Here is a 72,089-nt window from a genome sequence, read left to right on the forward strand (position 1 = left end):
AATTTAAACAAAAGCAGAAGCTACAGATGTGAGTGAAGCTGGAATCCCTGAGTGCCTTTGTTGTTGTTGTTTTTATCCACGGAAAGAAGCTACGTCGTGAGGTCTAAATGTTATTAAAGCATTCACACCACTTGGAACCTTTTGAGAGCTCTAAACAGGAAAACAAGATCTTTGGAGAACTGCCATCAAATTGCTGCTGCTATTGTCCCTGCTGTCACGTACCAGAATCTTTCTGACAATATGAAACTAAGATTTCTACATTCTTTCTTAGCCAAATCAATTAGTTTTCTAAAAATGCATTGGCTAGCTTTAGAATAGTTGATCCATATTATAGCCTCCTAAATGTGGATGAAAAGTGAACTCGAGTCTATTAACCTTCTACTTTTTCTTTAAGGATGCCGTCAGTTTCCCTTATTTCATTCTCTGTTTTTACAGAAGTCCAAATTCCCCACAATGTGAAGCTGCCTTGTACCACTGAGGTCCATGTACTACCAGTTTTCCATCATGTGCATCAGACTCGGAGCAAAGAGGTTAATCATGGGTTACTATAAAGAGCCTTCAAATATCTGTGTCCATCAAAAGGAATGTTGTCTCATTCATTTAGTATCAAACCTTCATAACTATATGAAGATGCTTTTGTGAAACATAATATACAAATGTATTTAAAGGTGACAATACAATAGTACTATGCAGATATTTGAGATATAAAGCCAAGACATTTTTACTACCATAACCTAAACTTGCCCCAAGCCATTGAGTATATGCCAATGGGCTGAAGGAGTTAGCTAGAGTTATAAAAAGAGAACAGCTCATCTTTGAATTTTCACTTGATTTTTTGAGTCAACTGAGAAATAACAGATTCCCAAAATAGGCTACCTGTAGAGAGATTTTTTTCTTAAAAATCTTCAGCAGCAAAGCTTGCTATATGTCATTATTTGAAGAGTGTAAATATAAGGAATGTTCTCCCCCATAGGAAGGAGTGGGAAGTCCTTCTACTTCCTGATGATACCATGTCACAATTCTGCCAGGGTCTCTGAGCAGGGTCCTAGCATACATCAACTACATCCATCCCTCCATCTAGGTTGAAGAGGAAGCATAAAGTGGAGAGATTTTGTCCCATTTACTTTTTGGAGCTCATGAAAATAGCTGCATTAAAACAAAGGTGATAACAAGAAATGTTTAGGCAGAAAGAATGCCCAAGATGAGTTCAGTTTCCAAATAGACTACATGTGAAACTGAATAAAGACTTGGATCCTTGTGTGGGTTTTAAGTAGCTGAGGATTGAGTGATGGTTGTGCCTATGGTTCAGCTGAAGGCTGAGAAGAGGGACCTTAACAGAGCCACCTGCTGGGGCAGTTGTAACCACAGTTACAAGAAGAACACAGTGGATTCTTCGAGTTTAGCACCACCAGAGGGTTGTGAAAATGAGTAGGGGGATATCATAGCAGAGTGTCAACTGTGTGGACTCAAAGGAGGGACTGCTTGGGTTTAAGTCCAGCCATACCTCTTACTAGCTGTGCTAGCAAGTTACCTGACCTCATTAGACCTCCATTCCATTATTTATTTGAGATTATTAATAGAGCCTTCCCTTTAGGGTATGTTATTAAACTAAATCAGCTATAACTAAAACACACTTGAATTGTACCTGGGGCATGGTAAGTGCTGTGTGTGTGCTTGTTAAATAGTAGTGTCAGCAAGGGGTAATGGAAGAGCTTGCTTTGAGTTGTCATGGTGTTTTTGTCCTTCCAAGAGAACAATCAACCACATCAGCTGCAGGCACTTCTGTGGATGCTTACAGGACAGAGATCAATGCTCTAAAAGATGACATGAGCTTCCCTCACCACTAATTATCCAGAGGAGACAACATGTAACAACATATAGACCAGAGATTACACCTCACAATGATTTTGCATCAACTTCTTACTGTACCAAAATGCCACACAGGAAAAATTAATAAGAAGTTCATTTGAAAGAAAAGTCATAATATCATATATGAAACGAGTTGCCAGTCCAGGTTCGATACACGATACTGGATGCTTGGGGCTAGTGCACTGGGACGACCCAGAGAGATGGTATGGGGAGGGAGCGGGGAGGAGGGTTCAGGATGGGGAACACATGTATGCCTGTGGCGGATTCATTTTGATATTTGGCAAAACTAATACACTTTGTAAAGTTTAAAAATAAAATAAAATTAAAAAAAAAAAAGAAAAGTCATGAAACACTGAGCATGCACCCTAATAAAAAAAGTAAAAATAAGTTTTTTTCACCTTTTTGTACTCCACTAGCGACATTTATGGGTAAAATCAGAGATGAGATTAATTGTAGTTGAAAAGATTTTTAATTATTTTATTCTTTCATTCAATTTTGCTACCTCTAATCATGTGTTTGGAGAAGGAAATGGCAACCCACTCCAGTATCCTTGCCTGGAAAATCTCATGGACAGAGGAGCCTTGTGGGCTGCAGTCCATGTGTTAAATTTAGATTCTATAAAATTTTTGTTTTGTTTTTGGTTTTGTTTTAGTCAATATATTCTAAAAGTACAAGTACTCTCCTGAGTTGTAGAAGTGCAAACATTTCTTTTCCTTAACAAAGTGTGATCTTGACTCTTGAAATGCTTGAGAATTATACTTTGGACCTACTGCTTCACCTCTGAGCCCCTTCTATCAAACAAGTTGACCTATATCCATTTCATGACTTTTCACTTTAATTTTTAACTGAATCTGGAATCTCCCACAGTAAGCATTTCAGAAACTATAAAGAAAATAGGGGAGCATGAGCAAAATTTAAATGACATCATATTTTTATGTACCTGCAAAGATTTTACAGTTTTAGAGAGATTAGAATAATTATAGTCACCTTTTACTGTCTGTATTTAGCTCTTTGAATTGATGAAATAGTTGATATATAAAGCTACCTAAAATATATTATTAAAACTTACATAAAATATGGAACATTAATTTTTATTCTACAGTCTCTGGAAGGTTTTAAATGTTTCTATTTTTAGAATTTTTGATTAATTAAGCATAATTATGAATCTTTTAAAATCATTTCAATGAAATATACTTTTATCTGCTTAAATGTGAGAAAATTCATGTGAAACCTAAGAACTTTTATGTTAAATAAACATAATTTTTGTAAAATAATTGTCATGTTTATATTATTGACAATGACAATCATTATTTGGTTTGAAGTAATATACTAATTCACTATAGACACTCGTGTTAACAAGACCAGGATAGGATAATATGATTTAATTCCATAGTGCATATGAATCTCCACTCATCTCAGTAAATAAGACAAAAATAAAATCTACAATAGAAACATTTTTCACAGAAGAGAGATATGACACTTAAAAAAAATTTTGCTACAGTGTTTTATAATTTCACAGCATTTGTACACACACCACATCTAAAAGTAAGGTTTTCTACCTCACTTTCTCCTAATATGGCAACTATTTGACATGGCTAAGCAGATAAGAGAACAAGGTAAAAACAGTAATTAAGCAATTTGTCCAAGGTCATCTTAATAGTTAATAGTGAAGATTGGAATAAAAACAAAGATCTTTGGACTAATGTAACATTCATATGCTTGGCTAAATGATGGTTAAACAGGAAAAGCACAATGAGAAAGAAATTCCAGGGCTCTTAACCCCCAGTTATGCAGCTGTGGCGTTTGATAATGATGCTCAGGAATGAATTAAAATGACAAAAACAGGCTGCAAGATCATATTTACCTGCTTAAAACAGACAAGCTTTTCACCTTTTTCATTGCAGCAGTAGCACACATTCTCAGGAGATGCAGTCTTTTCATTTAAAGGAATTTGTAAAAAGTATTATCAGAAAACACTCACATTCAAAGGGAACACTTAGGCAGCTTCACATCCAGCATTTAACAGAATAGAAACAGGAAAATAAAGAGCCAGAAAGAGAAACAAATCCAAATATGAAAAAAAAAAGTAGACACTGAAATCTATTTAATACTATTAAGAAGCTCTCTGGGTTTCCCAGGTGGCTCAGTGGTAAAGAATCCACCTGCCAATGCAGGAGACACAAGAGATGCAGGTTCCATTCCTGGGTTGGGAAGATCCCTTGGAGAAAGGCATGGCAACCCACTCCAATATTTTTTCCCTGGAGACTCCCATGGAAAGAGGAACGTGGCAGGCTACAATCCATGGAGTCACAAAGAGCTGGACACGACTGAGCACACGCACACACACACACATATACACAACCAAGAAGCTCTCTATATTAAAATATTCCCTTGGACCAAATCTAAGACCACTCCACAGTACACATGGTTTATAAAGTCAGGGCAAATGATTTTCAGGATCAAGAGACATGATCCCATAGAGACTGGGGCCCTCCTGTCGACTGTGTTCTGAGTACCTGGAATCCCAACACTGAGTCTGCCTTTCAGGCCTGTGGGACCTCCTTTCCAGGGTAGTTCTCCAGGGGGTATACCTCTAAGGCCCAAGGGAGGGCTCAAAGAGATCTTTTTCAGGAAAGAGAGGATTGAATAGAACTTAAAATTCCACACGTGAATGCTTGAGACCTTTTATCATGTAGAATGGAATCAAATTTAGGATGAGATCTCTTTGACTTGTCAGGTTACAGCATGGAACTCCAAAGACTATTAGAATTTCAGTCTTTAATCTGGGCTTTCAGGTCATTATGAAGGTACATTTCCAAGGTAGAAGGATGGATATATTGTATGGAATGATTTTGTACCTTAATTTAAAGCTCCTAAGTATTTAGACATGGAATATATAACCCTCCCTTAATATTTTTGACCCAGACTCCAAAAATATCAGGGGTAGGTAGATCTTTGGACTTGTAGTTACTGTACATATATCTACAGATTAATATAAATTCTTCCATTTTAATGTATTGTTTCCCAAAGCCACTATTTGATTCCACTTTAACATTATCAATTCCCAATGCTATCATTTTATTATAGAATCCTGATTATTTCCCACTTGGCCTATGGCACCTGGTTAGAATATGATCTCCCCATCCTCATCTAATCCTTCTTCCAACCCAGGCTTCTACCTTGCTGCTAAATGCATTTAATTAAAATGAATTTAGGAAAAAAAATCTGACAATAATATTCTATATCTAAAAATATTATGATTCTCCCTTCATTGAAGGGCTATATTCAAACTTTTGAGTGCTTAGTCACTCAGTCATGTTCAGCTCTTTGTGACCCCCATGAACTGTAGCCCACGAGACTCCTTTGTCCATGGGGATTCTCTGGACAAGAATATGGGAATTGGTTTCCATGCCCTCCTCCAGGGGATCTTCCCAACCTAGGAATCGAACCCAGGTCTCCAGAATTGCAGGCAGATTCTTTACCAGCTGAGCTACCAGGGAAGTCCCATTCAAGCTCTTTAATATAGGACAAAAAAAAGCATATTTCAGTGTCTCAGATTTGCCCTTTCTCTGTGATCTCTCAGCTTCCATGCCTTTGCAGTATTGCTTCTTCTACCTGGAAACTGTTTTCTATTTTCTCAGCCTGAATAACTTATATTCATTCTTCAAGATTCAGTTCATGTCTCCCGTCCTCTGGGAAGCTTTCTGTTTGTAATTCAGAATGAGATAGGTGCCAAATCTTTCACTCTTACCTGTGCATTTTTCCGTTAGTGTTCAATACTGTTATTGATTTTCTTGTCTGTCAACTCTGGAGTCTAAACAATTTGAGATTAGAGGTACTGTTATTTCACTTTATTCATAAAATCATTCACAAACATTTGCTCCAGTCCATATACTGTGCAAGCCACTAGCCATGTAATGAAAAAATACACAATCCTGCCATTAAGGATGCAACAAATACACATGGTTACAGCCACTAGACACTGTGATATGGGCTTAGATGGCATTAAGTATAGGTTGTCATGGAAACTCAGAGATAGGTCACCCAATTTTTTCTGCCTAGATGTTACCTGTATAGGGTGAGTGTCTGGTAGGCCCAATGTCTGTTGTGTAACATGAATTTAGGATACCCTTTGAAATCACTGCATTGGAACCATTTTAAGAACATAATAAATCTGGCATGCTGTAGAGTGGACAGCATAAATTAGAGACACAAACAAGGGAGAGCCAGAGGAATGAAAGAAAAGATTCTGATCAGAATTAGGACAATGTCAGTGTCCAGCCACTCTAAGCTGAGAAAGCATAGTCAGTAGAGTCAGAGTAGAGATTGAAAAAAAATGTATAAATCTATAAATCATTTATCTCAGCTTTTCAGAAATGAGGTGGAGTCTGCAGATACTGCTGCAGCATCCATTTCTACTTAAAAAGCTTGAGCTTGTAAATAAACAATATATGTATAATACAATTCACAGGTCATGTGAAAGTAAGTACTTCAACATTTTGGTTAATTGAAATAGAAGCTTATCCTTTCCTTACCTCTGGAATACAATGAAAAAAATGTGCCAGAAAAAAATAATCTGAAAACACAGTAATATGAATAAATGTTGCTTTAATCAGTTATACATTGGAATAAATTATTGTTGTTCAGTCACTCAGTCGTGTCTGACTCTGACCCCATGGACTGCAGCACGCCAGGCCTCCCTGTCCTTCACCATCTCCTGGAACTTGCTTAAACTCATGTCCATTGAGTCAGTGATGCCGTCCAACCATTTTGTCCTCTGTTGTCCCCTTCTCCAACAGAGGAGTAAATTAGCAATTCCTTTATTGACTATACCAAAGCCTTTGACTGTGTGGATCACAATAAACTGTGAAAAATTCTGAAAGAGATGGGAATACCAGACCACCTGACCTGCCTCTTGAAAAATCTGTATGCAGGTCAGGAAGCAACAGTTAGAACTGGACATGGAACAACAGACTGGTTCCCAATAAGAAAAGGAGTACGTCAAGGCTGTGTATTGTCACCCCGTTTATTTAACTTATATACAGAGTACATCATGAGAAACGCTGGACTGGAAGAAACACAAACTGGAATCAAGATTGCCGGGAGAAATATCAATAACCTCAGATATGCAGATGACACCACCCTTATGGCAGAAAGTGAAGAGGAACTAAAAAGCCTCTTGATGAAGGTGAAAGTGGAGAGTGAAAAAGTTGGCTTAAAGCTCAACATTCAGAAAACGAAGATCATGGCATCCAGTCCCATCACTTCATGGGAAATAGATAGGGAAACAGTGGAAACAGTGTCAGACTTTATTTTTAGGGGCTCCAAAATCACTGCAGATGGTGACTGCAGCCATGAAATTAAAAGACGCTTAGTCCTTGGAAGGAAAGTTATGACCAACCTAGATAGCATATTCAAAAGCAGAGACATTACTTTGCCAACAAAGGTCCATCTAGTCAAGGCTCTGGTTTTTCCTGTGGTCATGTATGGATGTGAGAGTTGGACTGTGAAGAAGGCTAAGCGCCGAAGAATTGATGCTTTTGAACTGTGGTGTTGGAGAAGACTCTTGAGAGTCCCTTGGACAGCAAGGAGATCCAACCAGTCCATTCTGAAGGAAATCAGCCCTGGGATTTCTTTGGAAGGAATGAAGCTAAAGCTGAAACTCTGGTACTTTGGCCACCTCATGCAAAGAGTTGAGTCATTGGAAAAGACTCTGATGCTGGGAGGGATTGGGGGCAGGAGGAGAAGGAGACGACAGAGGATGAGATGGCTGGATGGCATCACTGACTAGATGGATGTGAGTCTGAGTGAACTCAGGGAGTTGGTGATGGACAAGGAGGCCTGGCCTGCTGCGATTCATGGGGTCGCAAAGAGTTGGACATGACTGAGCGACTGATCTGATCTTACCTGAATGTCTGTCTATACACAGATTTATGATAACTGTGTAGTACTGTTTAAAATTCATTCTATATGATGAGTTCAAGTTTTCTCAACTCTTTCTTATGTTTCTAATATAATGCATCAATTTAAAAATATCAGTTATTGTCAAGAGATGGAAGTTTACTAATTAAAACATAAATTTGCAGTCCACATTTCCCTTCCTCTCCCTTTTTTTAAGGATAGACAATCAGTAAATAGAACCTTGTACTGAATGAGGCAAAAAATGTGGCCATACCTGTTTAAATGTGTCATGGGTAACACGGCCTCTTCCTTTTCTGAGCAAATTACAATTTGGGAGTACATACAACTAGCCCTTAGCAAATCTCTGAGTAAATATAATAAATCATACCATGAGAATAAGGCTTTGCCTACACGACTACTATTGATTTCAGTGATGTCATTTCCCAAAGCAATCTTAATAATAGTTATACTGGTGCATCATACTGAGTACACTAGATTTAATGAGTTACTTCAGGCCATACCTTGGGCCTAAGTCAAATGTTCTGTCGATGTAATTCACTAAAGACACACTGTATTTTTTTTTTTCTTCTATTTAATCAATAAACCTTTCTAAATACATGTTGAATGAAAATAAAATCTTATATTTGTTTGAGAATATGATTTGGGAAAGGATTATCAAGAGCCAGTTAATCCAGTTTAGCACACACAGTTAATGTATTTAATCCAGTGTTCCTTAAGTGTTACATAAATTTCTTTGATCAAAAATAGTCCTTGTATATTTCATAAAAAGTTGGTGATGGAAAGGAAAGCCTGGTGTACTACAGTCCATGGGGTTGCAAAGAGTCAGACCGACTGAGCAACTGAACTGAACTAAAAAAATGTTAACTAAATTATTAATATTTGAGCCATCACCTGCAATATTTTCTGAAGAATATGTTTCAAAATCTACACATTTTACTTTCAGTTGAAACTAATTCTTTTTATTTCTTTGGAGTGGAAACCTACACAGTCTGAGTTATTATTCCATTATTTTCTGCAATAGACAAATTGAACCTTGCTTTCTAATTGTGATTTGTACAGCTCTCTTCTGTGTGCTCACATTCAAATTTTATAACCTACTCTATTTTATAACCCACTGTATAATAGTTGAATCCTAAATTAATGTGTTTTCATAGCAAGATTCAACAATGGATTTAACATGGACTCTAAAATCTAGACAGATATTAACATTTTAGTGATATCTCAATGTCTGTATGTAAATGTATTTTATAGAAACAAAATAGTAAATTCTTGATAACATAAATCCCAAGAGTTTTCCTTGGGAATTATAAACCTTAAAATGTCTTTGTCTTTAGTTGTGACATATTTTACAATGAGTACATTACTGTCTCAAAATTAAAGAATATAAACAAGTTATGAAACGTATTCTTTCTCAAAATATTTACATTATAACAAACAAACAAACTGGAAATACACATCAAGCAGAAGTCCTTTAAATGTTGTAAAACATAACCCTCTAGTGTGACAATTGCCCTTACTGATTGTTATATGTAAGAATTATATTTCCAGCTTTATATGAAATGAATTTCTTCTTAGTACTACAAATATGTCTTTTTAATCTGAATATTTCTTTATTTGCAGCTGTCATTCTTGTTTTCTTTATAGAAAATAAGAGACAACTATAAGGCCAATTTATTTCTATATCTGAATATATTTTGGCTGAAATCACTTAATCAGTTGTGAAAACAATTCTTACCAGTAGCTAAGCTAGAAGGGGAGTCACATAAAGAACTCAAATATGTAAAAATTTTCTGGTAGGCCTGAAGCTATTTTCTGCATAGATTACTAAAATTATTCTTAGGATAAATATTTGTTCTTGCATTAATTGCTGTAGGTGTATTTTTTTACCTAGCCTCCCATATTTCTTCTTAATAGGTCTAGCTTAAATATTAAAAATGTTGAACTCAATTAACAACCAGGCAGTAATTAAAATATAGAATTATATTTAATTTTTCTTACAGTACTAAACATGCAGCAAGAGTAATATATAGTATATAACTCATATGACATAGGATACACAAAATTAATGAAATGAATGTCTATTTGCATTTCCCAAGTGGTCCAGCCCAGCATTGTTCCTGGTTACTAAAGGCAGTGGGTTCTTAGTAAAAGCTCACAGGCTCCTTCCTGCACATAATATGGTGATTTGGGAGCATAATATCAAGTCAGTGGAATCACTGTCACAGCCCCTGGAATGCTTTCCTCTGATGTCTTTCATTTTGTACCCTGTAATGCTGCTTGGATGATCTTCTACAATTTGAATCTGTTACTGTCAGTCTCTAGCTTAAAGTATCGTTGAGTTGGTCTTGATAGTCTAATTTGAGAAATACACAAAAATAAGCTAGTCTGCCAATCCCATATCCTGCCTTTTACACATACTTGTTCATGTCTCTGATGCTTTGCCCATTCTGCCCTCCATTGCTAGAAAAACTATTTCCATCCTGCTTGGCTCTTGCGCATCCTTCAACACTTGCCTCATGTGTCATCTTGTCTGGGAAGCCTGCCAGCCCTCACCCAGACAGAGTTAGTTGCCTATGCTCTGTGGGCACAGAAGCATCCACTGGGGTTTGAGATGTGAAAACAGTTTGCCAGAAGACATTGTACAATATTCATAAGGTTCAAGGCTGTCTTCATATTTCTGGGCATCTCAGTTCCTCAGAATAGCCCTTTCCCTGGGTAAGATGTTTCTTCCCTGATTTCAGTGGCTTTTGCTTCAATCAAATCCCCTATAGAAAACATGAGCCAACCTCCAGAGTCAGTCTTGTTTGGCTGGTAGAAGTGGGATTGAAGCTGGAATTAACCAAGTCAATAACTCTCTTTTTCCTGAATGGGTAACGGTCGTACAAAAAAAATGGTCATACAGTAATTCTTTTGTTATTTGTTTGTTGGTTTTTCTGGCCTGTACCTCTAACCTATGAACTCAGGAGATTTGGCCTCTATGTTTTCTGTTTTTTAGTATTTTGAAGGGGGAAGAACAAATGTATAAAGTTGGCTGTATTAACCTTCTTATTTATCATATACTGTTCTTTTTATTTTTACTATAGATTCAAATCACCATTTGGTGTCATTTTCTTTTCCCAATATAGTTTTGATCACATATCATTGTGTTGTATATTTGTTTTCAAATATATTACATTTACGTATGTTTCAGGCCTAATATTTATTACGAGTATATGCATATTGTTTATACAGCTGTTTGTAAAATCAGTTCAGGAAAGAAAGGAAAAACACATATTTTTCTCTCTTTTATAAACACATGACTATCTTTACTGGTGCTGTTGTTTTGTGTTTGGGGTAGGTTTTCAGAAGTGACTTGCTGTCAGCTTGAAGAACTTCCTTTAGTAATTCTTGTAAAAGTGGATCTGGGAATAAAATCGTTCAGCTTTTACTTGTCAGGAAATCTCTTTGACTTCTGGTCTCTATTGCTTCTGATAGGACAGAGCTGTTCCTTTTCTTTTTGGAATCCTTTTAAGTGATGAATCATTTTTCTCTTGCTGTTTTCAAAGGTTGGAGGTTTTTTGTTTGTTTGGTAGGTTTTGGGATTTCAGCATTTTTAATGTGATGTATTTTAATGCTTAAAATTCTCCAAGCCAGGTTTCAGCAATACGTGAACCGTGAACTTCCAGATATTCAAGCTGGTTTTAGAAAAGGCAGAGGGACCAGAGATCGAATTGCCAACATCTGCTGGATCATCAAAAAAGCAAGAGAGTTCCAGAAAAACATCTATTTCTCCTTTATTGACTAAGCCAAAGCCTTTGACTATGTGAATCACAATGAACTTTGGAAAATTCTGAAAGAGATGGGCATACCAGACCACTTGACCAGTCTCTTGAGAAACATGTATGCAGGTCAGGAAGCAATAGTTAGAACTGGACATTGAACAAAAGACTGGTTCCAAATAGTAAAAGGAGTATGTCAAAGCTGTATATTGTCACCCTGCTTATTTAACTTATATGCAGAGTACATCATGAGAAACACTGGGCTGGAGGAAGTACAAGCTGGAATCAAGATTGCCGGGAGAAATATCAGTAACCTCAGATATGCAGATGACACCACTCTTATGGCAAAAAGTGAAGAAGAATTAAAGAGCCTCTTGATGAAAGTAAAAGAGGAGAGTGAAAAAATTGGCTTAAAGCTCAACATTCAGAAAACTAAGATCATGGCATCTGATCCCATTACTTCATGGCAAATAGGGAAACAGTGGAAACAGTGTCAGACTTTATTTTTTGGGGCCCCAAAATCACTGCAGATGGTGATTGAAGCCATGAAATTAAAAGACACTTACTCCTTGGAAGGAAAGTTATGACCAACATAGACAGCATATTAAAAAGTAGAGACATTGCTTTGCCAACAAAGGTCTGTCTAGTCAAGGCTATGGCTTTTCCAGTAGTCATGTATGGATGTGAGAGTTGAACTATAAAGAAAGCTGAGCACTGAAGAATTGATGCTTTTGAACTATGGGGTTGGAGAAGAGTCTTGAATGTCCCTTGGACAGCAAGAAGATCGAACCAATCAGCCTAAAGGAAATCAAACTTGAATATTCGTTGGAAGGACTGATGTTGAAGCTGAAGCGCCAATAGTTTGACCACCTGCTGCGAAGAGTCAACTCGCCAGAAAAGACCCTGATGCTGGGAAAGATTGAGAGCAAGAGAGAGGGCAACAGAGGATGAGATGGTTGGATGGCATCATTGAGTCAATGAACATGAGTTGAAGAAAACTCTGTAGAGAGTAAACAACCAGGAAGCCTGGTGTGCTGCAGTCCATGGGGTCGCAAAGAATTGGATATGACCGAACAACAACATAGGTGCTCTAGCCAAGTAAATAATTTATGAGTTAGGGCACAGAAGTTTTAACATCCATGTAGTAAAGGGCATAGATTCAAGGCTGGCAGTGCCAACAGAGCTTTGCTTATGAAACTCTTATTTTTTAATTGAAGTAAAATTGCTTTATAATTTTTGTTGGTTTCTGCTATAAAACAGTGCAAATCAGCCATATTTATACATATATTACCTCCCTCCCCTCTGCTTATCCCACCTTTCTAGATCCTCACAGATCACCAGACAGGGGTCCGTGTGCTACATAGAAACTTCTGTAAAACTCTTTTTATAACATTCTAAACTTGGTGAAGTTCCTCGTTACAAATAGTTCTTTTGAGAATGGTTATTCAGTATGGGTGGGGCTTTCCAGGTGGTAGTAATGGTAAAGAACCCAACTGCCAGTGCAGGAGACATAGGAGATGCTGTTTCGATCCCTGGGTCAGAAAGAACGCTGGAGGAGGGCATAGCAACCCACTCCAGTATTCTTTTCTGGACAGCGGAGCTTGGCAGGTTGCAGTCCACATGGTCGCAAAAAGTTGGGCATGACTGAAGTGACTTGGCACACAGGTATTCACTAGGTGTATGGCCTTAAGAATCTTCTTGTCTCAATTTTCCAATCTGTAAAAGAGATGTAATAATAGGATCAACCTAACAGAGTTGTCATAAGAGCTAAACGAATTAAAGGATATAAAGTATTTTAACAGCCTAAGTATTTGTTCTAAGTTCCTATAGCAAACCTTCGGGGACAGTTTCCTTAACACTTGAAATAGTTAAAATAAAAACAATAATGTGACTGCATTAATACACTAATAATATATATTATTTTTAAATTTTAATTGTGGCAATAAAATTATTTAATAAACTTAATTCTACTTAGCTAAATTCAAGGTAGGGTCCTAATCTCCCATACTGTTTGTTATCAAACACTGAATCCCATTTACAATTCTAAGTCAATAACTTCTAAAAAAATTACCAATAAAATGTCCCTTTTAATTACAAATAAAATGAAATAATTTTTTTTCCATACCAGTTTAACTGTGTTGGACCATATTTAGTTAACATACATTCAGTATTTACCAAATGATAGTTATTGGAAAAATATAGCTACATGGTCAAAACATAATCTATTATGATTAAGAGGGACTGTAGTTGACAAGAGAAAATATCATTATAGAGGATGTCAGTGCACATCTATACTCTGGGCAAATTATAGTTATTCTGAATATAGACAGTTTTAGAATCTGACAAGTTACGCAGTCATATCAGTAAAGGACTTGACAGATTTTCTTACTTCCATATTGATTTTTTTTTTCAGTTACTGAATCATAGAAGTAAGAATGTCATGTGAGTAAAACATATAAAAGTAGAAGAAATCTTCACTGGTTATAGTATGCTAATAAATATATAATTTTTCATAGAAAACCAAGTGTTTATCCATATGCCAGATTTAAAGTTAGAGATTTTTAAAAGGATTTTTATTAATGAATAAGTTGTTGAAATGGTAAAGATCTGGGTATAAACAGTAGCAAAATCCAATGGTTTCTTTGGGTAATTTTTATTTGCTGTTGTGATGATTTTCTTCATAATCTTGAAATGAATTTTTTTAAAACTATTGAATATTTAAAAATAATGTTCTACTTTTTTTATACTTTAGCATTAAAACTGAAAGTGAGTGAAGTCACTCAGTCGTGTCTGACTCTTTGCAACCCCATGGACTGTAACCTACCAGGTTCCTCTGTACGTGGGAAATACATTCAAAAATATTTAATACCAGCTCTATGTTAATTTTAAGGAATGTAAAATACACTCAAATATATTTAGAATATAATAGTATGGTTTTTGTTTACCTTGCCTACATATTATAATTATATGAATTATTAAGAGTACAGATTAAAGACAAAGTACCATATATACTGCATAAATTCAGAGGTATCAGGCTATCCAACTGAGCACCAAATCCTGATACTCATATGATGTAGTCAAGTCATTTCCTTAATATATTTTGTGGCTTTATATCATTTATTTTCCCCCTCTGAGAATGAAGGAAACAGACTATAAATCAAGCAAATAACTTTTGCATGATAGATTATGAAAAACATTTGATCTTTTGATCTTGAAACCACACAGCCAAAATGCTTTTACTTCCTGGCATGAGTCCCAGATTCTAAATGTCATTTAAAGGAAACATTTTCTTGATAGTGTTTGATAGTGAACATCATTTTCTAAATCTCTACTTTTTCTTTACTTGTGGATTTCTTTACAAGTTTTCTTACAAAAAGCATCAGAATATGTTACCAAAAGGAAAAAAAATTAATTAAAGCATGATTTCCTCAGGACATCTCATCCTTAAAAATAGCTAAGACATTGGAGAGAAACAGAGTACTAAAATTAAACATGTAACAAAATCGCTCACTGTTAACTTCTAGCTATGCATACAGGTTTCTGCTCAGTCCCTGGACACAGGGTCAATCCACCATATCTGTGAACATCACGAATACTTGGTAAACCACAGCAGCAATACCAGAATAAAAACTATGTTAATGTTTGCACAAGCTGGGCTGCCCAAGAATTTTAACTATCCCAGTACTGTAACACCAGAAAATAGAGCACAAGTCTCCTGTTCTTTATGATTTCTGAAATTTCCATGAACTTTTCACACTCTGAAAATGAGAAATTAAAGATATTAATTTGTATCTGTTCATTTATTGCTATTTTAAATATCATTTGTTCATACAGCAGTGGATAAAATTATAAGGATATGAAGTGAATAGTCATGCTAGTAACTAAATTTAATAAATATGTTCTGGGCATTGGGCCCATTTGTATATTACAAAATTAAAACATGCAATATGATATGGTAAGTATAATTTGAGGAAGCTCACTAGTTCTTAAATACAGAAAATTTTATATATTTAAAATATGTATATAGTGTTTCCTTGGTGGCTCAGATGATAAAAAAATCTGTCTGCAGTGTCAGAGACACAGGTTCAATCCTTGGGTTGGAAAGATCCCCTGAAGATGGGAATGACTACACACTCCAATATTCTTGCCTGGAGAATTCCATGGACAGACTAGCCATGGGGTCTCAAAGAGTTGGACATGATTGAGCAACTAATTATATTATTATAGCGGAATTATTTTTATACATACATGTTAGATTATAAAATACTCAAAAACATTTAGAAAAACCTCATTGAGAAAAATACATTTGTAAGTCTTACATGTTTATTAATTTTTGATTAATACACATTTATTAATTTACTACTAGTTAAAATATGTATTTCTTTCTTTTTTTTCACTTTTCATTTTATTGGGGTATAGCCCCAATTAACAATGTGATGATTTCAGGTGCACAGCAGAGCGACTTAGCAGTATACGTCCGTATATCCATTCCCCCTCAAACTCGCCTCCCATCCAGCCTGCTATGTAATATTGAGCAGAGTTCCCTATGCTATACAGCAGGAACCTGATGGTTATCCATTTTAATATATTAGTGTGTACATGCCACTGAAATGAGAAATACATAAAAATATGTATTTATTATGCTGTTTTGTAGAATAAGAACTTGGGACACATGAAATCTAGTCTCAACCTTCTGTCTACCTGAGTAGCAAAATGAATTGTCTCAGTAGGTCTCATTTTCTTGATTGGACAACTTAAAAACTATGTCTCCTATGTATATAAGTAAATCTTTGTTGGTATCAAGAGTACCACTCTAGTCACATCCTACCTTTTGAGTTCAAGCTACAAAACTACATTCTCTGTTAAACTATCTTTGAATAGTACTAAGTCCCTTCAGTCATGTCTGATTCTGTGCAGCGCTATGGACTGTAGCCTGCTAGGCTCCTCTATCCATGGAATTCTCCAGGCAAGAATACTGGAGTGGATTGTCATGCCCTCCTCCAGGAGATCTTCCCAATCCAGGTTTCTAACCCGCGTCTCTTTTGTCTCCTGCATTGGCAGGTGGGTTCTTTACCAGTAGCGCCACCTGGGAAGCCCTTCTTTGGTCATTTAACTACAGAATCTTGCATTGTCAAGATTATTCTAGAACTGTAGCATCATTTGAGGCAGATAGACTTTATGATAATAAGACATGATAAGGTAGAAAACTTAAAATTCTTGTGACCCAGCTGAGAAAGCTAAAAGCTATAGAACAGGAAAACTCATAACTTGGTAGATAGTGCTTTTGTACTTTTCTAGGAAAGATGGAAAATGCTGCTTGCTGGAGAAATTACAATCTGTGAAGCTGGAGTCAATCAATACCTCTTAGAGTGAAGAAATTTTGAGTTCACTTGCCATTCATAGACATCTGGGAAATCAGAAGCAGGTCACAGAGCAGGAAAGGAAAACCACAGACACTAAAATTAAGCGCAGAAGACTGAGGGGATTCTCAGAAATAATTAGTTGATTACAAAAGGTCCTAGTGGAAGAGGTGAATTATTCAGCTAGTCAGAAATCACAGGGAGCTGAATTAATGGTCACTGAGACCTTAAAAGCTTGACCAAATTTTTAATCAGTGACAATTATTTTAATCCTTGTTTCTGATTCTTAAGGTCTGCCCTGATCTTATTCTTAAAATAAGTACAGTCTGCATCAGTGAAAGTCCTGGCAGGATACAGAAACCAAACCGGAATTTTGAAAAGAAGCTTACGAGAAGTGTGTGTGTGTGTGTGTGTGTGTGTGTGCACACGTGTACACACACACACACACACACATCAATAAACCTCCAGGAACTAGCAGCAGCAGAAAGCCACCCGTACTCCTGAAGGGACGAGAGAATATTATGTTGTCAGAGCTAGTTCAAAGTCAGACCATGGAAATGAAATGATTTCACAGACGCTTTTGCCCAACCTAGAGGGCTTAACCACTGTTCGAACAAACAGAGAGGAAATAGGGATGAAATATCCTGAACTTGGTCAAACCTTCAAATCTTTTATTCTGAGCCTCCCCCTCACCAAATCCAATTGGAAGCCAGAGGGCAAGAGAACCTGGGTGATGTAATTTGCAGGAAACAGTCTCTTAAAGGGATAAGCAGGGCAGAGGTTTTAAGGAATGAGAATATGTATGTGGGTGGAATAGCAGATAAGAGATGGGTATAAATGTATCCAGTCTAACTAAAATATAATCTTTTGGAATCATTAAGTGGTTGAGTCGATAAACTTTTTGGTTAATATTTAAGAATGAAAGCTGTATACTGAAACTTCCACTCTTGTATTAATTTAATAAAATTTCAAAAAGGATAGGCTTAACCACATATTTTATTATAGACATAAAATATGAAATTTAATTCTTAGGAAATTGATATTCTAAGAATTAAATATATATAACATCCTAATTTAATTGTCAGATATGACTTTGAGAATACAGTACACCAAGAATTAAATTATATTATATATAAATATATATATATACACACATACACACATACCTATACATGATTTTGTTTCTTCAACATATTCTGTTCTCAGTGGGAAGTTACTTAGTAAAAACAGAGTTCATTGAAATTGACTCATAGGGTCAAAAGTCTTTGGATCTTATATAAGGTCAAGTGCGTTATTTAATGTAAGCATTAACACAGGACTAAAAGAGCTCCTGATATTAGATGAAATAGTTTCAAAGGGTCCAAAAGGTAGGGGCAAGCACTACTGATTCATTCTGCTAAAGATTGATGATGTTTGTAAAGCAAAAGAGATTTATTGACTTATTTATTGATTTGATTTATTGGTTTGGAATGATTTTTTACTCAAAAAGCATTCATGAATGTGCCACAAATACAATCAGAGAAAAATGCAGCGTCTGCAGCTTGGGGAAGAGTGAAACTCAGCAAGCAGCTGCGAGTGAAGAGGATTTAACGAAGAAGAATGATTTTTGCAGCAGAGATACATTACACAGCACAGCACTGTTCTGAGTCAGTAATGATGACTAACCAACACAGGATGAGAATTAGAGTAGCAAATGATGCCAGTAGAGTGAATACAACAAAAGAGAATGAAAAGACATCATGCAATTATGGCTGTTTTCTCTTCCCCCAACTATAGAGTATTACGGCATAAAAATTGGTGAATGGGGAAGAAGTCACACAAAAGAAGCCAAATCAATAATGCATTTCAGTTTGAATAGGTGTCCAGATAGCAGGCATTTATATTACAAATGAATAAACTAATGTATAAATAATATAAAATATTAAGGTCCCAATTGACGACTCAGGTAGAGCTGACTGCAAGAATTCATCACAGCCAAAAAAGAACAGCTGATTCTGGATAGATTACTCTAGAAAATGAGTTCATTGGAAAGATGTTGGACAGCCCATAGGATCTCCAGAGATCCACAGAATCATGTTTGAAGGCCACGTGGCTATTAACAATTTCCAAAGCATTATGCAGATCTGGTGAACTGAAGACATTACTGGCCTTATCTCTGGAAACTAGATGATGCTTCATAAGGCAGAGTCACAGGAACTGCCTCTAGTGACACCACCTCTGCCAAGACTGGCCTTTGAATTTAGCTGTTGTCACTCCAGACACCTGTCATCAGAAAATACGTAGTTGTTCCCATTCTTCTTTAGGTCACTAGCTTCTGTTTCAGAGTCAATGTGCGATTGGCAGAACTTCAGGTGTTTGTTCTTTAACTATAATGAATTGGGATGTTAAGCATCCAATATATTCTGGATGTGCCTCTTGGGGGAATCTTCATAGTAAGAAGATTCAAATATTGAATGGACAAAGAATCACAAATAGCCTATGAAGCAAATAAACAAATATTGTTTAGTAGCTCAGTCATGTCTGACTCTTTATGACCCTTGGACTGTAGCCGGCCAGGCTCCTTTGTCTGCGGTATTTTTCAGGCAAGATCATCATCATTCTATGGCTCTTCTTACAGTCAACTATTTATAACTGAATAGACTTACTATTGCAAATGGGATTTTTTTAGAGATTAAACCCATGTTGATGGTTTATCTAAGTAACCTAATTAGCCATTGACTTTTGAACCATGTATTAACTGAAAAATAATAACAGTTGCTGCATTGTTTATTATTTCCTAATTTGATGATTCATGCCTAGTCATATTCCATTCAATACATATGCCACATAAACCAACTTTTGCAATTTCATAAAAAAAATTCTCACTCTCTAGGAGCTACTTCTTTTTTCAACAGTAACCACACCCATATCTGTCGTAGTACCTTATTTCTTGATCTACCATGGTACAACTCTCTAGTCAATAACATTTTTAAATGTACAGTGTTTATCTCTACTTCTTGTCCTTCAATGTGATACTCTGAACACCTTCAGTTCAATCAGTTCAGTTCAGTCGCTCAGTCATGTCCAACTCTTTGCGACCCCATGAATCGCAGCACACCAGGCCTCCCTGTCCATCACCAACTCCTGGAGTTCACCCAAATTCTTGTCCATCGAGTCAGTGATGCTATCCAGCCATCTCTTCCTCTGTCGTCCCCTTCTCCTCCTGCCCCCATTCCTTCCCAGCATCAGAGTCTTTTCCAATGAGTCAACTCTTCGCATGAGGTGGCCAAAGTATTGGAGTTTCAGCTTTAGCATTAGTCCTTCCAAAGAACACCTAGGACTGATCTCCTTTAGAATGGACTGGTTGGATCTCCTTGCAGTCCAAGGGACTCTCAAGAGTCTTCTCCAACACCACAGTTCAAAAGCATGAACACCTTAGAACTTGAGTATTTCTCTTACTACTTCATTGAATATACTTTCAAGGCAGGTAACTAATAACTGTCATGTTGGTGAATCCAGTGGCCTTTTTAAGGGCTTCCTCCTTCACATTTTTCATCATTTTGTTTGCATTGTACAATTCATCTTGGACATTTTCTTCTCTTGGCTTCTAGGTTACCTCATAGAACTTATGTTCTGTTTGCCTCCCTGACTCTGTGGTCACTAATTTTGGCTCTATTTTCTCTGCCTACATTCTGAATGGAAATATCTTCCCCAATATGAACTCTTACCCTCTTCTTTACATAGGCACCTTTGGTCATTCATTCCAGAGAGGAGTTTGTAGAGTCAATAACAGTCAAGGCTAAGTGTGTCAATCCTTCTTCCAAGCTCCTGCTCCATTTCTATAAACATTGCAGAGCAATAATCTTAGAAATTATCAATTTCACCACATTTTCTCCCCAAACTTCTATTCCTACAGACTTGGTATCATAGGTATGTTAAGGTTTGAGAGAAGCCTAGGTGCAAGAAATCTGGTAAAAATAGACATTTATTGAATCTTAATCTCAACTCACAAAATCAAGGATTCTGTAACTATTATGTATGTTAAATTTTCCATGTATGCTAAACATTAAGCCTGGAAGAGAACACAGAGTGCTAACTAGAGAATGAGAAGTTTATTAAACCTACTGTCTATCAGCAAGCACACAGCATTTTGTTATTTTTATAACTTATATGTAAAAATATATATTTTATATTGTTAAAAAATATAGTTTCCATTGTCCCTTTATTCAGTTTTTGTAATGAGTCAAGTGATGAAACTGATACTCTATCTTTAAAGAATTTGCAGTTACAAAAATTTCAGTTTCCAACTGTGAATGGCACATCTGAGAATTTTTGCTGCTGGTCAGCGTTTTATGGTATTCACTTTATTCTGATTCTAGTAAATCCCTCAGTGTTCTTCTAGTGATACTTCCTCTTCATCATTTGCTTATCCATTTAAGATATCACACACACACACACACCACATACACACTGCTGCCATGAACCTTTCTGCTGAACACTATGCAATCAGTTGATTCTCAATGAAGAACTGAACATAATACTCCATATGTATTAATTCTACTATAATGATCTGCGATCCTAGTCATCTGCAGTATTTCCAGGTTTTTGTAAGTTGGACCAGCTAAAGCATAGCATTTCAGCCATGACAAATTTTGTCAAGCTAAAGCTGTCAAAAATAAGCCAAAGATAGTGGTCAAACTCAAGTTCAATTAAGATGTTGATCAATCGTAATAACTGCATAAACCATTAAATAAAATTTGAATATTCTATTTTGCAAAGCTTCTGGGATTAGTCTCTGAGCTTCTCTCTCACAGCCCACTACTGAGATGAGCCATTTAAACTCATGAGAACAAATAATGTGCCATTTCATTCCCCTTGTATGATACATTTTAGAAAGGCAAAGATTTTAAGTGTATTTTCTTAATAATGAATGAGAACAGTGTCATTGTTACTGATATCACAGGGCTGAAATTGTCATTGATTAGTAGTCATGTTTAATTTATCAGGCAAAATGATTGCTAACAGGTATGTACAGGAATAGCTATTATGAATTAGAACAATTCTGTTAGAATTCTATGTTGAGAAGTCCACATTCCTCTAATAGATAAAAACATATGATTTCCAGTGGGATTCAAATACTAGTCATAGGTAAAGAAACTCAATCAGCAGAAAGATCATGTAGTGAATACACTTTCCATCTCTTTCTCATTTAGTTTCCCTGGGATAAAAAAGGAACATTGGATTCTGAGTAGATTTATTTTTTCCATGCAAAAGAAAACATAGCTTTTGCATTTAAAATTATGAGCAGAAGCTGGTGGTCAAATGAGCAATGGCCATGGGAAAAAAATGTAAAGACTGTATTTCTCTTTTTTCTCTCTCTCCTTTTTCTATTAATAATAAAATTACTTTGAACATTAATAAGAACATTTTTGTTATCCATAAGTTTACAATAATCATGGTATAATGTGAATGATACAAAAAGGCAATATAAACCATATAAAGTACAAAATAAACATTCTTGTTCTACCCAGCCAAATTTCCACCTGTTTCCAGCCGTATCCACCAAAGTGGCTTTACACTTTCTATTTTCATACTTTCTGTAGTTATTTCATAAATTCAAATAATGGGCATTTAGATCATCTAGATAAATACTAAACAATGGGCTGTACTTTATCAAATACTGAGCATTTAGTCTCTTTTACTATTCAGGCCTACTCATCATGTCCTTCTTCCAAATTATACTCTTCTAATAATGAGTTTTAGGACTTTGAATATAATTAAACCACCACTTCTTGATCCAACAACCCTAAACAGAACCTCTATTGAGGGTTGAGCAAAGTGGAATATGGAATTTAACTCATTCACCATCAATTCACCATTGTTTTTGTGTGAGTTGAATGAAGTCAGCAGGAACAAGTTCTCCAAAGGTGTGTTAACATCCTAATCCCTAAAACCTGTGAGTATTACTTTATATGATCAGAGGAGTTTATGCTGATTTATCTGGGTGGGTCTAAATACAGCTATATGTGTATGCATGCTGAGTGGCTTCAGTTGTGTCCAACCATTGTGACCCTATGGACTGTAGCCCACCAGGCTCCTCTGTCCTTGGGATTATCCAGGCAAGAATACTCCAGTGGGTTGTCATGCCCTCCTCCAGGGGATCTTCCTGATCCAGAGATTGAACCTGCATCTCTTATGTCTCCTGCATTGGCAGGAGGGTTCTTCACCACTAACTCCACCTGGGAAGCCCAAATACCCCTATGCTGCTGCTGCTGCTGCTGCTGCTAAGTCGCTTCAGTCGTGTCCGACTCTGTGTGACCCCATAGACGGCAGACCACCAGGCTCCCCCGTCCCTGGGATTCTCCAGGCAAGAACACTGGAGTGGGTTGCCATTTCCTTCTCCAATGCATGAAAGTGAAAAGTGAAAGTGAAGTTGCTTAGTCATGTCCGACTCTTCGCAGCCTACCAGGCTCCTCCATCCATGGGATTTTCTAGGCAAGAGTATTGGAGTGGGGTGCCATCGCCTTCTCCAAATACACCTGTAAGTATCCTTATTAAAGAGAGGCAAAAGGATTTATCAATAAGTTATATAGACACGCACAGAGAGAAGACTATGCGAATACAGCAGCAAAGATCCTAGTGAGGCAGCTATAAGTCAAGGAATGCCAATGGCCACAAGAAACTAGAGGAAGTGAGGAAGGATTCTCCCCTGGAGCCTTTAGAGGGAGTGTGACCCTCTCAACACCTTGGTTCAAGACCTCTGTCTGGCCTCTATAACTGTGATGGAATACATATCTGTTGTTTTAAATTACATGTCTGTTGCTTTAAATCTGTTGTTTAAGGCACAGGAAAATGTATTAATTTCCTGTAGTTGCTTATAATGAATTGCAAGTAAGCTTTAATTTGTGGCAATCTGCTACAAGCAACAGCAGTGTGCTATACCTTTGATTCTGTGCTGTCAAGTACTGTGAACAGACTTATTGAAAGAAAAATGCCAGTAAATGTAGGGTAACTGAAGAGTGTTAAAAAATCAATGCCTTTTTCTTTGATTTACTCCTCCAGTTACTCAAAAACACTTCATATTTTAATTTATTTAGTATTTGAATCATGACTGATTGTGTTTAACTTTTTTTTTTTTCTCAATTGCTTTCCTCTCCATTCAGTAAGTACTGCCATTTCCTTGTTAATCATACAATTTGAATAATAAAATCCACATTATTGTTAAAGACATTCTCAGACTCCTTTAACTTCCTATTCTGCATTTGATTGATTTTAAGACCACAACACAGTTGTTATCCTGGGCATTTTCTCTCTTTTTTTCTTCAATCTTGGGTTACTTTCATTGTTTCCTATCTCATATTTCCTTTTCACTTTAGACTGTTTTACATTTTCTGGTATTTATTATCAAATGACTTTTTAAAAATACTTTAAAATTCTATGTATCTGTATTCTGCTCCCACCTGAAAATAATCATTTTGCAGTTAAATTATAGACTCAAAATTATTTTGCTAATAATTTAAAGACATTTAAAGTTGAGTTCTCTCAACTCCTAGGATTTAGAATTGATAAAAATTTTGACACAAACCACATATGATCATGCTTTTTTCATATTAGTGGCTGAGTAATTAATATCCTTTCTTTTTTTCTTATTTCCTGTCTCTAGAAGGTCTTAAAGAGGGGGGTAAACAGGGGCTTTTGTTTTCTTTATTTTTTATTATTTTGAAATCTTGTAGGACTGCATCCAGGCAAGCATCTTACTCTAATAATAATCTTCTCAGCCTTTATCCATCCTTGGGGAATTTTCTTCTATTATTTTTTTTTCTTTCTTCAAAATTTCTACTAGATATGTGTGTGTGTGTGTGTGTGTGTGTGTATGTGTGTGCTCAGTTGTGTCCAGTTCTTTGTAGCCCCATGGACTGTAGCCTGCCAGGCTCCTCTGTCATGGAATTTACCAGGTAAGAATACTGGAATGGGCTGCCATTTCCTCTTCCAGGGTATTTTCCTGACCCAGGCATCAAACCTGGGTCTCTTGCATCTCCTGTATTGGCGAGCAGATTCTTTACCATGTGCCACCTGGGAAGCTCTCCTATGAGATAGATATAAATGTTCTGAATTAATTTTTCAGTGTCTTAAAGTTTTGTCCCATTTCTTGTGATTCAATGGAATTTTTTTGATTTAAGTTTTATTGTCAAGTAGTGAAACCAAGTGGAAGAGTGTGGGGTAAGCCATGAATGGCTGTCTACATGGACAGGCGGGTCCAACTTGACTTCATGTTATGTGCAGGTATGCTCAATGCTATTCATAACATGGGATTGGGAAACACAGAAAGTGAGGACATACAAGTCTAAGCAGGAAATACATACAAACACATAGAATTAAGCAAAACCAATAGGCTCACCCATAGCTTGAAAAACATTAAGCAATTCATTTCAAAGTGTGTACTGGAGTCCATTTCCAGTCTTACTCAAAACATGCAAGTCATTCTATGGTGCTCAGTGAAATACAATACGAATTCTATTGATGCTGTTGTTTAGTTGCTAAGTCATGTCCAATTATTTTGTGACCCCATGAACTGTAGCCCACCAGGGTCCTCTGCCCACGGAATTTTCCAGGCAAGAATAATGGAGCGAGTTGTCATTTTCTTCTCCAGGGGATTTTCCCAAGCCAGGATTGAACCAGGTCTCCTTCATTGCAGGCAGATTCTTTACTCTCTGAGCCACCAGTGAAGCCCTCCTTTCATGTTTATGTACAACAAGATATTTCCTAAATTCTTTGTGAAATTTTAGAGTTTATCAGACAACATTAACAGGTTGTTAGAATTCAGTAACTACCCTTCCCAAGAAGGACTGAATGCCTGGGTCATACACCCCGCTTGTGCTAAAGTGGGTCCTTTTCTCTGAGATGATACTGTGTGGAATCCCATGCTGATAGATCAAATACTCCGTAAGCCCTTTGATACTGATGCTGGCTATGGACTGGGAGTGGAAAAAGCTGACCTGTGTCTGACAAATGTGTTTACTTCTGTCAGAATCGATGCTAGCAGCTTTAAACAGGTTGCTGTCATCATACTTTGGGGTCTCTGAATATCAGTGTCGGACAATCAACCTCAAAATGTTTGGATATTCCTTTTGCATATAAAGTATATAATTCCTTGAGTAAATGGTGGGATTTCACTTTGGGAGTATTTAGAATAATTGTTTCCATGTACACACACATCTACTGTGAGGTCCTTCCTCTTAGGGACTTGGCCTCTTCTCCAGACATGGGGCTCCCGGTCAAAAACCTGCACAGATCTGAAAACTAGGGAAGAGACTGTGGCTTTTGACCAGGGCAAATCCTGTCAGTCTGTTGCCATTCCCTTTTACTGGATGCCCAGCTATTTTATACCTTTGGACCTGGCTTTGGTCAACAACTCCATAACTCTTCATTATCAGGCCTCTTGACCACCCCTCAGGCCTCATTAGAATTTTATTCAATTGATTTCTAACTGCTGCCATTTGGTCTCATTATTCTGGGGTCTTAATGTCTATTCCCACTGCTATCAGTAGACAAATTGTGTAACCATCTCTCTTACCATCATCCCTGGTGTGCAGAGAAGAACAACCGCCCTGCCTTTCAGTGATGCTAATGGTGTTGGTGATGGGCCTCCAGACCATCTGTGAGACAGTGTCATTTCATGGCTTTCCAGGGTGACGTAGTATATCAACTCTAGTCTTGCTACTATTCTGATCATTTTAATAGGGTCTCCTTTCCATCATGACAATTCTTGAACTTCTATTTAGCAAGAGATCATCATGCTTCCTCACTTCTAAGAGATATACTAGAAGCAAGTTTACATCACCTCCTGGAGTTCTTGACAGAGTTTTATATCCCATATCAAGAGAATGAGCTCTAGAAATTTTTTCTTATTATAATTTGTTTTTTAATTTCTTCCTTTGATAAAATAACCCTCAGAAATTAATCCCATGCTTACCCTCCTTGCTCTTTCTGGTTTTTCTGGCTGGATCTTCAAGTTTCTTTAAGATATAATCCTTTTATTTTTTCATTAGGTGACCCACATTTTTGGCTAAGATTTTTTATTACTTGATCCTATGTGCAATACATATATATATTATATAAGCATAGGAGCTGCAAGAGAAGTTGGGCAGCAGATTCTAAAGAGGACACTGGCTATTCATAAAGGAATCTTCTGACTTATTTTCAAGGGGCATACTTGAAAATACTTATTTCAAGGGGATTACTACCACTTCTACAGAAACAGTAACTTACACATTTGCTTTATGTATCTTTTTCTTTTATAATTAAAAATAGAGTGATGGATGATGGATAAATTAGGAATTTGCAATTAGCAGATGAAACTACTATCTGTAAAATATATAAATATATAAAATATTAAGCACAGGGAGCTATATTCAATATTATGTGATAAACTATGATGGAAAAGAACATGAAAAATAATATGTATACATACATGTAACTGAATCACTTTGTTGTACACCAGAAGCTAACACAACATTGTAAATCAGCTCTACGTCAATAAAAAATATAGAGAGATTTAAACTGTATCTTAGTCTACTTTTCAAAACTTAATGACAACATATGTTTCTCCTTGTTTGTATCTCTACTTTGATATATGTAACAAATATTTGTTGAATATTATATGAGATGCAGTGCTAGTTTGGGACAAAGACTCTAAAATGACTTAGATAGAGATCTTAAATTCAAAGGATTTAAAAGTATGTATGCTAACTTGAACAAGATTGATTTTAACATAATTTTCTAGTACTAAGTAAATTCAGATTATAATATTTTACTTTTTCTGCTATGCTAGTACTTTCATGCTTAAGGTTTGAATGGTGGCCAGGATGGCTATATTTTGTTAATAATTTATATAGTTAGTAATATTTTAAACGATGATGTTCAATTAGTATGAAATGTTACAAGGATGTGAAGGAAGGGAAGTGTTTCTTCAGTCTGTCAATATTCAGAAAAAATATATTTACTCAATATTCTGAAGAAAATTTATGTGAGTAAATGTGCTAATTTTCTAGGTTCTCTATAATAAAATACCAATAAGTGTGTGTCTTAAAAACCTGGTGCTCTGTGATAACCTGAAGGAGTGGGATGGAGTAAGAAGTAGGAGGGAGGTTCAAGAGAGAGGAGAGATATGTATACCTATGGCTGATTCATTTGATATGTGGTAGAAACCAACACAATATTATAAAGCAATTATCCGCCAATTAAAAATAAATTTAAAAAATCCCAAACCAGATATCTATTCCTTGCTTCTCTCCTAGCCTCTTGTGGTTTGCAGCAATCTTTGGCTTTCCTTGTTTTATAGATGTGTTTCTCCAGTCTCTGCCTTCATTTTCACATAATACTTCCCCTGTATCTCTTCACATAGACACTTTGTGTAGGTCTATCTTTGTGTCCAAATTTCCTTTTTTATAAGGACACCTGTCATATTGGCTCAGAGTTCACCCTAGTTATCTAAACTTGATTACCTTTGTAAAGATCCTATTTCCAATAAAGTCAGATTCTGAGGTACTGCAGATTAAGACTTAAACATGTTTTTTGGAGGATACTATTCAACTTATAACAGATGAATAAAGATTACTCAAAATTATAAACATATTGCAAGTCAAAACTATGGACTTTTAAACTCACAGAGAATTTTTAAACTCACAGAAAATTTGTTATGTAGATTTTAAAAAGCAAATGCTTTTACTAGCCTTAAAAATTTCCTATCATATTGAATTCTTAGGACTTTTTGCACATTTGATTTCCCTGGTGATGTATAAAAGCTTAAATAATTTAGAAATCTGTGTGTCTTTCATCTGCTCCAGTACACTTCTGTATTCATTTTAAAGACATTATCCATCGCCTCCCATAAGTGTGGCTCTGCAAAGAAATAAGGATACACATCACATTGGAATCTGTGTTTTTTCTTAATTCCTTTTTTATGCCCTATTCTATCAGACTCTTCTAGACTCTGGGAGATAGTGGAGGACAGAGGAGCCTGGCATGCTACAGTCCATGGAGTCGCAAAATGTCAGACATGACTTAGCCACTAAACAACAACAAATATCTATCTACATAATATAGACATATAGTTTGTAGGCTATGTGTTTTTTTTTTTAATTAAATGTGTTTTATTTTATAAGGCAATGGATCACAGCCTTAGCTGCACTTAAGAATCACTGGGAAAAAATAAATGTTGAGAGGTTGGGTCAAAACTTCTTTTTAAATGAATAGTTAGACTAATATCAGGAAGTAAATAGCCCTGACTTGATTGTGCCATTGGTTTTCAGTGTATTTTTTAAAAAATATCTTTCCAGATAGCTTGTGATACATTGAATTCAATTACTTTAGAATGGCTTAATGATTCAGTAGGCTTAAGATATCCAGAAGAAAAATCAATGTGGTAATTTCATTCCAGGAAAATAACTTTTTCACAAATACATAGTGTACCATTAGAAGATACATTGCTTTTATATGAATTTTTCAAGTGATTTTTTTAGTAAAAATAAGCACTCTTGATAGACTCTTATTCAGCTTATTGAATCCTCTTTATTACACTTCAGAAGTATAATGAAGTCTTTTATATATTATGACTCCTCTTCATCTAATACTTGTCATCATTATTCATTCTACCTTGGAAGAAAAGCTTTTATCAACCTAGGCAGCATATTGAAAAGCAGATACATTACTTTGTCAACAAAGGTCCATCTAGTCAAAGCTATGGTTTTTCCAGTAATCGTGTATGGATATAACAGTTAGATTGTAAAGAAAGCTGAGCACTGAAGAATTGATACTTTTGAACTGTGGTGTTGGAGAAGGTTCTTGAGAGTCCCTTGGACTGCAAGGAGATCCAACCACTATATCCGAAAGGAAATCAGTCCTGAATATTCATTTGAAGGACTGATGTTGAAGCCGAAACTCCAATACTTTGGCCACCTGATGCGAAGAACTGACTCAGTAGATAAGACCCTGATGCTGGGAAGGACTGAAGGCGAGAGGAGAAGGGGATGACGGAGGATGAGATGGTTGGATGGCATCACTGACTCAATGGCCGTGACTTTGAGTAGGCTCCGGGAGTTGATGATTGACAGGGAAGACTGGCACGCTGCAGTCCACGGGGTTGCAAAGAGTCAGACACAACTGAGCGACTGAACTGAACTTATCAGAATCAGTTCTGTATTTCCCTAAATGGGTTAACCACACACACTCTAAAACATAGTCAAAAAGTTTTTCTCATTTAAATCAGATTGCTGACTTCAAAATACAAATCCAGTAGGATTATCCATTTGCTTGCAAATTGTCAATGGTTTTCTATTCCTTTGAAAGTAAAAATGGTTCCATAGTATGGCAGATATGTATCCATGTCCACAATCTAGGCTAACACTAAGCAAAAAATATTTTGCAGTATTTTTTTCATGTTTCCTCTATCCCTAGATTTTCTCTGTCCCCAGAGAGCTGCAAATGCCTTTATTTTTCATGGCCTGATCACTTTCATCATTATTGAAATTACCAATCCTCTACTTCATGGCCCCAAATGCTTCCTTCAGACTCTTTTGTCCAATTTCATAAGTAAAAACTTAATAATGATATTTTTGTCTTCACATATTAAAGAATTTTTGAAAATGTCCACTAGGCTCTGACATTATTTTGGTCAAAATGACAAATTCTTGATATGAAATTGCATATTGAAGAGTATTCCAGCAAAGACGATTTGTTGGGTTCATGGAATTTTCTTTGTGAATGTGAAAATTTTCCATGCATGCAGTCAATCACTTATGGTCACAAAAAATTTACTTTAAAATAAATGTAGAAAATATTGAAAAAGTATTTTTTGACAAGACAGTATTTTGCATAACAGTGAAAGATTATAACCAAAATCTTTGGAAAAAATATTCAAATACTCTTTATGTCAAGAAACATTGAAAGTAAGATTGAAAATAATTCCATTAAAATTAATCCTATTTTAATTTCTGTTTATATAATTAATTAATAACACTTTAATTTTATTTAATGAAATTTTCATTTACAATCTGTAACTTTTGAAAATTTTATTGAGTATATTCAACCAAATATTCCTGAATGTATTTGAAAATTAAATGATCTTATTCCAGGGTTAGTGCATATAGATTAATGTAAAATTATAAAATCAGAATAAAGTAAAGGTTTATAAATAAATGTTGTGTTATGGTTTAAAATGCAGAGAAATAACATATTCACAAGTACAACTGACATCTAGTTTTAATGTATTTCAGAACACTCTTCTTAAATGCATTAAATGTAAGCTTTCCAGTTTTTAATTAGGTCTGAAACAAAATTTCTCAAAAGTATGGATAGAGGCTTTCTCTGAATATCGTCCAATGCTGCACACATCATTTTTATATTTTAAATTACTTGGAAGGTAGATATAAGAGGCAAAGATACTCATCTTCACTCTGCTGCTGAGAATGTTGTTTAGTCAGTTTCCAAAGAAATATGAGCAGTTTGGGCAAAACATGAACATTTGTTGAAAGTTGACAATTATGGAATGTTATAACTTGTGTAAAATTGTGTAATTGGTACATTGGGATATGAAACTGATTTGACGAATCAATCAGGCTGGAAACTGAATAAAAAGATTTGCATACTATACCAAGAACTATGTTATATTATCCTCTAGAATGAAAGTTATGACCAACCTAGATAGCATATTCAAAAGCAGAGACATTACTTTGCCAACAAAGGTCCATCTAGTCAAGGCTATGGTTTTTCTAGTGGTCATGTATGGATGTGAGAGTTGGACTGTGAAGAAAGCTGAGTGCTGAAGAATTGATGCTTTTGAACTGTGGTGTTGGAGAAGACTCTTGAGAGTCCCTTGGACTGCAAGGAGATCCAACCAGTCCATTCTGAAGGAGACAGCCCTGGGATTTCTTTGGAAGGAATGATGCTAAAGCTGAAACTCCAATACTTTGGCCACCTCATGCGAAGAGTTGACTCATTGGAAAAGACTCTGATGCTGGGAGGGATTGGGGGCAGGAGGAGAAGGGGATGATAGAGGATGAGATGGCTGGATGGCATCACCGACTCAATGAACGTGAGTTTGAGTGAACTCCAGGAGTTGGTGATGGACAGGGAGGCCTGGCGTGCTGTGATTCATGGGGTCGCAAAGAGTCGGACATGACTGAGCGACTGAACTGAACTGAACTGAGAGTGAAAGTGAAGTTGCTCGGTCGTGTCCGACTCTTTGCAACCCCATGCACTGTAGCCCACCAGGCTCCTCCGTCCATGGGATTTTCCAGGCAAGAGTATTGGAGTGGGTTGTCATTTTCTTCTCCAGTAGATCTTCCCAACCGAGGGATTGAACCCGGGTCTCCCGCATTGTAGGCAGACGCTTTACCATCTGAACCACCAGGGAAATCCTATCCTCTAGAGTAATAGTATTTAATTTTGTTCTACGTAAGAATAAGTAAAATCACTATAAAATGTATCTTCTCAGATTCTGATTTTTTCCATTCGAGAGTCTTGTTTAGTATGTCTAAGATAGCACAAAGAATTCATTGATTTTAACAAACATTCCAGGTAATTCTGGTGATAAAGTCTTCTTTGAGAAATTCTATTCCAGTCCATGAGAATCCAAAAGATAGTCTTTAAAAATAAGGCTTGAAAACAGATTGAGCTTTTTCTATTTTATTCTGGGGGCTATGTAGGTGATATCTTAGTATATGCACGTGTAAAAGTGATTATAGTAATGTTTGCCAAAAAACTCACATTTCCAAATAAAGAAATAATTCTATGTATAGTACATGACTGAGAAAATATACAGAATCTATGGCCACATAGACAAATAAATGACAGATGACATATTAGTGACAGTGAATTTATAAACAATTTGTGCTATTGCTATTGCATATCAAGACCTCTTAAAGAAATATGGCTTTTTAATAGGGTGCCATTTTATATAACATTCAATGTCTAAAGCATTTGCATTTATAATTGGCATATAAGTGTTCACAAAAACTGAAATATTCATAAGGCAAGGAATAAGTTTTATGAAGAACTAGAAATCTGATGGATGATTCTGTAAAAATGAACTGTCTGCATTAAAAAGTGACAAGTTTTATAACTTTTCATAATGGTGATCTCGTACTAGCTATAAAGCAGTTAACGATATATAAAATTTTGATGATAAAAAGATTCATTACACTTTATGGCATTATAAGAAGCTATATTGCTGATTATTATTTTTATTCATATATTTTCTTTCCTTGTATTTTTATTCTATTATAAAAGGAATTGTGTGTATTTAAAGTTGTATTAAATTATTAAGCTTGAAATTTTCTGCTTTCAACAAAAAGGAAATCACAAAACATGGATTCCTATCACTTTCACTGGAGGTTTATTACAGTCGTCATGCTTTCCAATATAAAAGTCTAAGGTTTTAAAAATATTCACAGGATATACATTTCTACAACATTTTATTATTTTGTTTAAATGAGAGATTGCTAATTTGGTGAAAATTTACATTACTTTCAATATTTTTCTTCCTGGATCTCCATATTATTTTCAAATATTAAAAGATGCACTTTGTAAAATTGATGTACACTTATATATTATAATTTTAGATTTAAAGCTTTCCCTGGTGAATGCACACTTTTATTTTCATATAGTGATCAATATATTTTATCCTCAGTAATTCTTATTCCTACTTGATTAAAACGTTCCACCCACTGAACCATTGGCCTTTATTCTTTTACCAAGAAAATGGATCCAAATAGAAAAATAAATAGCATTGCTTCATGATTTTTTGTGAAAGATTTCTTTGTTTCTAAGGTTGTGGCAAGACAATATTTTGAAATGAAGGTGTTAGATCCAGACTCTTGAAAGACTAAGTTTGATTTTGAAATTTTAATTTTAAATAAAAGTTAGAACATTGTTGAATCAAAACATATAGAGTTTTCCCAATGAAACAAAGAGAGCTATATAGAGATTTAAGTAGAATTTTCCCTCCTCAAAGAGAATAGTCAAAAGGAAGGATGGAATATCTAATGGGAACATTTCCTTAACATAAAGAAAATAAGTGTCTAAAATCTCCCTACATTAAGGGTGGGGAAGTGAGAGAGAACACCCACTAGTAAAAAATCCAGAGCAGATGTGGCCAACAGTCTGACTTCTCAGGGTAGAACAATTGGCAAGCATGTGTCATAGAAAACCTTCACTTAAGGATGATGCATTAAAGAGTCCCTGAGTCCAGTCTAAAGTGTGAGAGGTCGAAAATGACAGAAGATCAAAAGGGACCTTGAGGTTCTTATCAGGGAGTACTTTGCACATGTGACCTTTTTGATGTGTTCCTGAAAGATACATTTGGTTCAAATATATAATAGTGAGCATCAGTGATTGGTGAGATAAAAAGTTATGGCACTGTGGAGACCAGGAATGTTTATTTATGTATGAATGCACATATATTTCTCATTTAAATCTTATGAGTTTGGAGAACACTATTAGAATCCTATTGGTAGGTTTAAAACTATAAAAATTATTCTAAAAACTATATCATATACACCTTAAAAGTAAGTATAGCGTGTATCACTGAAAAAGCAGAATAAAAGTTATCTAAATTGTTTAACTTGTAAGCAACTTTATCCTCTTCCTCTTGCATATTTTCATATATATGTGATTCACAGCTATAATATATATGTAATATTTTCACATATATAAAAATTAGCAGTATGTATTGGGGCTTCCCTCATAGTTCAGCTGGTAAAGAATCTGCCTGTAATGCAGAAGACCCGGGTTCGATCCCTGGATCTGGGAGATCCCTGGAGTAGGAAATGGCAACGCACTCCAGTGTTCTTGCCTGGAGAATACCATGGACAGAGGAGCCTGGCAGGCTGCAGTCCATGGGGTCGGAAGAGTCGGACATGACTTAGCAACTAAAGAAAGAGAGAGATTGAATACCTGGTTGGGGATATTTTTAGAAAAGATTTAACAGGATTATCTGTGAATCTCTTTTGTTGCTCAGTCACTAAGTCATATCTGACTCTTTGCAACCCCATGGACTGCAGCTTGCCAAGCTGCTCTGTCATCCATTATTTTACAGGGTTTGCTCAAATTCATGTCTATTGAGTCAGTGATGCTATCTATCTCATCCTCTGTCACCCGCTTCTTCTTTTGCCTTTGATCTTTCCCAGCATCAGGGTCTTTTCTATAATCAGCTCTTTGCAGCAGGTGGCAAGTTTTGGAACTTCCGCTTCAGCATCAGTCCTTCCAATGAATATTCAGGGTTGTTTCCTTTAGGACTGACTGGTTTGATCTCCTTGCAGTCCAGGAAACTGTCAACAGTCTTCTTCAGTACCACAATTCAAAAGCATCAATTTTTTGATATTCAGCCTTCCTTATGGTTCAAATCTCATATCTGTACATGAATGTTGGAAAAACCATACCTTTGACTTTATGAACTTTTGTCAGCAAATGATGTCTGCTTTTTAAAATGCTGTCTAGATTTGTCATAGTTTTCCTTCCTAAGAGCAAGCATCTTTTAATCTCACGGCTGCAGTCACTGTCTGCAATGATTTTGGAGCTGAAGAAAATAGAATCTGTCACTGCTTCCACTTTTCCCCTTCTATTTGCATGAAGTGATGGGACCGGATGCCATGATTCTATTTTTTTGAGAGTGGAGTTTTAAGCCAGCATTTCCACTCTTCTCTTTCACCCTCATCAAGAAGCTCTTTAGTTCCTCTTCACTTTCTACCATTACAGTGGTATCATCTGCATATATTAGTTTGTTGATGTTTCTCCCAACAACCTTGATTCCAGTTTGTCTTTCATCCAGCTCAACATTTCATATGAGGTACTCTGCACGTAAGTTAAACAAACAGGGTGACAATATACAGCCTTGATGTACTCCTTTCCCAATTTGGAACTAGTCAGTTGCTCCATGTCCAGTTTTAATTGTTACTTCTTGACCTGCATACACGTTTCTCAGGAGACAGGTTATGTGGTCTGGTATTCCTTTCTCTTTAAGAATTTCTCACCATTTTTCATGATCCATACAGTCAAATGCTTGAGCATAGTCAAGGAAGCAGAAGCAGATGTTTTTCTGGAATTCCTTAGCATTCACTATGATCCTGTGAATGTTGGCAATTTGATCGCTGGTTCTTCTGCATTTTCTAAACCCAGTTTATACATCTAGAAGTTCTTAGTTCATGTACACTGAAGCCTGGCTTGAAAGATTTTAAGCATTACCATGCTAGCATGTGAAATGAATGCAATTTTATGGTATGTTGAAAATGTTCTTTTGCATTGCCCTTCTTTGGGACTGGAATCAAAACTGACATTTTCCATTTCTGTGGCCATTGCTGAGTTTTCCAAATTTGATATTTTGAGTGCAACAGTTTAACAGCATAATCTTTTAGAATTTTAAATAGCTCAGTTGGAATTCCATTCCCTCCACTAGCTTTGTTTATAGTAATGCTTGCTAAGGCTCACGTGACTTGACATTCCAGGATGCTTGTCTCTAGGTAAGTGACCACGCCATCGTGGTTATCCAATCATTAAAGCTTTTATTGTACAGTTCTTCCATGTATTCTTGCCACTTCATCTTAATCTCTTCTGCTTCTGTTAGGTCTATCCAATTTCTGTTGTTTATTGTGCCCATCCTTGCATAAAATGTTCCCTTGATGCCTCCATTTTCCTGAAGAGATCTCTAGTCTTTCCCATTCTATTGTTTCCCCCTATTTCTTTGCATTGTTCATTTAAGAAGGCCTTCTTATCTTTCCTTGCTAGTTCCTGGAAGTCTGTATTCAGTCAGGTATACCTTTCCCTTTCTCCTTTGCTTTTTACTTCTTTTCTTTCCTCAGCTATTTGTGAAGCCTCCTCAGATAACGGCTTTGCCTTCTTGCATTTCTTTTTCTTTGGGATGGTTTTGGTCACTAATTCCTGTACAATATTAGGAACAAATATTTGAAGAGCTAAGGAAAATAAAGCAAAGTCATTGATGTGGTAAAAGGTTTTGTATATCCCCAAAGTTGAAGAGGTTCAGGCTGGCTCGAGCCAATGAGCATGGAGGAGCATAGTATGAATTAAGGTCAAAATGCCAGATCAGGGCAAGATGATGTAGTTGGATGCAGACTTCGGGAAAGATTTTAATTTCTATTCTAAGCACATTTATAAACCACTGGAGAAATTTTAGCAGGAGAAAGACATGGTACTATTTACATATTAAAAAGTTGAAGGGCTGAATGAAAAAAAAAAAAGTAACTGCATTACTCTATATAATGTAGCTATTTATACTGAAGAAAGGGCTTCACAGGTGATGCAGTGATAAAGAATCTGCTCCCATTGCAGGAGACACAGGTCCAATTCCTAAATCAGGAAGATCCCCTTGAGATGGAAATGGCAACCCACTCCAATATTCTTGCTTGGTAAATCCTTTGGAGAGAGGAGTCAGGTGGGCTACAGTCTATGGGGTCACAAAAATATCTGACATTATTTAGGAACTAAACAACAACAAGAACAACAAAGAAACTGTATAAATATTAGAAAAGGTAGCCAATAAGCATATGATGTGTGGGTTATTATATATATATAATTCAAAGTGATTAGGTCATATATTATAAGGCAGTGAGGATAGAGATATAAGTTGAAGACTTAAATTGATTCATATGGATCATGGAATGCTTTGAATGTCTTGCTAAGAAATTTGACTGACAGGAAAGTAATGAAATATTTTACACTTTTGAATGATATCATCAAATGTATAACTGGGAAAAATATGTTGGGTATAGGAAGACAAGAGATTTGAAAGAATGTCACCATTTTGTTCATTTTTATTCATTCATTTATGTGACAGGTATTTATTGAGCACTGGTCTGGACACTGCAGATACAATTGTGAACCAATGAAATTCTCACCCAATGAAGTTTACATTCCAGTGGGAGATACAGAAAATAAACAAGTTTAAATGCAAATATAAAATCTTGCATAGTGTAAATGCAATGCTGAGCAATAAAATAGGCCAAATGTGGTGATGTCATTAAATTAGAAAACCTCTCTTAGTAAGTTAATTTTGAACAGAAAGGTAAATCTGCTATGGGAGGGAGTTATGATACTATATATGGAAGAATAAACACACATTTCTCAAACAAGTTGATCTTAGGACTCCTTTACTCTCTTAAAATTATCGAAGATCCCAAAGAACTTGTGTGTGAACCATACCTATTTCTAGCCTATGCCCATGTCTATGCTTATGTGTGTGTGCGCTAAGTCGTTTCAGTCGTGTTTGACTCTTTGTGACCCTATGAACTGTAGGGTTCCTCCGTACCACCAGGCTTCTCTGTCCGCGGAATGCTCCAGGAAAGAATACTGGAGTGGATTGCCATGACCTTCTCCAAGGGATCTTCCCAACTCAGGGACTGAACCCACATCTTTTATGTCTCCTGCATTTGCAGGCAGGATCTTTACCACTTGTGCCACTTGGGAAGCTCATCTATGTCTATATCTGTATCTATATTTATTCCTATATGCATATTTGTATTACATATCTATATCAAGTCACATTGAGAATTAAAATTAATATTCTAAAGTATTAATTCATTTAAAATAACAGCAAAATACATAACATTTTTAACATAAATCATTACTGTATTTTCCAAAACCAAAAAAAACTTTATGACAAAGAGTTTTATATTTTGCAAATTTCCTTAACTTCAGACTAAGTAGATCCTATTTGAGTTCTAAAATTAGTTTTCACAACCAATATATTTCAATGTGCTGTTTGGATTGAAGCGTATGAAGAAAACATGGCCTTGTGTAGATATGCAATCAGAAAGATGAATAATATTTTCATAATAGCTTTAAGATAACTATGAATATTTATAATTTTTTGCTGTCCATACTACATCACAACTGTTCAAACAGCAATTTCTTAAAAGTTTGCTTGAATATGGAATTTGAAAACACATCAATGAACTTTTCATATTCTGTTCTAATAAAATCCATTTCTATATTTTGTTTGTTGAATGGGTATTATATTCATATATAATATAATAATATGTACTGGCCATTTGGAAAATAATGACTAATTGAATTATAGTGTTGGCAGATTTAATTATAAAATATCAAATAAAATTATATTTGTTATTCCCACCAACCTCATAGTAAGCCTTTAAATAATGGGAAATTTGATATCAAGAAAAAATTCCCAAAATTCCAAAAGCATGAGATAAATATGTTGAATTTTTTTCTCTAAAGTGATAGATGGATTCACTCAGTCTTTTGAAAAAGTAGCTGTCAAGTCCAAATACCCATAGTTTTACAGATGTTCTCCGAACAAAATGGTATTCCATGGTAGTGGGGTAGGGGGCTAGTTTAGCTCACAATTCAAGCAATTGCCCAAATTGTTTTCCTTGGGACAATCGTTTTACTTTGGTATGCATCAGAAATACTTTACGTGTGTTTCCTGTTTTATCAAACAGAATATTAAAAAGATACCTACTCAAGAATCAATATTTAAATAATTTCTACTGCTTCATCAAGAACCTTTTAAAGTGGAACTCGAATTTTGTTTTGGTGAAGATTGAATGACTTAGTATAATTTGGTGGTGCTGCCTTGATTTCTGTTAAAATGTTCACTCTTTAACCCCCTTTAGTGCAAGTATTTGGAGAAGGCAATGGCACCCCACTCCAATACTCTTGCCTGGAAAATCCCATGGACAGAGGAGCCTGGTAGGCTGCAGTCCATGGGGTCGCTAAGAGTCAGACACGACTGAGCAACTTCACTTTCACTTTTCACTTTCATGCATTGGAGAAGGAAATGGCAACCCACTCCAGTGTTCTTGCCTGGACAGTCCCAGGGATGGGGAAGCCTGGTGGGCTGCCATCTATGGGGTCGCACAGAGTTGGACACGACTGAAGCGACTTAGCAGCAGCAGCAGCAGCAGCAGTGCAAGTATTAACATGACAGAAAAGGCAAATAGCATTGTAATATTGTTATGGAAATGTTTTGAACAGATTGATTCTCTGAAGTTTTCTTGCAGAGCCACAAGGATTACTTAGTTCTTGAGAAGCACTGGCACACATTTGATATTGAATTGAACAATTAGATACTGGATGAGGGATGAACAGCTATAACCCACTGCTTATCAGCAATTTTTTTTTTTTAGTCTTAATTTTATTTTATCTTTAAACTTTACAATATTGTATTGGTTCAGCCATACATCAAAATGAATCCACCACAGGCATACATGTGCTCCCCATCCTGAACCCTCTTCCCTCCTCCCTCCCCATACCATCCCTCTGGGTCGTCCCAGTGCACCAGCCCCAAGCATCCAGTATCGTGCATCAAACCTGGACTGGCGACTCATTTCATATATGATATTATACATATTTCAATGCCATTCTCCCAAATCATCCCACCCTCTCCCTCTCCCACAGAGTCCAAAAGACTGTTCTATACATCAGTGTCTCTTTTGCTGTCTCGTATACAGGGTTATCGTTACCATCTTTCTAAATTCCGTTGTATAGATAAAAGGGATATTCTGAAATTAGAACAGAAACCAGAGAAAAAGCTATAGAAGGCTTACTATATATAGTTATAAATTTGCAAATCATCTATCATATGCAGAGTTTCATTTCAAAAAGAGGCTAGTGCCCTAAAAGCTCTGGCTATGATAGACATTCCAGTTAGTATCTGTTTTCCAATGTCTGCATATCATCTATAAGGTAGGATATCCAGTGACAGTAGTTTATAACACAATTAAGATATACATGTAGGAAAGCCTCACATTCCTGCCAGTTTGTTTTGGGAACTCTCTGGAATAGTTATTCTTACATATAGGTATCTACCCAATACAGAGAGATGATTTTAATTGTTTCTAACTTGTCTCCTCATTCTTTATGTTTCTTTACCACTTCTAAAGACTTGAGTGGGCACAAATCAGCTTCCTCTCTTCAGAGATTTTAGGAGTCATTGAAGTGGCCATATAAGTTTTATAGGATCCTGGAGAAGCCTAATATAGTCTATCATGCACCACAAATTGGCAATCTACATTGTTCACATAAGATTCTGATAAAATAATACCTGGAAAATTTCCTATCACTGAAATAAAATGCCCTCTATGGTTACTCTGTCAGATCTAGTCTCTTAAATCTATTTCTCACTTCCATTGTATAGTCATAAGGGATTTGATTTAGGCCATACCTGAACGGTCTAGTGGTTTTCCTTACTTTTTCAATTTAAGTCTGAATTTGGAAATAAGGAGTTCATGATATGAGCCACAGTCAGCTCCTGGTCTTTTTTTGGCTGACTGTATAGAGCTTCTCCATCTTTGGCTGCAAAGAATATAATCAATCTGATTTTGGTTTTGACCATCTAGTGATGTCCATGTGTAGAGTCTTCTCTTGTGTTGTTGGAAGAGGGTGTTTGCTATGGCCAGTACTTTCTCTTGGCAGAACTCTACTAGCCTTTGCCCTGCTTCATTCTGTACGCCAAGGCCAAATTTGCCTGTTACTCTAGGTGTTTCTTGACTTCCTACTTTTGCATTCCAGTCCCCTATAATGAAAAGGACATCTTTTTGCAGTGTTATTTCTAGAAGGTCCTATAGGTCTTCATAGAACTGTTCAACTTCAGCTTCTTCAGCATTACTGGCTGGGGCATAGACTTGGATTAGCATGATATTGAATGGTTTGCCTTGAAAACAAACAGAGATCATTCTGTTGTTTTTGAGATTGCATCCAAGTACTGCATTTCAGACTCTTTTGTTGACTATGATGGCTACTCCATTTCTTCCAAGGCATTCCTGCCCACAGTAGTAGATATAATGGTCATCTGAGTTAAATTCACCCATTCCAGTCCATTTTAGTTTGCTGATTACTAGAATGTCAATATTCATTCTTGTAATCTCCTGTTTGACCACTTCCAATTTGCCTTGATTCATTGACCCAACAATCCAGGTTCTGATGCAATTTTGCTCTTTACAGCATAGGAACTTGCTTCTTTCACAGTCCTATCCACAACTGGGTGTTCTTTTTGCTTTGACTCCACCCCTTCATTCTTTCTGGAGTTATTTCTCCACTGATCTCCAGTAGCATATTGGACACCTACCAACCTGGGGAGTTCATGACCTGGAAAGTTCATGACATTGTACAGGAGACAGGAATCAAGACCATCCCCAAGAAAAAAAAATGTAAAAAAGTAAAATGGCTGTCTGAGGAGGCCTTAAAAATAGCTGTGAACAGAAGAGAAGTGAAAAGCAAAGGAGAAAAGGAAAGATATACCCATTTTAATACAGAGTTCCAAAGAATTGCAAGGAGAGATAAGAAAGCCTTCCTCAGTGATCAGTGCAAAGAAATAGAGGAAAACAATAAAATGGGAAAGACTAGATATCACTTCAAGAAAATTAGAGAGACCAAGGGAACATTTCATACAAAGATGGGCTCAATAAAGGACAGAAATGGTATGGACCTAACAGAAGCAGAAGATATTAAGAAGAGGTGGCAAGACTACGCAGAAGAACTGTACAAAAAAGATCTTCATGACCCAGTAATCACGATGGTGTGATAACTCACACTCACCTAGAGCGAGACATCCTGGAATGTGAAGTCAAGTGGGCCTTAGGAAGCATCACTATGAACAAAGCTAGTGGAAGTGATGGAATTCCAGTTGAGCTATTTCAAATCCTGAAAGATGATGCTGTGAAAGTGCTGCACTCAGTATGCCAGCAAATTTGGAAAACTCAGCAGTGGCCACAGGACTGGAAAAGGTCAGTTTTCATTCCAATCCCAAAGAAAGGAAATGCCAAAGAATGCTCAAACTACTACACAACTGCACTCATCTCACACGCTTGTAGAGTAATGCTCAAAATTCTTCAAGCCAGGCTTCAGCAATATGTGAACCGTGAACTTCCAGATATTCAAGCTGGTTTTAGAAAAGGCAGAGGAACCAGTGATCAAATCACCAATATCTTCTGGATCATCAAAAAAGCAAGAGAGTTCCAGGAAAACATCTATTTCTGCTTTCTTGACTATGCCAAAGCCTTTGACAGTGTGGATCACAATAAACTGTGGAAAATTCTTCAAGAGATGGGAATACAGACCATCTGACCTGCCTCTTAAGAAACCTGTATGCAGATCAGGAAGCAACAGTTAGAACTGGAGATGGAACAACAGACTGGTTCCAAATAGAAAAAGGAGTACGTCAAGGCTGTATGTTGTCACCCTGCTTATTTAACTTTTATGCAGAGTACATCTTGAGAAACGCTGGGCTGGAGGAAGCACAAGCTGGAATCAAGACTGCTGGGAGAAATATCAATAACCTCTGATATGCAGATGACACCACCCTTATGGCAGAAAGTAAAGAAGAACTAAAGAACCTCTTGATGAAAGTGAAAGAGAAGAGTGAAAAGCTGGCTTAAAGCTCAACATTCAGAAAACTAAGATCATGTCATCTGGTCCCATGACTTCATGGCAAATAGATGAGGAAACAGTGGCTGACTTTATTTTGGGGGGGCCTTAAAATCACTACAGATGGTGACTGCAGCCATGACATTAAAAGACACTTACTCCTTAGAAGGAAAGTTATGACCAACCTGGACAGCATATTAAAAAGCAGAGACATTACTTTGTCCACAAAGGTCTGTCTAGTCAAGGCTATGGTTTTTCCAGTATCGTGTATGGATGTGAGAGTTGGACTATAAAGAAAGCTGAGCACCAAAGAATTGATGCTTTTGAACAGTAGTGTTGGATAAGACTCTTGAGAGTCCCTTGGACTGCAAGGAGATCCAAACAGTCCATCCTAAAGCAGATCAGTCCTGGGTATACATTGGAATGGCTGATGTTGAAGCTGAAACTCCAATACTTTGACCACTTGATGCGAAGAGCTGGCTCATTGGAAAAGACCCCGATGCTGGGAAAGATTGAGGGCAGGAGGAGAAGGGGACCACAGAGGATGAGATGGTTGGATGGCATCATCAACTCAATGGACATGGGTTTGGGTGGACTCGGGGAGTTGGTGATGGACAGGGAGGCCTGGCATGCTGCAGTTCATGGGGTCACAAAGAGTAGGACACAACTGAGTGACTGAACTGAACTATGGTTATTATCAAATATTTCTAGTGCTATGTGGATATGAATAACCTCATACTGTTTCCATACACACCAATATCTAGGTTAGTACCAAATAGAAAAGGAAGTTGAAATGTGGTAGGTATATCCACAGACCTCCTCTGAATGGGTTGGCTCTGTTCTTGGTACTGCTGCTGCTGCTAAGTAGCTGCAGTCGTGTCCGACTCTGTGCGACCCCATAGACGGCAGCCCACCAGGATCCCCTGTCCCTGGGATTCTCCAGGCAAGAACACTGGAGTGGGTTGCCATTTCCTTCTCCAATGCATGAAGGTGAAAAGTGAAAGTGATGTCGCTCAGTCGTGTCTGACTCAGCGACCCCATGGACTGCAGCCTACCAGAATCCTCCATCCATAGGATTTTCCAGGCAAGAGTACTGGAGTAGGATGCCATTGCCTTCTCCGTGACTCTGTATTCTCCCCAAAGATATATTTTGGCTGAAAGAGACAGGCTCTGTGGCCACAAAGAAAGCCCTTATACCTCTACAATTTACTAGATCAAATTGACATCTCCTACCATTATCTGCATTGAATGTTAGCTAATTAAAATTTAGACAAGTTCACTTACATTAGATTCAGTGTGGAAACATTTTAAATGTGGCTAAGAGTTAAATTAACTCAAACTACCTAGTTTAAGTTCATGAAAAGCCAAGACCTTAACCATATTACTTAAACTCTCATGAATATAATCACTGTATCTACTTCATAAAGTTGCTTTTGAGATTAAATGAATTAAAAATGGGTAGAAGACATATAGCTCAAAAGTTTCTCTAGTCACACTGATCCCTTGATTTAAAAAGAATAAGAGCTTCCCCAGTGGCTCAGCAGGTAAAGAATCTGCCTGCAATGCAGGAGACACGTGTTCAATCTCTGGGTCAGAAAGAAACCCTAGAGGAGGAAATGGCAACTCACTCCAATATTCTTGCCGGAAAAATTCCATGGACAGAGTAGCCTAGTGGGCTACAGTCTAAAAGAATCACAAAGAGTCGAGTATGACTGAGTGATTAAACACAACAGAGGACAGTGCTTATCCCATAGTAACTGTTTAAAAGTTTTATTTTACTATTATTATTTATAATGAATAGTTTAAATGTTAGTCTTCTTGCAAATTTAATTGTAGCATGCCTACATTTATACTTTAATTTTGCATATTAACTCATAATGAATATGAATTATCTACCCACATTATATAAGTAGTGTTTTGTTTTTTCTTTCTAATTTAGCTTCTAGATTTTTGCCTTTGCCAGCAAATCCTGTGGCAAAAATTGTTCCATTTCAATTTCAAGTATCTACAGTCCAGAACTGGAAGCATCTTCCTCAAAGAGTTGTGGAGGAATAAATATGTATAGCCTGGCCCCAAATTATAAATCTCCTTCCAAGACTATCATTAGCTGGAGAGATGGCATTTCACAAATAATTAAATCAAGCTTTTGAAGCATATTGTTTAATCTCTTTTACAAAAGAATACAAGCCAAAGCCAAATCAAATAAAACCTTACAACCATCCTTTGGCTAGATCAAATTAGGGCTGAGAACCCTGTGAAATAAGAGTAATTGCTGGGCAGTGGGTATGTAGTTCATTATTTAAAAAAAATATGCAGCTATAATTGAATAAGGATGACATAAGATTTTAATAAAGCACTGGCAATTTTTGGAGCTTGAAGATAAAGGCTATCATTTCCCTTGTGTGTTGGACAGACATGTGTTTTTGGCAACCATGTCGAATTTTTGACCAGGCCCTATTATGGCCATCCTTATCTACATTCCATACACAGAAATAGAAAAGAAAGAAAAATCCCAGTCTGCTGAGGCAGGAAGAAATGCATTGTGCATCTGATATAGTTCATTCATCTACTGAAAAAAAATTCTAGCCATTCACCTGCTTGCAGCAAAAAAAGACTTATGTTCAGTTGTGAAATTAATTTCTACAAAAATGGCAAGATTCTTTTCACTAGCAGACTGTTCTTTGTTAAGATGAATAGTAAAACTAAACAAACAAACACAAAAAAGCACAAGGAGAAAAGAGAAGGAATGTATCTTAACAAAGCGATGCATATATCCCACAAAACAACTTGTTTTCATGTGGTGAGTATTATCTATGGGTGAGGTATTTTAAACTAATTCAAAGAACATGGCATTTAAACACTAGAATATTTAAAAGAATTCAAAAAGATTGATTTGGAGGTGAAGAAGGAATAAGAAGTTAATGTTGAGAGTATTTAAAATGTACATTCTCTTGTATATATGTATTTATGCATAGGCATTATACTATAATAATGTATGTGAATATTCTTTCCTTAATTTATTATATATTTTGACTGAATACTAATTATTTCCTCACAGGATGGTTATCATTTATGGAGAAAGTAACCTTCAATTCTGTTATTGATTAGAGATTGATGAAGATCATCAAAGAGAAAGAAATTCTTTCAAGTGATAGGAAACAGGAGAAAGTTTCTTACTAATGATAAGAGTTCTTAATGAGAGTATTTAATTCATGTAACTCTATTAAGAATATCTTTCTTATATTTCCATTTATTTATGAAGAGTTCTCAGTGTGACAGAGTGCTAAACACATCTGAAGAAAATTAGAGGCATAGTTAGGATGTAGGAGAACCAATATCATAATGAGAGAATGAATAAATTAAAAAGTCTTAATGATAGAAACCAAATAAACCACACACACACACATACATATACACATTTCCATAACTATGATCTAGTTATGTTTCTTTTTAAAAAGATCAATATTTTGATGTCTTGGGTGATTATTCTGTGTGCTTAAATTCTAATTGGCAATGAACTTTAACTATAATTATTTAAACTCTGAAAAATATATATTTTCCTTTTCCTCAAAATGTGAACAATGACTGGCTTAATTTATACATTCATGGAAAAGTGCTATTGGGTTAAGAAAGTATTTTTTAAGTAAATATGCAAAGTTAGTACCTTCTAGCAAAATCATACCTGTATATTCTAGCTAAGTAAGTTATATTTACAAAATTAATTAAATATCTAGCCTCTTAGAGCATCTAAAATGTTTATCACAATAACTTTTAAAGGTAAAAAAATAAATATATCTTTATACATTATATTTTGTTATCTCTGACAAAAGAGATTTAAGTCAGATAAAGTATTTCTACAGGAGTTCTTTTCCAGTATTCTGTTATCAGTTAAATATTAATTATCCAGAGTCAAATTGTTCATTTCTTTATCCAGTATATATTTATTATGCTGCTTACTAAGTAATAATCAACATGCTGCATTCACAGGAAAAAACTAAGATTTTGCCTCTACCTCTAAAACACCCACAGTATGGAATAGGATTTATGGATTAGCAATGATGTTTTTGGAGTTACATAATTTCTTTGCTCTTCCTTTAGCTACCTACTTTCCTGATTGCTAATTCTTCTCCATGAAGACCAAAGAGGGAAAGGTAAGTGTTGATGTACCAGAAACTGTAACACTTAAGGTGTATCAGACGCTGTGTGTAAATAGTAATGTTATCTGATGTTTATGTGTTCTTCCCCATTAAATGTTGAAAACAGAGGGTAGGTGAGTAGAGGAGAAAGAACCTAACCATGAGAGATGAAAGTAAATGACTTTAGTAGAAAGCAAAAGAAAACAACAATAAAAACAAAAAAGAGAAACAACAACAACAAAAAAATGTATTGGACAGAAGGAAAGGAATTGACCTAAACAAAAGAATATACATATGAATAAGTAAAGATGAATAGATATGTAATACATAATATGTAAATATATATAATTTAGAAAACAAGTAACAAAACAATGTCTTTGTTAAATTAAAAAAAAAAATAACGAGTAACTTGTTTTATAAGTGTTGTCTGAATGTTGTAGGAATGGGGACTCTTTCTTGGGCCTGAGAGTGGGCTCTTGTCTAACATTCAACAATGAATTGCTAGAGGAAATGCATGTGTTGATGAAGCAAGAGGCTTAATTGAGAAGGGGAACCTGGGTCAAGAGCGGGAGAGTAAGGGAAACAGCAGGACTGTTCTGCCACGTGGCTCAAATTCTCAGGTTTCATGGTGCTTGGGCTAGTTTCTGGGTTGTCCCTAGCCTGTCATTCTGACTTAGGGTCCTTTCTGGTGGCATATACATTGATCATTCAAGATGGATTCCAGCGAGGAGGATTCTGGAAGGTCGGTAGGACATGTGGTGTCTCCTTTTGACTTTTTCTGAATTCTTCAGGTTGGTGGTAACTTGTTAGTTCTATGCTTCCTACAATGATCTCCTATCTTAAAATAACTCATGCAGATGGTTACTATGGTGCCTGACCAGGGTGGGTGGTTTCAGTCAACCTTTTTTCTAAAATGGAGATTAGAATATTTAGACTAATTTGAAGAGTTGGGTAAATGGAAAATGGAAATTAAGAAACAAAAATTCAGAATTGTTAGTGTACTAAACAAGGATGAAGTTTTCACACTTCAAAGTAGAATAGGAAGACAGAGTGAGAGCTAAAAAGAACTTTTGATTTACAGATAGTGGATACATATATGCATTCTTTTCTGTTGAATGACATTCTATCATTCAATTTTTATAATTTGCTATTTTTAGTTTACCCTCTAAATTAAGTAGACTACTATATGTTACATATTCTATTAAGAATCTGAATCTACTTATTATTAAATGATTTAGAATAACTAACAATAATATTTCAAAAGTACTATCTTGGATATATGTTCTCAAATTCGCTTTTTTTATAAAATGGAAAGGTATGGAATTCATATTTGCATATCAGATTTTAAAAGTGTTTACAAACCACATTTTGACCAATGAAATTCAGAGAGAAAGGTAGTGGCAATAATTCTCCATCACATGCACTGTTGAAAAGATAACTAGATAAAACCACAGAGTGAACCAGGAACATCAAATAATTCTCAGTAAAAAACATTTTATAGCTTTTAGAAATGCTTTAAGAAAGATCTTCCAAGTTAGAGATAAAATATTTAATGCTTTTATATTGTGATGGACAGGTTCTGTTCAGTTCAATTCAGTCACTCAGTCATGTCCAACTCTTTGTGACCCCATGGACTGGAGCATGCCAGGCTTCCCTGTCTATCACTAACTCCTGGAGCTTGCTTAAGCTCACGTCCATCGAGTTGGTGATGCCATCCAACCATCTCATCCTCTGTCATGCCCTTCTTCTCCTGCATTCAATCTTTCCCAGCCTCAGGGTCTTTTCAAATGAGTCAGTTCATCGCATCAGGTGGCCAAAGTATTGGACTTTCAGCTTCAGCATCTGTCCTTTCAATGAGCATTCAGGACTGGTTTCCTTTAGGATTGACTGGTTTGATCTTGCAGTCCAAGGGACTCTCAACAGTCTTCTCCAACACCACAGTTCAAAAGCATCAATTCTTCGGTGCTCAGCTTTCTTCACAGTCCAACTCTCACATCCATACATGACCACAGGAAAAACCATAGTTTTGACTAGACAGACCATTGTCAGAAAACTAATGTCTCTGCTTTTTAATATGCTGTCTAGGTTGGTCATAGCTTTTCTACCAAGGAGCAAGCATCTTTTAATTTCATGGCTGCAGTCACTATCTGCAGTGATTTTGGAGCCCCCCAAAATAGTCTGTCACTGTTTCCATTGTTCCCCTGCCTATTTGCCATGAAGTGATGGGACTGGATGACATGATCTTTGTTTTTTGAATTTTGAGTTTTAAGCCAGGTTTTTCACTTTCCTCTTTCACTTTCATCAAGAGGCTTTTTAGTTCCTCTTTACTTTTTGCCATTAGGGTAGTGTCATCTGAATATTTGAGGTTATTGGTATGTCTCTTGGCAATCTTGTTTCCAGCTTTTGCTTCATCCAACCCAAAATTTTGCATGATGTACTTTGTACATAAGGTAAATAAACATGTTTCTACATTGTGATGTGGCCGGTCCTGTTAGCCTCTCAAAGGTCTAATTTCTCTTCCAAAGCACTCAGCTGGATTGCATATCTCATTTTCCTTAGCATTTAAATGTGGCTCAGGGCCTGCATGTGTGCTCAGTCGTGCCCAACTCTTTGAGACCCTGTGGACTGTAGCCCACCAGGCTCCTCTATCCGTGAGATTTTCCAGGCAAGAATACTGGAATGGATTGCCATTTCCTCCTCCAGAACATCTTCCCACCCCAGGGATCAAACCAAAGTCTGTGCTGAGATCTCATGAATAGAATATGAGCACTATGATGTGGATCATGTCCAAGACAGTGTTTCTGAAAAGTGTTTTATACTATAATCTTTCTACTCTTCTGGTGAGAGGTGCCCCAGTGATAATGAGGCCACGGTGGTAGCAGAATCAAAGATGAAGTTGTCTGAATCTATGAATATTAAGTGGCAGAAAAGTGTCCACAAACCAAGGACAACTCCCTGCATGCTCTGTATCAAGAAGTAAAGTTCCATTATGGTTAAATCAATAAACACAGGGCTTATCAGTGCCAAAAGCTAAAATAATTCTAACATGGTGAGTCTATAACCTCATAGTTTAACTATTAGTCTTTCTTTTGAAAATTAGCTTATAATCAAGAAATCAGGAAAACCAAGTCATACACATTCTTATTGAATCTAATTCATATGTTCAAATGTTCCTCTATTACAATGTGTGACAGTCACATTGTAACACATATTAAATTAAAATATAGGAAATTCCCACTTTTTGTAGACCAAATTAGTTGAACATAGGCAGTTTCATATGGTTCAATCTTATACTTGAGTTTATATAAAGTATGTTTTGATATCAATATGGAAAGCCAAACCAAATTTAGAATTCAACTTTTCATATTGTAGAATATAAACAAATACCAATTGGGAGTTCAACACTTTAAATTCCAGAACTCTTAACATAGGATTTTTTTTTTCCTTTTTTCCTTTTTTCCTCTTTTTTCCTAATTTACTGACTTCCAGTTCAAAATCACTGTATAAATTAAAATGCGTTCATTGAATCTTAGTTTTCCTCTTAGAGCCATAATTTTTCCTAACTTCATAAACAGTGCCTCACTGAGTCAAAATGGAATTTTCCTTCAATGATAACTCACATATCTACCACTATATTTATAGACACTTCTGTCTCATTACAGAAATCCTTCCTTTTCCTTGATTCCCTCTCACCAAATTTGAATTACTATCCAACAATTACAAAGGAATGAATTCCTTTTCATACACATAGAATTTTCTCTTTGTTTCACTCAGTCATGATTTCAGGCCAACAACCTCAGATTGGACCCTAATTGTTTCTCTTATTTACAAACACTATTTCTCCAAACCCATTCCTGCTTCTGACAATATCAAGATATTATAATTATTTTATTTTTAAGATACCTGGATATACTTATGGGTTATCATTCTGCCTTCTTTACAGATGGTAAAGTAGCAAGAAGAAAATACTCCTAATTATAAAAGATCGTTGCTAAGGAAGGCTGTAGAGTATAGCAATTAAAACACAGTCTAAGTACAATGAAGTTTAGACTGCCTGAACTTGAATGCTGGTTATTTCTCTACAGTGACATTTTGACCTTAAGCAGATTATTTAACCTTATAAAAATTATGCTAATATTTAAATGAATTAATTCTGGTAAAGCACTTAGAACAGTGCTTTTCAAATAGCAAACAGTAAGTCTGAGTTATCTTATTGTTATCATACTAACAGATACGCTTTGGCCAGTTAAATACTATTTGATTGATTTTGTAGAACTCTTGATCTCTTTTCTTAATTCTTATTAAGTCAAACAATATTTGTTTCAATTCATCCAAACATAACCTTTGACTTGATAAAGAAAGCTTTTAGTTAAAGATCTTTTTTTCTGGGGATCTAGGTAGATTGAGTCAACAATCTAGCAGACTTTATTCTCAGAAGAGAGGATGCTTAAACTTCAGTAAGGGAGTTTCAGGTTTGATAGCTTTGTGACCTGAAGGAACTCTTCTTCCTTATTCCATTAAGCCTTGCTAAAGCAAACCCATCCTCTGTCAGGCACCCCGATACTTAAACACTCCCAGTAACATCTCTTCTCTTTACCTCCCCATACCCTCTTCTCTTTCCAACTTCAGTTCACTTTTGTTTACATTCACGTACCTATTAAGGCATCTTTATACAGATGATATAGTTACCAATCTATTTACTCTTTGCAACTTCATGCAAAGGTTAGGATGGCAGCTCTGAACAGGTATATATTTTCAATATATTTTGTAGACTGATTATTGACTTAAATGTTTTTCTCTCATTTTAAGGTTATTGTCTCACATTAGAAAATTTTACATATAAATGTTTTGGAACCTAAAAATATGTAATGCAATATATATTTTAAATATATAATATATATTTTAATAAATATATTTATATATACACATATGTGATGCTAACAAATTGACTTTTAAACCAAGTTTAAATTTTATTAAAAATCTATAGTTTTTTTTTCTTTTACTTCTGTACATTGTTATTGTGTAACAGTGTTGGAAGATAATTTAACTACTCATCCCTTCAGAATGGCTTGTGGGCCCTTTGTAATAATATTCAGTATATGCATTGCATTTAAATAAAGCAGTCATAATTTTCATCATGCCAAAATGATATTAAACTTCCTTGAAGAGAAAAGGGAGGTGTAGCTAAATCTTCTATTAAGTGGCTGAAATCTTATGGGTTAGAATTGGATAAACCTGGTTTTGAATCCTAGAATACTCACTTACAAACTGGCAAGTTCATTCAACTGAAAATCGGGGATACCAATACCAACCTTTTTGGCTTGTTAAGTGGATTACGTGATATAAATTGGTTAAAAATGATAATAGCTAGCATTTTTATTACAGTCAAAGAAAAGTGCTCTCTTCCATATCAGCCTTAGGAAGGCACTGTTCTCAGCTTAGCATTTCACTTCATTTCTGATGAATCGTTTCAATTGTCATATTGGCACCAGGGCTGTTTTCATTAGGACAGAGCCCCATCTTTTTATATCAGGGCATCCCGCTGTGGCTAGGTCATTATTTAACCATGACAAAAGTTTGAAAATTATTAGCATGTGGGACTCGGGCCACCACATTTTGCTTTAGCCATTACTAGTGGTTTGTTGATGCTAATATATGGCACCCTGCAGTGATTTTTTTCCCCTTTACTCTTTGACTTTCTCTTTTGTAACATTTCACATGCAGAGCTGGAGTGATTAATATTTTATGCCGTTGTTCTTATGTGCAGCATGATACTACGGATTCCATTCAACTCTCCGGTAGCTCTGCTACCCCTGCAAGGTAACTAATAGCTCGAGCTGAGCCTCGCATGGCTCTGGGAGGTCTCCTGCGAAAATGAAACAGACAATATCTTGTCACATCATAAATTTATAAGGAGTTAATTAAAGGCTTTCCTTTGCATCTTAAACACATTCAGAGTCCCACATCACAAAGAATAATTCCTGTTTAATTACCAATGGCTTGTAAAAATTTGCTGCTCAAAGTGTATTTTAATGTCAGGCAGATTATTAGTACAAATGGAAAACTGCCTGGAAAATGTCCAAAGAATATAAACTTGCACCAAACTATGTGCATATATTTTTCTCCTAATTATTTGTGTAGAGAGACATAGCATTTAATTTTAAAACTTTTGAAACTGTCATCATAAGTATCTATGACTTTATTTTAGCACATTAAAGTATAAGATTGAATATTCATTTATTATATGCTTTGTCATTTCTTAGTATACTCTATTAATTACCATTTTTGCCATTTTATGTTATTTAAAAATAAATACATGTTCTACAACTATGCTGCTGGAGGATATTGTTCAGTTTTTAGAGACTTCCAAGAAATTCTGTGGCGACATAGGTTTCAGTTCTGATCCAGGACAGTGTCAATTATTACATATTTTATTAGGACAGGAACATGATATAAATCAGATTGTAACACAATTCAGAAAACAAATTTTAAGAGGGAATTTTAAAAGTGAGTTTAAATTAATCTGGAAGAAATTTACCCTAAAAGACACGTGGATGATCCCTGTTAGATAAATTATTTCCACTAATGTATAATGGCCACTCCATTTAAATGCTCTTAACAGAAGTCCTGAAGCTGTTTATAGTGATCTCAATAGATAACGACTCTTCCACTGACAAGTAAATAATCAAAATTGTAATAAGTAACTATGAGGCATGGTAAAGTTATTAGGTAATATAAACAGACTTTTTTTTTTTCAGGATCAGATCATTGATTTTTCAGATGTATATGTTTATTTGACCAGGCCACTATTGGCAGTTGATAACTTACACAGAAGATTGAGGGTAAAATATATCCCTAAGTTCATTTTGATTTTACACAATTTTTTTTTTTTTTTTTTTTACTAAGGGTGAAGAGGAACTCAAAAGCCTCTTGATGAAAGTGAAAGTGGAGAGTGAAAAAGTTGGCTTAAAGCTAAACATTCAGAAAATGAAGATCATGGCATCCGGTCCCATCACTTCATGGGAAACAGATGGGGAAACAGTGGAAACTGTGTCAGACTTTATTTTTCTGGGCTCCAAAATCACTACAGTTGGTGACCGCAGCCATGAAATTAAAAGACGCTTAGTCCTTGGAAGGAAAGTTATGACCAACCTGGATAGCATATTCAAAAGCGGAGACATTACTTTGCCAACAAAGGTTCGTCTAGTCAATGCTATGGTCTTTCCTGTGGTCATGTATGGATGTGAGAGTTGGACTGTGAAGAAGGCTAAGCGCCGAAGAATTGACGCTTTTGAACTGTGGTGTTGGAGAAGACTCTTGAGAGTCCCTTGGACTGCAAGGAGATCCAACCAGTCCATTCTGAAGGAGATCAGCCCTGGGATTTCTTTGGAAGGAATGATGCTAAAGCTGAAACTCCAGTACTTTGGCCACCTCATGTGAAGAGTTGACTGATTGGAAAAGACTCTGATGCTGGGAGGGATTGGGGGCAGGAGGAGAAGGGGATGACAGAGGATGAGATGGCTGGATGGCATCACTGACTCGATGGACGTGAGTCTGAGTGAACTCCGGGAGTTGGTGATGGACAGGGAGGCCTGGCATGCTACGATTCATGGGGTTGCAGAGTCGGACATGACTGAGCGACTGATCTGATCTGATCTGATCTGAAGGGTAAAATATAGAATCTGGAAAAATGTCTTTTTGTTACAACAAAATTCTTAAAAGATAGATAATATTGTTAGAGGTAATAAAGTTTTTTTGTTTGTTTTTTAACTTACTTAATCATAATATATTTTCACTTCCTGTTTTTAGTTAATACTATTTATAGGAATGTAAATTTTTTGACAATTCAGACCCTTTGCAGCTTTTACTGAACAAAATCTGTCTATATTTGGAGATAGCAAACCGAGAACAACTCCCATTTTAATTGCATTCATTTATATTGTGTTGGCCTAAAGGTTCATTTGGATTTTTCCATAAATGAACCTTTCACCAACCCAATATTTATGAGTTCTGTTCTCTCAGTCTTCCTTGTGACCATGTATAGAGATGTGACTTAGGCCCTCATTCATCTACACTAGCCTGTTTTTCAGAAGAACAATGTAAGAAGGAAATGATGTACAGAAATTTTCTTCTAGAAATTCTGGGAGACTCTAAACTTTCAGACACAATGGTGTTGGTGGTCTAAGAGTGAGGGAGATGCATAGCATCCATATTAAGGAACATGATCACTGGTAACTTAGCTATAGCCATTCAGGTATGGTTTGAACATTGATCCTGGCCGTGTAAGTGTTGTATTTGACTCTGTATCCTGCAGAGATTTAGTGAGCTGTCAAATATTCTTTGATAAATTAATTTTTTCTGTCATTCTCTTCAACTGGCAATTTTAGATTCTGCCAGTCACCAAGAAGTTTTTATGGTCATTTATATGATACCTAAAAATGGGCAGTTAATAGGTTATGTAAAATGTCACTATGTTTGAAATGATTAAACCCACATGTCCTTATTAGTAATTAAATTTATTTCATTTTTTTACATATTTGCATTTTTAAAATTTTAGAACTACTCTTTGTAAACCTCTTTGTTAATTTTTTACAAATTGTACTAGTACACCTTAACCTGGATTTATGATAACTAGTTGGGGTTTGATTTGGTAGACTGGTCTAGGGAAAGCCTGAGAGCAGAAGAAATGTCATGTATGGTGGGATTTTTTAATTAAAGCATCAAAAACCCATTTCATTTCCTTCACAATTTTGTTGAACACTTAAAAAATCACATCTACTTACTGTACATTTTTCTCTTATAGGTTGTGCTTACATATTTTGTTAATTTTGTGTCCATTTTATATAGCTATTAGAATTCTCATGGAAAACTGAATATATACAAGATGCAAAAGCGTATGCTAAGGTATGTTAATCATTTAACCTTTATAACAATCTCATGAGATATGAGTATTACAGTTTGATAGAAGAGAACTCACTGTATTTAATGACTTATTGATATATGAAAGGTGATAAACCTTGGAGTCTGGATTCAAACCCAGGCTTGTTTGCCTGAAAATTCATGTTTATACCCACCATATCTTTTGCTGTAATGGTATGCTGCTGCTACTGCTAAGTCACTTCAGTCGTGTCTGACTCTGTGCGACCCCAGAGATGGCAGCCCACCAGGCTCCCCCATCGCTGGGATTCTCCAGGCAAGAACACTGGAGTGGGTTGCCATTTCCTCCTCCGATGCATGAAAGTGAAAAGTGAAAGTGAAGTCGCTCAGTCGTGTCCGACTCTTAGTGACCCCATGGACTGCAGCCTACCAGGCTCCTCCGTCCGTGGGATTTGCCAGGCAGGAATACTGGAGTGGGTTGCCATTGCCTTCTCCGTGTAATGGTATACTGTGATTTTATTACTCAGTTGGTTGCTAAAGGAGTTTTCCAAATCTATCGGTGACAAATTCCTGAAGATCCCTAGATTTTATTTTCCCAAGTGACTGCCTCAAATGTTCAGATCATCAGGGTACTATGTTAGGTCTAGAACCCATGATACTGTGCTAAAAGTAAATCCAATAAAGTAAGACTTGGACTAAATGTATGGGCTAAATCTGGATGCATACTTGTCTTTGGTCATCATTTGGTTCTATTATAGAGGACTTTAGAAATAAATGTTAAGTTAATTCTGCATTTTAATATTTAGAGGAGAAAAACTAATAATCATATGCACATAAACCCAAAATTGATAGTCCAATTCCTGAACTATTACTTACATTTTAGATCTAAATACCCATTGGACAAATTATAATATACTGAATAATGACCTCACCCCACTCCCCTAACCAAAGTTATGTCCACATCCTAAAACTCAGAATCTATAAATATGACCTTACTTGGAAAAAGTGCTTTTGTAGATGTGATTAAAGATCTAGAATTGACATATGCCTTGGATTATCAGGTCCAACCCTAAACCCAGTGACAAATTTCCTTTTGAGAGACAAGAAGAAAATAGACAAATGGAAGAGAAGGTGTGGAATGAAAATGAAATGCAATGAAGTGGAATGAAAAGATGTGGGCAGATATTGAAGTTAAGAGCCACAAGCTAAGGAATGCCTGAGCCACCAGAGGCCATGCAAAGGTGAAGTGATTCTCCCTTAAAATCCGTGGAGAAAGCACAAACTCACCAACAACTTGATTTAGGACTTCTGGCCTCCAGAAGCATGAGAAAATTACTTTCTGTTATTTTAAGTCATCAAGTTTGTGGTAATTTGTTATGTCAGCCCTAGGAAATGGATACATTTGTCTTTTTACATTTTCTGCCACATTTTCAAATGTAATATATATAAATGCACTTATCATTCTTTCTTGCACACTTTTTTTTTTTTTAAATTGGGGTAGAGTTGCCTTACAATGTTGTGTCAGTTTCTGCTGTACAATGAAGCATATCATTAATATATAGATACATATCCCTTCCCTCTTGGACCTCCTTCCCATCCCCCTCCATCCCACACCTCTAGGTCATCTTAGAACACTGAGCTGAGCTCCTTGCGCTATAGAGCAGCTTCCTATGAACACTTCATTATTACTCTGTCTGTTAAGTCACAAGGTTTAAAACTTTAGAGATATTTGGCTCCTCTATTATTTCATCACTTCTTTTATCTATCTGTACTTGCTTCCTTTTACAAGTTTTCTTTTTTTTATTTTGCTTTGTAATATTTAAAAAAGAAAAAAAAAGATTAGTGAATGGAAAACTCCATTAAATAGACTTGGGAGACCTGAAGCAGAGCTCTCATATCCTGTCATAATAGCAGAGCCCAAGAAGAAGCAGAAAGACTTCTCTTCTTCCTGCCAAGGACTCAGTGTGAAAAGCCATGGACTGTTTCTTTACTACAGCCCTCCCGACTTCCTTTCCTCTCTACAAAAGTGCAAAAGTGTTCTCCTTCGTCCCCTGGAAACTTTCACTTTGCTCTCCATGGTTGCAGACCCCAAAGTGCAACACTCTGCTCATCCCATCTTTCCTGGATAAACATCTGGCAGTCAGTTTGTTTCATATCAACATTATTATGTACTAATAATTATAAAAGATGCCAGGGATACAGTATTGTAAGAGAAATAGAATCTCAGACCTCACAGAATATTCAGTTTAATATATTCCTTTAACCAATAATTACATATATAATAAGTCCTGATATTTGGAATCTGAGGAATAGGTTTCCCATCCTCAAGTCATCCTCATTATCACCCACAGGATACTGACATCCTGCTCGTCCATAGAGACTGGGCAAAGGAGAGCGTAGACAGAAGCAACTAAAGGTGAATGAATGAAATAAAGAGGAGCGGGTATCTAGTGTAGAAAGCTTCTTTGAAGAATTTGGTGAGCAAAGTAAAAGGAGGGCAAAACACAGATTTAAGAAACTAAGTCCTACTTCACTTGGGGCCTTCCTCAAAGAGAGAAACTTACAGGAGTTCTGAGGAACAGTCAAGTAATATATAGTCTGTGCTTGTGTCAGATTGGTCTGTTAGCAAAACTTGACCTGAACTTACCTACATGTATTCATCTCTCTCTGTGTGTGGTATATGCTATATATATGGGGTTTCCCAGGTGGCGCAGTGGTAAAGAATCCACCTGCCCATGCAGGATATACAAGATACGTCAGTTCAATCTCTGGGTTGGGAAGATTCCCTGGAGTAGAATGGCAGCTGGCTCCAGTATTCTTGCCTGGAAAATTCCCATGTACAGAGGAGCTGGGTAGGCCAAATTCCATGGGGTCACAAAGAGTAGCACATGACTGAGTGACTGAAGACATATACATACACAAATATTTGTATACGTGTGTAGGTGTGCATTCATAATTTTTTTTAATTTCTTACCCTAGGTGAATGTACATGTTGCTTCATAAAAGTTAATATATTTTTATTATGGAATAACCCTAAGACTGTATTGGTGATGCTACATAAAATATGATATAAATATGCTTTTATCTTTTTAAAATTTGGAAACCATATATTTCAAAGCACATCTGGACTTGTGGCAGCTTAAAAAACAGAAGTAAATATGTTGGACATTTTCCCTTTCAAAAGTTTGATAGTGTATAGCTCCATAGAAAATAAAAACAGCAGTTTGCAAATGAAGCTGTCATTAAACATAGTACAGCTTCCTTTAGGACCAATGACATAGGAAGACATTGAATACTTTAGAATGTAATAAGAAAAAAAGCAATAAATGCCTTAGGATCAATCTTTGAGAACTGACATGCATCCTAGGGAAATAGATGGGGAAACAGTGGAAACTGTGTCAGACTTTATTTTTCTGGGCTCCAAAATCACTACAGATGGTGACTGCAGCCATGAAATTAAAAGACACTTACTCCTTGGAAGGAATGTTATGACTAACCTAGATAGCATATTCAAAAGCAGAGACATTACTTTGCCAACAAAGGTTCGTCTAGTCAATGCTATGGTTTTTCCTGTGGTCATGTATGGATGTGAGAGTTGGACTGTGAAGAAGGCTGAGCGCCGAAGAATTGATGCTTTTGAACTGTGGTGTTGGAGAAGACTCTTGAGAGTCCCTTGGACTGCAAGGAGATCCAACCAGTCCATTCTGAAGGAGATCAGCCCTGGGATTTCTTTGGAAGGAATGATGCTAAAGCTGAAGCTCCAGTACTTTGGCCACCTCATGCGAAGAGTTGACTCATTGGAAAAGACTCTGATGCTGGGAGGGATTGGGGGCAAGAGGAGAAGGGGACGACAGAGAATAAGATGACTGGATGGCATCACTGACTCGATGGACGTGAGTCTGAGTGAGCTCCGGGAGTTGGTGATGGACAGGGAGGCCTGGCGTGCTGTGATTCATGGGGTCGCAAAGAGTCGGACACGACTGAGCTACTGATCTGATCTGATATGATCTGATCAACCCAAAATGATAGGAAAGGCAGGAACTCTGAGATTCTGGTCCTCTCTGACCAAGTGGATTCTTCACTACCTGACCGCTACTTAAATCAACAAAATTGTTTAGTCTCAATGGAGGCAATAGGGAGGCACACTGAATAACTTGAATTCTGGATTGTGAAGACATTTCATAGAGTCTCCAAATGCAAGAATGATTAGGCTCTTGGCCTTGGACAGTTTTGTTTAATCAATATTGTTGCTGTGGAATTGTTAACAGTTCTCCCTTTCATCCACAAAAGCATCTTGACATATAATAATGTAATGTTTTTAAGGGCTGAGGCATGTTACCCCAAAATTTGTATGTTGAAGCTCTAAGCTCAGTGTATTACAGAGTTTAGAGCTGGAAGCTTTGTAAAGGGGTGAGTGATTAAAAATGAGGATATTATAATGATCCCATATGACTTGTGTCCTTATAACAATAATTTTGGACACCCATATACAGCATGGATGTGCCTGCCCCAAGGAAAGACCGTGTGCAAACACATTTACAGCCATCTACAAGTCCAGAAGAGAGGCCTCAGAAGAAGTCAACCCTGCTGACACCTTAATCTTGGACTTATATCCTCCAGACTTTGAGAATACAAATGTTTGTTGTTTATGACACCCAGTCTATAATGTTTTGTTATGGCAACCTTAGCAAACTAGTACATGGGCTCACTTTATTATTCTCTCTCTCTGTCTTTCTCTCTCTCTCTCTCATTGTTGTTTAGTTGCCAAATCATGTTGAACTCTTCACAACCCCATGGACTTCAGCAGTCAGGCTTCTCTGTCCTTCACCGTCTCCTGGAGTTTGCCCTAGCTCATGTCCACTGAATCGGTGATGCCATCCAAACATCTAATCCTCTGTCACCCTCTTCTCTTCCTGGCCTCAATCTTTCCTAGCATCAAAGTCTTTTCCAGTGAGCCAGCTGTTTGCATCAGGTGGCCAAAGTAATGGAGCTTCAGCTTCAGCATCATTCCTTCCAATGAATATTCAGGGTTGATTTCTCATTCTCTCTGCCTTTAATTAATTAACCTAGTTGAGAAATTAATGAGGCAGAACTAATATTTAGGAAGCAATATGGACAGTGTGAAGTAGTGTATCTTTTCAGCATTTTGAAAAGAGCAACAGAATAATATCAGATTTGTCAGAAACAATGATCATGGTATTTGTAGGATTTAAGAAATCCCTTCTTTCTGTAGATAATAAAACCTAGAAACATGCTGATATAGAGATTTACACTGGGGTACTGGGGTTAGAAAGGAGGGCTGGGCTATAGATTTTTATAATTTTACTTTTAAATAAATATAATAATACTGTTTAATAAAATGGCTCATGGAAGAATTTATGTAATTTAGTCAGGGCCAGAGTAGGTGGCCAACCTCACATGATCTATTTACACTGACCTTTGTCCTAAACATACTTAAAATAAATTCAAAAGCAAGTGCATTGAACATGATAATCCCACGTCTCAGTAGTTAAAGAAATGCTCCAAGGACCTTTCTGAAGAAACAGATGCAGTCTAAGGGGAGGTCACATAAGCATTTTGCAAAACTGTGACAGCTGCTTAAAGAGGAGATATAGTTTAAATTCCTTTGGCATTCTAAGCCACATTTCAATGCTTCTTAAAATAATTAACTCTTTAATGACTGGCATATTATATATTTATCAAGAATTTGATGAAAATCCATAATTTTTGCCTTGTTCATGGCTTTTCTGTAGTTTAACCAGGCAACAGAAAATAGAAAGCGGGGCTATCCTTTAAAAGAGAAGAAAGGCACAAATCCTCTTTGGTGTGATATTAAGTGTAGGATGAATTGTCCAATCAATTGTCTTTCTCCCAGTTACACATCAGAAAGCCCACTTCTTGCTATTGGAAGAAAGAGTTTTAGCTAGATTTGAGTTAAGATTCTTTAATATGACCTGATGAAATGTGTGAAACTGTAATAGAAAAATGTTGTTTTTTAGTTGTTAAGTCATGACTGACTCTGCAAACCCCATGGACTTTAGCCAGCCAGGCTCCTCTGTTCATGGGATTTCCCAGGCAAGAATACAGGAGTGGGTTGCATTTCCTTCTCCAGAGATAGAAAAATGTATTTACATACAAACTCTTCCATGAAATAGTACCAGTAGACCCAAAGATCTGCATTAAAGTTTTAACCTGTTAGATCTTGAAGACTTTCCACAAAGAGTAACTTACTATTATTTATAATATGTGCAATCATGTGAAGAGTAGCTCCACATGTGGTTAGAGTTCCATAGCATAAGACAAAATAGGTGATATTCAGGAAAGCAAAAAAAAAGTGACACAGGAAATGGTTCGAAGCAGTATATAGGGGAAAAAAAAACAGAGGAAAAAAAAATAAAAGCATTCTGATGTATACATTTTTCTCAGGGAAGTCTGGGATTTCAGTTCTAAGGCTTACTTGTATATATTCACTTTTACAGGGGAAAACATAGATATATAGAATGATATGTTCTATGGCTATTTACAGACAAAGACATAAGGATAGAAGGATAGTAAGTAAGTGTTGGTCACTCAGTCATGCCCAACTCTTTGCGACCCCCATGGACTGCAGCCCACCAGGCTCCTCTGTCCATGAGTTTTTCCAGGCAAGGATACTGGAGCGGGTTGCCATTTTCTTGTCCAGGGGATCTTCCCAACCCAAGGGTCGAACCCGGGTATCCTCCACTGCAGGCAGATTCTTCACCAACTGAGCTACAAGGGAAGCCCATAGAAACATAGACAGATTGAAATATATAATAATTTATCCAGAAAAAGAAGCTAAATATTTTAGCCTTTAAAGCATATAGAGATTGTTAAGGAATGATGTTTGTCTCCCCCAAAATTCATATGTTGAAGGTCATTTCCCAATTTGACTGTGTTTGGAGTGAGGATATTGGGAGATAATTAGATCATGAGGGCACAGCCCTTCTAAGTGAAATCCATATTCTAATAAGAAGAGACACCTGAGAGATGATCTCTGTCTCAACTAAGTGAGGATAGAACAAGAAAGTGACCATCTGCAAACCATGAAGAAGGGTCAGATCAGACACTGAATCTACTGGCATCTTGGTCTTGGACTTCCCAGCCTTCAGAACTTTGAGAAATAAATGTTCTTTAAAAAGTACCCTCCTCACATCAGTCTACAGTTCTTTTGCTATAGCAATCTTAAGACAATAATAATAGTTATACATCACTTTTCTACTTTCAAATAAATTGTTTAAACTTCATTCAGTTAATAGAATCTCCACAGAAAAGGTTGGATTTAATATTAGTCTGAGACTTTAAGAAAAGAGGTACTAATGTATACTCTTCATTAGAACAATTTGACCTTTAGAAATTCAGAGAGTACTAGCATATTCACATTTAAGAAGAGAACTAATTTTTAAACCTCCAGTTAGCTCTTGTTTTCAAATTCTAGAAAATTAAACTCAAAGTTGAATTTTGTTCAAGCGATACAAACATATATAAATTGTATTGGTCATATAACCCAATAATCCCTCAGGCTTGATCTGACTCAGAGACTCATATACTTTCAGATGAATTTGGTTCCTCCAGTATTAATATTTCAGTTCTATTTTCTTCATGCTGGCGCTTCCATGCTAGACTGTAAGTGCTGACATGAAGTCTACTGTCTTAATCTGCTCAGGCTACTGTAACAAAATACCTTAGACTGAATGGCTTAAACAGAAATTTATTTTCTCACCCTTCTAGAGACTGGAAGTCCTAGATCAAGGGCCAGGCATGTCAAGTTCTGGTAAGAGCTCTCTTCCTTGCGTTCAGACTGCTGCATTCTCTCTGTCCTCACATGGTGAACATTGAGTGCTCTGGTATCTTTTCCTCTTCAGATACGGATTTATTTAAAAAGGGCAGAACCATTATGATAAACCCTTATTTATCACCTCCTAGGCTGTATTTCCAAATACAGTCATTGTGGAGATGAGGGCTTCAGTGTATGAGTTTGGAGGCAGGGCACAAACATTCAGTCCATAACACTCTGCTGCTGAGCTCTTCAAATTTAGGTCTTTCTCACACACAAGTACATTCATCCCATTCTAACACCCCTAAAGTCTTAACAAATTCCAGCATCAGCTGTAAAGTCTAAGGTCCAAAGTCTCATATAAATATCATTTAATCAGATTGGGTGAAACTTGATATGCACTTTATCCTGAGGCCAAATTCTTTTCCAGCTGTGAGTCTGTGAAACCAGACAAGTTATGGGCTTTTAAAATGCGATGATGGACAGGCAGAGGATAGATATTCCCATTCCAAAAGGAAGAACTACGGAAAAACAAATAAGGGCTGACAGGTCTGAAGCAACTCTAAAGGCTGGCAAGGCAAATTCCATTAGATCTTAAGACTCAAGAGTAACTCTCTTTGGCCTGATGTTCCGCCCTCCAGGCTGGCTGCAGTGGTAGTGTCACCCCATGGTTCTGCAGGCAGCCGTCTCTTCAGCTTAGTGGAGTGGGGCTTCAGTTTTCTGTGAGGGCCTGCCCTCTGAAACTGAGGAGAAGCAAGCAGCCTTACTCCCTGGGCCTGCGGAGGGAGCCGCAGCCCTCATGCTCTGTGAATTGTCTTAGGGGTTAATCTTTCCTTTCCTTGAAGGGTAACTCCTGTAAGCAGCCTTCTTTCATGCCACCTCATTTCTCATTTTCATTTAGTCTCTGACAGTGTTTCTGTTGCTACAGTCTCATTTCTCTTCTGGAACCTGCTACATGGCGGCTGATTGAATTTGTCCTTCATATCCATACTAGTTTCCTTCACAGATGATTGTGGAGCAACACCCTAGTATTCTCTTAAGAACAAGCTTTCTCTCTCTCTGGTGTTTTTTTTTTTTTTTTTTTTCAGTATGGATAGACTGAGAATTTTCCAAATCTTCAAGTTCTGGTGTCATTTTACTATTTCTTCTTCAATTCATGACTTTTCTTTCTCATTTTACTATATGCAGTCAGGAGGACCCAAATCACACCTTCAATATTTTGTGTAGAAATCTCCTTAGCTTCACTGTTTCTATTACCCATTCTTACATATGGATATTTTTGCAAGTGAGTAAAATATATGAGTTGAATTTTTTTCCTGTTATCTATCACTTTATATAGATTATCTGCGGTGGTTTAGTCACTAAGTTGTGTCCAACTCTTGTGACCCCATGAACTGTAGACAGCCAGGCTCCTCTTTCCATGGAATTTTCCAGGAAAATGTCCAGTATTCCAAGAATACTGGAGGGTGTTGCCATTTTCTTCTCCAGGGGATGTTCGTAACCCAGAAATTGAACCCAGGTCTCCTGCACTGCAGGCAGATTCTTTACTAACTGAGTTACTAGAGGATATCTATACATTAAATTAATTAGTTATTTAATTTTAACTAATTAATTAATTAGATACTTTAATTAGTCAATTTATTTACTGAAATTTGCTGAAATATTTTTCCTTGAAAGAAAAAGTTTTGATGGATGAAATTTATACTTGTGTAATCAACTGTCTGCAACAAAAACTCTTGGTGCCCTCTCTCTATTGCTTCTGGTCTCTCCATGTAGTACTCACCAGAGGGCTTCCAGCTGCTAATGTCTGCAACTCTTTCCTCTGGAGCTTATTTTGGTGGGGGGAACCCACTCTACATTGAATAATGTCAGCACAACCTACTTTCTTTTCCCCTCTATCTTTAGTAAACTCTCCTCACCACTTAGACTTCAACCAACTACTGACAGAGTTATTGTCAATTTCCTCTCTTTCAGAGTATGGACTGTAACTCTGAGGCTCCAGTTCTCCATGGGTATCCAGAATTTGCCACTGAGTTCCAGCTACTTACTAGGAGATCTTGCTTAATATCACACACTTAGTTGACTACCTTTTGAGTAGTGTTCCACCAAATCTTGGAAATGCAGGATATGACTTTACTTTAGAAATTATTGCAGATTATACTATTTGTGGACATAGTCAAATATTTAAAAATCACACTGCATTAGAGTGGGCCTTAAGTCCAATGACAGTGTTCTTACAAGAAGCAAAAAATACAGACACAGAGTGAAGAAAGCCCTGAGAAAAGGGTGGTAGAGACTGAATGTGTGTTGCTACAAACTAATGGATGCCAGGAGCCATCAAAGCCTAGAAAAGGCAAGAGATGACTTAACCCTAGAGCCTTTAGGGTGAGACAACACCTTGAGTGAGAGGGTAAACATCTGTTATTTTAAGGAACCAAGTTTATAGCAATATGTCAGAACTAAAAAATAAGTATTTTCCTTTTTCTGCCTCACGTTTGTACTCCCCTATAAATTTACTGGAAACATATTTGAAATAAACTACTCATAATTAAATCATAGATTTAAGACCAGGTAACCCAAAACAAGATACTGAACAAATTCTTGTGATAAATACTGATTTTTATGAATTTTAATTTGTTCTTCTCAAATTTTCCAGTAACTAAATGCATAATGGTAGGGACACCTTTTGCACATCAGCACTCCCTGGCATCTCTATGGTCCTTGGATGGTATAGTCAAGAGTTTGTAAATAGTGCTTCCCACACTCTCTCTCACACTTCTGAAAGCCAGGAGGATCACAGAGATGGCAGTTATGCCTCAGTTTTTGGCTGGAGCACAAGCTTCAAGATTTCTTGAAGAGATCTTTTCAAGAAACTTAGAGATAACAAAGGAACATTTCATGCAAAGATGTGCACAATAAAGGATAGGTATGGTATGGATCTAACAGAGGCAGAAGATATTAAGAAGAGGTGGCAAGAATACACAGAAGAACGACACAAGAAAACATCTTCACAACCTAGATAACCACGCAGGTGTGATCACTTACCATCCTGGAACGTGAGCCACACATCCTGGAATGTGAAGTCAAGTAGGCTTAGGATACTACAAAAAAAGCTAATGGAGGGGATGGAATTCCAGTTGAGCTATTTCATCTATTTCTAAAAGATGATGCTGTGAAAGTGCTGCACTCAATATGCCAGCAAATTTGGAAAACTCAGCAGTGGCCACAGGACTGGAAAAGGTCAGTTTTCATTCCAATCCCAAAGAAAGGCAATGCCAAAGAATGTTCAAACTACTGCACACTTGCACTGATCTCACATGCTAGAAAAGCAATGCTCAAAATTCTCCAAGATAGGCTTCAACAGTATGTGAACTCTGAGCTTCCAGGTGTTCAGCTGGATTTAGAAAAGGCAGAGGAACCAGAGATCAAATTGCCAACATCCATTGGATTATTGATAAAGGAAGAGAGTTCCAGAAAAACATCTACTTCTGCTTTATTGTGGAGAAGTAAATGGCAACCCACTCCAGTATTCTTGCCAGGATAATGCCATGGATGGAGAAGCCTGGTAGGCTACGGTCCACGTGGTTGCAAAGCGACGGACATGACTGAGCAACTTCACTTTCACTTTCTGCTTTATTGACTACATCAAAGCCTGTGACTGTGTGGATCACAACAAACTGTGGAAAATTCTTCAAGAGATGGGAATACCAGACCACCTGACCTGCCTCTTGAGAAACCTGTATGCAGGTCAGGAAGCAACAGTTAGAACTGAACATGGAACAAGAGACTGGTTCCAAATAGGAAAAGGAGTGCGTCAAGGCTGTATATTGTCACCCTGCTTATTTAACTTATATGCAGAGTACATCATGAGAGACACTGGACTGGAAGAAACACAAGCTGAAATCAAGATTGCCGGGAGAAATATCAATAACCTCAGATATGCAGATGACACCACCGTTATGGCAGAAAGTGAAGAGGAACTAAAAAGCCTCTTGATAAAAGTGAAAGTGGAGAGTGAAAAAGTTGGCTTAAAGCTCAACATTCAGAAAATGAAGATCATGGCATCCGGTCCCATCACTTCATGGGAAATAGATGGGGAAACAATGGAAACAGTGTTGGACTTTATTTTTTGGGGCTCCAAAATCACTGCAGATGGTGACTGCAGCCATGAAATTAAAAGACACTTACTCCTTGGAAGGAAAGTTATGACCAACCTAGATAGCATATTCAAAAGCGGACACATTACTTTGCCAACAAAGGTCCATCTAATCAAGGTATGGTTTTTCCTGTGGTCATGTATGGATGTGAGAGTTGGACTGTGAAGAAGGCTGAGCGCCGAAGAATTGATGCTTTTGAGCTGTGGTGTTGGAGAAGACTCTTGAGAGTCCCTTGGACTGCAAGGAGATCCAACCAGTCCATTCTGAAGGAGATCAGCCCTGGGATTTCTTTGGAAGGAATGATGCTAAAGCTGAAACTCCAGTACTTTGGCCACCTCATGCGAAGAGTTGACTCATTGCAAAAGACTCTGATGCTGGGAAGGATTGGGGGCAGGAGGAGAAGGGGATGACAGAGGATGAGATGGCTGGATGGCATCACTGACTCGATGGACTTGAGTCTGAGTGAACTCCGGGAGTTTGTGATGGACAGGGAGGCCTGGCGTACTACGATTCATGGGGTCACAAAGAGTTGGACACGATTGAGCGACTGAACTGAACTGAACTGAACTGATGGCAGTTTTATTTCCAGTTTTTAAGGAATCTCCACACTGTTCTCCATAGTGGTTGTACTAGTTTTTGCCGGGGTCCTGTCCCGGCTGATCCAGGGTATTCGAAGCGGGGACGGCGTCGGTGAACTATTTATTTAAATATTTTATCAAAGATATAAAGAGTAATAGGATGAGGATAGCTCAGTAGGAAAATTCAGTGGAGAAAAGAGGCTGAGTGGCTTGGTTTACGCGGGAGACCAATAAAACTTCAAGACAAGAAGCTTGCACCACTTACGTAGGCCGCAGGCATCCTTCCGTTCTCCCGAAGGAGAGGAGACACCGAGGCCTCCCGGGTCAGATCTTAGAAGCCCAGGCATAATTAGTAAGCATGGTGGGTTCTGCGCTCCAGATGGAGACTCAGCCAGAGTGAAAGAGAGAGAGACATGGGGAGACCAGTATTTCGAGAAACTGATCCCCATTCTTTATTTTCCAGAGTCTGTTTTTATACACTGAGATGTTATACAAAAGTCACGCGGGGACAGCAGTCCTGACTTTTATCAAAGTCAGGTGCTTCACACAAATGTATACAGAGGTCTTAGGGGTGTTACATCATCTTCTGGCCAGGGGGCCTGCTGACAATTTATGACCCTCTCCTTGTGACAGCGGTCAGTCAACCAGGACACTTATTTCTCCAGGGGTGATTATTCTTAAAACAGACACTACCCAAATAAAGTTACATTCCTATAGGGTGAGGGTGTAGTGGGTTTTAGTTAAGGAAAGTATTTACTTAGCCTAAGGTCTAACGTGATTAATATCAAAGGTTAGTACTTATTTCTTCTATATATTCATTAATGTGTGTAAGGGCAGGGGATGTGGAGACTTAGCAACAAACATTGGCTCAACAAATGAAAAACCCTTCACCAACACAATTTCTAATCAGCCCACTATACTTATAGTTTTCTAACTTCTCTAAAGAACCTGTTTTTAGAGGGTTTAAAGCATCTCGTGCCTCTCACGGTTGGGAGGCTGTGAGCAATCACATGTGGCCGGACAAGCCTGTCAGGCAGGCTAGAGAACCTTCAGAGGAGTTTGTAGGTTAAAACACTCTTATCACGCCCAGGAATTATTATTAACTGGAGCTCTAGGTTAACTCCTTCTCTGAAAGAGGTGGTGGGGGACAGCCCCTGTAAAGTCAGAGATGTAGGTGAGAGCACAAAGTAGTAAAGTAGGCAGGCTCTGGTTATGGGGGTAGATGCTCGAGGAGTTCCAGGGGGACTCCTGAGGCTCGATCCCGCCTTTGCGTATGTCGAGCCTCCTTCCTCATGACCTTTGTCACAGGCGGAGTACCTCACTCTGGCCCCCAACAAGTTTGCATTCCCACCAACAGTGTAAGAAGGTTCCCTTTCCTCCACTCCTTCTCCAGCATTCATTGCTTGTAGACTTTTCAATAACAGCCATTCTGACTGGTGTGAAATGATACCTCATTGTGGTTTTGATTTGCATTTCTCTGATAATGAGCAATGTTGAGCATCTTTTCATGTGTTTGTTGGCTATCTGTATGTCTTCTTTGGAGAAATGTCTGTTTAGTTCTTTGGCCCACTTTTTATTGGGTCTTTTATTTTTCTGGACTTGAGCTGCAGGAGTTGCTTGTATATTTTTGAGATTAATTCTTTGTCCATTGCTTTGTTTGCTATTATTTTCTTCCATTCTGAAGGCTGTCTTTTCACCATGCTTATAGTTTCCTTTGTTGTGCAGAAGCTTTATATTTTAATTAGGTCCCATATGTTTATTTTTGCTTTTATTTCCAATATTCTGGGAGGTCTGTCATAGAGGATCCTGCTGTGATTTATGTCGGAGAGGGTTTTGCGTATGTTCTCCTCTAGGAGTTTAATAGTTTCTGGTCTTACATTTAGATCTTTAATCCATTTTGAGTTTATTTTTGTGTATGGTGTTAGAAAGTGTTCTAGTTTCATTCTTTTACAAGTGGTTGACCAGTTTTCCCAGAACCATTTGTTAAAGAGATTGTCTTTTCTCCATTGTATATTCTTGCCTCCTTTGTCAAAGATAAGGTGTCCATAGGTGCGTGGATTTATCTCTGGGCTTTCTGTTTTGTTCCATTGATCTGTATTTCTGTCTTTGTGCCAGTACTATACTGTCTTGATGACTGTGGCTTTGTAGTAGAGCCTGAAGTCAGGCAGGTTGATTCCTCCAGTTCCATTCTTCTTTCTCAAGATAGCTTGCAAATGATGATGGTTTCTTTCAAATTATTGGCAAGAAGAATTTTCTACTCCTAGCAAATTTGAAGAAACTCCAGTATAATAATATTAGTTTGTACTTTTATAAAAAGTAAAATTATTACCAGGGGAATTGATTTAATTGTAGTCTCACGAAATGTTGCTACAACAATTTCTAGCTGATGAAAGCAGTTAGGATTTTGTCACAATAACCAAATTGATTAATAATAGATGCTATCCAAAGAACATTTTCTAGGCATTATGTTTTAGGTAAATTGTAGCTAGATAAATATGAATTGTAAATCAATACTATAAGGAATGATATAGGCCTATTTACTATTATTTATACCTAAATATTCAGAGAAGGCAATGGCAACCCACTCCAGTACTCTTGCCTGGCAAATCCCATGGATGGAGGAGCCTAGTAGGCTGCGGTCCTTGGGGTCGCTAGGAGTCGGACACAACTGAGTGACTTCACTTTCATGCTTTGGAGAAGGAAATGGCAACCCACTCCAGTGTTCTTGCCTGGAGAATCCCAGGGACGGGGGAGCCTGGTGGGCTGCCGTCTCTGGGGTCGCACAGAGTTGGACACGACTGAAGCGACTTAGCAGCAGCATACCTAAATATTAAAATCTTAAAATATTTCTTTAATACTTGTTTGTAGATTTAAGAGGAGTCATTTAATGTAATGATTCCAGTGGTTTAGTAGTAGTATATGTTATTATAAAAGATTTAGGTGAAAATGATGATGTTGTTACATTATTGTAAAGTACTTTTTCCACTCACAGCCCAACTCATTGCATTTATAGAATTGCTTGGTTTCATAATTCATATCAATAGAACCTAAAAAGTAATTTTCAATAATGAAATAGCATTTAAATCCTAGGTTCAGTGTTTGTATAAATAAGAACAAGTCCAGTCTGTTCTTCTGAAAATGTTACTGGGTAAATTTGATCATGATTATTTATTAAACAACACTGAAGAAATGCATAGTGGGGTTATGACAATAAACAATTATTTGAAGCATTTCTATCTTATCAGATTTTATTAACCACTATCT

Source organism: Bos javanicus, chromosome 1, assembly GCF_032452875.1.
Source record: "Bos javanicus breed banteng chromosome 1, ARS-OSU_banteng_1.0, whole genome shotgun sequence".
Taxonomy (NCBI): Eukaryota; Metazoa; Chordata; class Mammalia; order Artiodactyla; family Bovidae; genus Bos; species Bos javanicus.